This window comes from Nicotiana tomentosiformis, chromosome 8 (assembly GCF_000390325.3).
Source record: "Nicotiana tomentosiformis chromosome 8, ASM39032v3, whole genome shotgun sequence".
NCBI lineage: Eukaryota > Viridiplantae > Streptophyta > Magnoliopsida > Solanales > Solanaceae > Nicotiana > Nicotiana tomentosiformis.
Window position 1 is genome coordinate 25,756,928 of NC_090819.1, and position 71,802 is coordinate 25,828,729.

At 37.0% G+C, this 71,802-nt stretch overlaps 5 protein-coding genes and 1 long non-coding RNA gene across 8 annotated transcripts; 4 read left to right on the top strand and 2 right to left on the bottom strand.

Annotated features, from left to right (window-relative positions):
- Positions 1 to 1,412: 1,412 nt before the first annotated feature.
- On the top strand, positions 1,413 to 6,557 carry LOC117273472 (uncharacterized). Its single transcript, XR_011410250.1, has 2 exons — positions 1,413 to 1,609; positions 2,991 to 6,557. It is a non-coding gene; the product is annotated as an uncharacterized lncRNA (long non-coding RNA).
- A 1,784-nt stretch (positions 6,558 to 8,341) lies between these two features.
- On the top strand, positions 8,342 to 18,549 carry LOC104120512 (digalactosyldiacylglycerol synthase 2, chloroplastic-like). Of its 3 annotated transcripts, none has more exons than XM_009632279.4 (5): positions 8,342 to 8,501; positions 10,291 to 10,659; positions 11,912 to 12,175; positions 13,714 to 14,063; positions 17,766 to 18,549. In XM_009632279.4, exons 2-5 carry the CDS (start codon positions 10,378 to 10,380, stop codon positions 18,253 to 18,255), a joined length of 1,386 nt encoding a protein of 461 aa, XP_009630574.1. In that variant the 5' UTR covers positions 8,342 to 8,501; positions 10,291 to 10,377; the 3' UTR covers positions 18,256 to 18,549. The 3 variants fall into 3 exon arrangements, with proteins under 3 accessions (XP_009630574.1, XP_009630576.1, XP_009630575.1); XM_009632281.4 differs by having other exon boundaries at positions 8,349 to 8,501; positions 10,299 to 10,659; XM_009632280.4 differs by lacking the exon at positions 8,342 to 8,501 and adding an exon at positions 8,575 to 8,593.
- A 2,555-nt stretch (positions 18,550 to 21,104) lies between these two features.
- Positions 21,105 to 27,125, top strand: LOC104120513 (calcium-dependent lipid-binding protein-like). The gene is made up of 12 exons (XM_009632282.4): positions 21,105 to 21,223; positions 21,262 to 21,484; positions 22,121 to 22,222; positions 22,670 to 22,720; positions 23,505 to 23,625; positions 23,881 to 23,999; positions 24,122 to 24,220; positions 25,070 to 25,150; positions 25,239 to 25,324; positions 25,540 to 25,765; positions 25,896 to 26,060; positions 26,629 to 27,125. The coding sequence occupies exons 2-12, from the start codon at positions 21,380 to 21,382 to the stop codon at positions 26,950 to 26,952; spliced, it is 1,479 nt and encodes a 492-aa protein (XP_009630577.1). The 5' UTR covers positions 21,105 to 21,223; positions 21,262 to 21,379; the 3' UTR covers positions 26,953 to 27,125.
- Positions 27,126 to 35,228: 8,103 nt separating this feature from the next.
- Positions 35,229 to 35,810, bottom strand: LOC138897213 (uncharacterized). The gene is made up of 2 exons (XM_070183175.1): positions 35,463 to 35,810; positions 35,229 to 35,315 (listed from the first exon to the last, which is right to left on the bottom strand). The coding sequence occupies exons 1-2, from the start codon at positions 35,808 to 35,810 to the stop codon at positions 35,229 to 35,231; spliced, it is 435 nt and encodes a 144-aa protein (XP_070039276.1).
- A 5,518-nt stretch (positions 35,811 to 41,328) lies between these two features.
- On the bottom strand, positions 41,329 to 42,441 carry LOC138897214 (uncharacterized). Its single transcript, XM_070183177.1, has 2 exons — positions 42,315 to 42,441; positions 41,329 to 41,966 (listed from the first exon to the last, which is right to left on the bottom strand). Exons 1-2 carry the CDS (start codon positions 42,439 to 42,441, stop codon positions 41,329 to 41,331), a joined length of 765 nt encoding a protein of 254 aa, XP_070039278.1.
- Positions 42,442 to 46,639: 4,198 nt separating this feature from the next.
- Positions 46,640 to 48,339, top strand: LOC104120514 (probable carboxylesterase 8). The gene is made up of 2 exons (XM_009632283.4): positions 46,640 to 47,312; positions 47,796 to 48,339. The coding sequence occupies exons 1-2, from the start codon at positions 46,823 to 46,825 to the stop codon at positions 48,239 to 48,241; spliced, it is 936 nt and encodes a 311-aa protein (XP_009630578.1). The 5' UTR covers positions 46,640 to 46,822; the 3' UTR covers positions 48,242 to 48,339.
- The last annotated feature ends 23,463 nt before the right edge of the window (positions 48,340 to 71,802 follow it).

Here is a 71,802-nt window from a genome sequence, read left to right on the forward strand (position 1 = left end):
GCCCCTCGGACTCGAAGCTTGTTTGTACCATATTCGGAACCCATCTCGAAATCTTATTTCGATCGATTATGTTTCGAACTCGATTAATCGTACGAAGGCCGAAATCTATTTCGACGGTATACAAGGATGAAGTAGAATGCAGATAGGCAAAGAACTGACAGGAAATTCGAAGGTGGAGATTAGGTGTGTTCCTTAAATTACAACCTTACCTGAAATTTTCTGTGGCAGTAAGGAGGAATTTAAAATTATCAGCAAAATATTTCGTCCCTTATGAAGTGATTCAAATGATTGGACCTTTCACTTACAAGCTTCAATTGCCTCCTGGGTCACACATTCATCCAATGTTTCATGTATCACAGTTGAAGAAAAAAGTAGGCACTCATCATTTTCCATCACAAGGGCCTCTTAACTGGAACCAAGAAGGTCAATTATTAGCTGAACCAGTAGCAATTTTAGAAACAAAAATTGGTAAAAATGAGAAATGAGCTTCAGTGCAAGTACTGGTTCAATGGGCTAATCTCACTTAAGAAGAAGCAATATAAAATGAGTATTATTTTTTGAGATCAAAATTTCCGAACTTTGAATGCGGTGGTTAAAGCTTTTTGTTGAAGGGGAATGGAATGTGACAATCTGAGATAGTCAATGAAAAGATTTAGGGGTAGTTTGGGCCAAATACATATACAACTCATTCAATTTGGTCCATTTTTTATTTTGGCACTCTATCTCAACCTTCTTCCAACTTGACCTTCCAACTTTACTTCTTATGTTTCATTTTAACACAAAAGCTGAAACCAGCACAAAAAAATATAGCGTATGTGCATACACAAATCTGAGGTGTAATAAATATCCAAGGCTGAGATAGAGTGACAAAATAAAAAATGAAGCCAAGTTGAATGAGTAATATATGGATTTGGCCTTCATTAAATTTGTCATATGATCTATATTGTTCCCCTTAGTTTTACTATTATCACTTTATCCCTCAAGTAGCTGAGATAGGAATTATTCTAGAATGGGACATGTACTTTTTTTATACGGGGAAGTTATTCGATTTTGTATTTAAGAGAGCTGTCATTTTCTGGATATAAGGAACAACTGCACAGATTGTAAAGTTGTTGAACGATGAAAATAGTCTTTTTCTTTCATTGAATTCTTTCGTATTTACTGTTCCTCTGTTTTAATTTATGTGAACTCATTTGACTGGACACGGAGTTTAAAAAAAGACAGAAGACTTTTGAATTTGTGGTGTAAAATGAGGCACATATATTTTGTGTGGCTATAAATCATTGCATAAAGGTAAATTGTTTTCAAATATGGAAAGGGGTCATTTTTTTTTGCACGAACTAAAAAAGAAATAAGTTCACATAAATTGAACATAGGTAGTATTTTATTGCTAAATTGCTCTTACGGTGTTACATCGTCCAAGTCGAATCCTGCTAAGAATAGGAGAGTGTTGACCTCTTTACCACTAAAATCCTCTATCCCACATTGAGATGAGTCTTTTAGATAGTCGACATTCACTCATTATATATAACAACGTTGTCTTCAATTATGAACATCAACATACATTCTTTGTATCAACTCTTACGTCCGATTTGCGAGGACTAAGGAGGTAACAACTTTTTTTCTGTGATTTCTTTGTCATTTTTTTCTTTTTTTCTTCCTTTTTGTAGGTCAAAATAAAAGGACGAGTTCTTGTTCAAAGAGATGACTCATGCATGAAGAAGGTGATCTCAGGGCACAAGGGGATGAAAACTCATCCCGACCTAAAATCGGTAGGATAATCTTAGGGCGCAAAGCCGTGAAAACTTATGCCCGCCCTAAAGTCAGTGGGATAATCTTCACAAAAGGATGAAAACTTATCCTTGTATGGAAATCAATGAGATAATCTTAGGGCGTTGAGGAATGAAAACTCATTCCCCCTTCCCCCCAAAAGAATTGGTGAGAAAATCTTGGGGCGCAAAGGATGGAACTCATCCCCACTCGAAAATATGTGGGATAATCTTAGAACGCAAGGGATAGAATCTCATCCCCATCAAAAATTGGTGGAATAATTTTAAGACGCTAAGGTATGAAAACTCATCCCTATCCAATAATCGGTCCGATAATCTTAGGGCGCAAAGAGATGGAAACTTATCCTCGCTCTGAAATAGGTGGGATACACTACTAGAAATCCGGTAAAAAAAGGACCAAAGTTGGTCGGTAATGGCCAATAACCGACCAAAACACGACCATTTACGTGTGGACGGTATTTTAGGGGTTGGAAAGGAATACCGATCAAAGTTGGTCGGAAATTACCGACCAACTTTGGTCGGTCAATTAAATTCAAAAAACAAATATTGCAAAAAAAAAAACGACCAAAGTTGGTCGGTATTTTAATTATGTAATCAAAAGATTTACCATATGGGAATCGAACCGGGGTCTATACTGTGGCAGGATACTATTCTACCACTAGACCATTGGTGCATATTGTTTTAAGTCTGTCTTTTATTTGATTTATACTCTTTAATTGTATTTTCGCACGAAAATAACCGACCAAAGTTAGTCGATTTTTTTAAATGACCGGCCGAATTAACCGACCAATTTTGGTCGGTTTTTTTAATATTAATTTTTATTTATTTTAATTGAAAAACCGACCAAAGTTGGTCGGTTTCTTGAAAAATAAATTTTGCGGGACTCAAAAATAGTTTCCCGCATTTTTGCGCCAAAGAAAACCGAACAAAGTTGGTCGGTTTCGTAAAACAAAATTAAAAAATAAAATATTTTGAAAAACCGACCAACTTTGATTGGTTTTTTGACCGACCAAAGTTGGTCGGTCGACCTTGATCGGTTTTTGCCGAATTTCTAGTAGTGATAATCTTCGAGTGCAAAGGGATAGAAACTCATCCCCGCCCAATTACAATAATATAACTTTAAGGTTCAAATAGATTGATACTCATCCCCATATAAGCTGGAGTGCATAGATAAACTTTTGTCCGCGCCTTCAAATTCAGTTATGTCTTGAAGATTCCAACTCAAAGACTTGGCAAACGTGGAGACTCCATGTTGAAGATTTGGCAAAAGTGAAGAATCTAACTTGAAGATTCGGCGGACTTAAAGTATCCAAGTTGATGATTTGGTGGACTTTAAGAGTTCATCTTGAAGACTTAACGGATTTGAAAAATCTAACTTGAAGATTTGGCAGACTTGAAGTACCCAGCAGGCTTGAGCACTTCAAATTGATGGCATAGCGGACTTGACAAATTTAACATGACTTGGCATTGAAGAATTTAACTTGAAGAATTGGCCTCCTACTAAACGACTACAACCATCCTTCAGAGACGCTAATTTGTTATGGAGGCTTGCCCCCATCAATATATGATATGGCATAAAGTTCTATGAAAAAATACACGTAGCCCAATTTTCAAGTACCAATCAAGTGGACCCGATTTCATTGTACTTTACTCGAACAATGTTAGGGGTGATATATATTTTTTAACTCATGCGACTAAACTTAGAATGCAACTCTAAGGTGCCTACATATATCGGTGAATAGGATCAAGTCATCTCGTAGTTTAGAGTGGGTGAATTTTTTTCAAATTTTGACTAGGCCGCCTCTTTCGAAGTTTTCAACCTAACAGGAATTTTCTTGGTTCTAAATTTTGCCTAAGCCGTCTTTTTCAAGGTTTTCAATCTAGCGGATATTTTTTGGTCCTAACTTTTACCTAGACCGGCCCTTTTAAGGTTTTTAATCTAGCAAATATTTTTTTTGAGCCGCACACAATTTATACTCTTACGGACCAGGAGTAACACTTAGTATATGCTCGTGCATCAAGGAGCGCAGCGACTTATGCGCTCATATTTTGAGGAGTTTTATAACTTGAAGACTTTACTCTGATTTGAAGAGCTTCATGACATGGAGTTTATGCTCGCGTGTCGAGGAGCCTATTTTTTCAAGGATAATTGTTGATAGGACTGACTCTCATGCCATCTGCATCAAGAATATTCTTTTGTGAGCCTAAGTTGTGTCCAAATTTTAATTATAAGGTAATCCTTTATTTAGTGCAACTGTGCAAGATGAATTAGTAAAATGTGATCTTTGTGTTGAAGGTATAAATCTTTCTTTGAGTTGTTCTAACATTGATCTTGAGCATATATGTGACACTACTTTAGAAGGTGAAGCTAATGGTTTGGACACCCTTCAAAGATTTTATTTTGGAAGATACTTTTGTGATAACATTGCTTGCACTTGATGATAATTGTGGATGAAGATTGGTGGGTACAACCCAAAAGAAGAGAATTATTTGGTTTGTAATGAAAATGTTCTTTATTTGAGTTTAAATGAATTAACTCCTTCTTTGTTTGATGTGATGGACTCCAATGAAGAGCCATTTTATATGCATGAAAATAAGAGTCCTAATGCTATTCTCAAGGAATACGTGATTTTAGATGACAAGGGAAGTAAACCAATTGATGCTAATTTTAGTATTAGTTTCTATACGTACTCTATTCTTAGATTTTTGAGGATGCATTTTGGTTAAGTTTTATTAACGCTTATAAGAAGAAATGTAAGAATAATCATTTGAAAGAATAGAATAAGTTATTTGAGCTTAAATATACAAATCTTCTTTTGATGACTTTACTAATTTCCTTGAATTACGTGTGAAGGTTCATCACAAAAGAAACGTTAAGGAAGAAAAGTGCTTGGAATCACCGTCTTGGACTATAGGGGTTAGATGTGTCATTGCTATTTAAAGTCAAGGACATTATATTGATTTGGTAGTGCTTATTTTTGGGCTTTCAAAAGCCATGAAGGTAACTTGCTATGCCTTTGACTTTTGTAGTAGCAACTATGTGTTGATGGACAATAACTCTTTGATGTTGCTATTTGATTCATGTTGTGAGTTGGTATATGTAGTTAAGAAAGTTTTGAGAATGATATTCGTGTTTGATTCCGAAGATAACTACTTCTGCATAGGAATTATGGATAACCTTGGTAGATCTCTTGACCTTACTCTTAAGAGAATATATACCAAGTGTGATTTGAGGTATTACTCAATTGGAGTTGAAGAAGCTAAGTATAATATCCAAGTTTTATTTTTTAGTTTTGCTAGTTTCTTTGACTTATTTTATATTTGTGATCTCCTTTTGAGTCAAGTTTTTGATGCTTTATTTGTAAAGTGGACATTTGTTGTTTTGCGGGATGCTTGACTTTATCATCAAAGTGTTCAATTTGATACATGTTGTAAAGATATTTGGACTAAATGGATGCTTGGTGAATATCTTGTAGTTTTTTTGACATCCTCAATTTGTATTCTTGATTTGAAATAAGGGTTGAACTGCTTTTTTGATAATATCAATTTGGGCATGATGGTTTTAATTCTTAGGCATTTTGGTATTTTTGAATTCTCTTGTGTCTATTATCTTCTTTTATGCCAAGCAAGTAGTAAGATGCTTAAAAGAATAATTCTTAGTGGATATTATGATTCTTGGATTTATCATGATTGTATTTATTTTGGGAAGAATATTAGAAACCTTTGTGCTAAGAATATTAAAAGTAACATGGTTGGATTATCGCTTTGCTTCTTTGTGCTAAGAACCTTAAGCTTGATTACTATAATCTTTGGCATGAAGTAACTTCAAAAGATAACAGAGTTGGTAGGACTAAATATGGTTTATACAAGTGGCATGCTTATATATTTGGTCTATCTAAATTATTTTACTTGTTTAACAGTCTTATGAGAGTTATATTGGTGCATACTTGAGAAACTATACGACAGAGTCTATGTGATGATGCTATATATTATCTTTAAGAGGAGACTCTATGTTTTCTAGGAAGACTTAGGTTAAAAGAATGCATGGACATTTTCTCGTCTCATTTTCGCTATGTATATCTTTGATTTTGATGGTTTTATATTGGTTCTTATTTCCGTCTTTATTTTGCAAGGTCTAAATATGTGAACGATTTTTTTTGAAGAAGGGGAGGATAATTACTTTCAAGATAAAAAAATTACAAATTCGAGGACGAATTCTTTTGTAGAAGGAATCACTCCCAAGATAGACATCTTGAATTTGTTAGCTTGCTAACAATCTTCAAGAGCTTACGGAGCCTTAAGAGAACAATTCAAGAGGACTTGAAGCTCTATAATATGCTAAAGTAGATGTATAAAAAGAAGGGACCAAAGTCAACATCTAGGAGCCCAATTGAATTCAATGGAGGACCAAGTACAAGGACATGTCAAGAAGGCCCTACTAGAGAGGGTATTTTAGTATTTTTTTTGGAGCATAAAACTTTAGCATGTATAGTTCTTATGTGTTTTGGTACAATGGTGAGATATCTCATGAGATTAGTTATCTCACCTTATATATGAGATAACTAATTCCACTATTTTTGTGTAAAAGTTATTCCGGGATTAACTAATACCCCAAATAAACATGTGATAAAGTTAATCTCAAATTTTATCCCGAGATTATTATCCTTATGTTATGTACCAAACGACTCCTTACCGGTAGAGTTAGACATAGGATGAATGTTGTGATTACTTTTGAGAGTGTGGGTGAACTTTTGATTGCCTTGCTTACTTTGTCCTTGTATTTGCAAGAGGGAGCTTTACTCTTGATGATTCAAATAGTCTAGGTGCTTGTTCTTGAGCCCTAATAAAAGGTAATTAGAAGGGTGTTTGGCTAAGCTCATAAGCTGGTCAAATTGGCTTATAAGTACTTTTTGGCTTATCTACGCGTTTGGTAAAATTAAAAGTGTTTATAAGTTAAGTGCTTATAAGCCAAAAATAAGCCAAAAGCCATAAGTTGGTCTCCCCCAACTTATCAAATTTCAGTTTATAAGCACTTTAGGTTTGACCAAAATACTTACTATTCTATCCCTAAAATATTTCTTTTTAAAACAAAACTCTTCCGTATTCTTCAAAACCTATAAACAACCGTTGCCTTCTCCAGTCGTGCATCTGCAACAGTAGAGGGGTTGATTCCTCTGATACGTGGAATTCCCTTCTTTTGTTCTTCTCTGCTCATGGGTTGTCCATTGATTGACTCTGATTCTCGCGCTCTCATTGTTGAAGGAAAGCTCTCTAAATATCTTCAGCCGTGCCTCTGCAACTATTATAAATATCTTGTGGCAACAAACTTGTCTTCTTAAGGCTCCTTTGTTTCAACACTTGTCTTCTATCTCTTTTATTGCTTTCCTATTTCAATTTCTTGTTATTGAATTTGGTTGTTATCATCTCTTCTCTTCAATCACTAACTACACCAACATTACTTTCGGATGTCCATTGTGTAAAAATTTGGTGGTCAGCTCCGTTTTAAATTCTAAAAATTGGAGAATAATATAGTAAAAGATGGTGGAACTAAGAGAGCATCTAAATAGGAAAAAAAATAGGCGTTCAAAGAAAAGAAAGTGTTGGACATTCTTATAGCCATTTGAGCATTATTTTGTCCATTCATACACTTAAACTCAAGTGAGTTTCACACTTTATGCCATGTCAGTTTTTATAGGTAAATTTTGAAGATTAGTCCAATAGGTCACCCTTTTAATCGAGATATCTAAATAAAAAATTGTGGCAAATTTCAGAAACTATCTAATGTATTTGAAGTTAATAATTTCATGTTTCTTCGGGATATACTCTTTTATAGGCTAGCACTCGTGTGTATCCATCAAGAAACAAATCCAGCACCTTAGTAGGCCACTACACAACTTTGTGTTCTGCGCTGGTAATAGCTTGGACGTAGGGCCGTTCGTCAACAAAACCAACTAATCAATTAGTAAATATTTATTTATATTGATATTTATATTAAATAAATTAATTAAAAAAACTTAAATAAAATTAATATTATTTAACATGATTAGAAATAGATATCCGTATGAAATAAAACATATATTATATTTATAGATTATGAACACCGCAATAAATTTATACCTTCCGTTTTAATTTGTTTGAACCTATTTGACTGGACGCGAAATTAAAAAAAAAAAGATTTTTGAAACTTGTAATCTAAAATAATTCATAAAATTTGTGTGACTATAAATCATCCCATTAAAAATAAAATAATAAATTTAAAATTACGTTCTTGTTAAATTTAGAAAGAAATTATTCATTTTAAAATTAACTTAAAAAGGAAACAGGTTCATTGTTTTTGAACAAAGAAGTAGTATTTTCGAACGGCCCCTCTTCTCGTTATGCCTCTTTCTTTCTCCAACGGAAATAAAACTAACGCCAACTTCCCTTTCATTTCCTTCATCACTCCACGTGCCAAGCGCGTGCCTCATTTTCCCTCTTGTTAATTTTTTTTTATTTATTATTCGTACAACAACTATTGCCACTTCCTATATTCCTCCTAATTATTCGCATCTTTCCAGCTGATCCTACCTCTTAAATCAGTATTCTTGTCTCTCATTTTCATTGTATACATCTTAATTTATTTATTACCCTACCACCCACCTACTAATTGTTCTTGAACAAAATTCTCCTGACCTGCAGAATTCTTCAACCTTGTCATTGGAGAAAATTAAGGCGAGTTGCTAAAAAAAACCCATGTTCAATCTTGGGTATCTTTTGTTGTGGTGTTTTCAGCTTACCAACAACTTATAATGCAATAATATGATGTGGGTTGTGTCTGTTTTCTTATGTTCTATTCCCTGTCCCCTTCTTTCATATTGGTTCAATGGTTCAAGTTTATCTATATGTATATATTTGTGTATACATGTATGTTTTTTTGTGTATATATGTTTTTGGTTATCATTTTATCTATACATGTATAATTTTTTTATCCAAATCATCTTGCGTGCACCTCTAACTATTCCGCCTGGTACATGTTGACTCCCATCAACACATGTACCGGGTAATTCTGCCAGCCAAGACTTAGGCAGTTGAGACGAAATCACTCACCTAGTGTTTTTGACCTTCGATATTGGTTCAAGCTTATGTTTTGTCTTTGTTGAGAAAAGACAGAATTTCAGTTTCTGTATAGGGGTATTTTTTGTGTGTATATTGACTTTGTTTTAGGTATTATGACACTTTTCTGACTAAAGGTTTGAACTTTCATCAATTCTTTTATGGTATGAATTATTTTGCTTTTTTTCAATGTGTTCGAGCCGTGTAAGCAGCCACTAATGCTTGCATTAGGATTTGCTGTCTACATCACACCCCTTAGGGTGCGGCCCTTTCCCCGACCCTGCGTGAACATGGGATGCTTTGTGCACGGATTGCACTTATTTAGCAATGTATTTTGTCTTTGCAGAAAAGAGAGAATTTAGTTTCTTTATATGAGGTTCTTGAGTATATATTGACTTTGTTTTTGGTATTATGAAACATTTCTAACTGAAGGTTTGAGGTGAAGTTTCTTCAATTCTTTTATTGTATGAATTATGTTGCTTATCTTCGATATGGCAAGTGCTAGCTCTGTTATTTGTCTTTGGAGCAAAGAGAGGATTTGGTTTCTTTAAATGGGTGTTAGTGTATTTATCTTGGGCATTATGACACATATCTATCTGAAGTTCTGGACTTTCTTTAGTTCTGTTAGCTGAAGTTCTGCACTTTCTTTAGTTCTGTTAAACAATGAATCTTATTATTATTTTTTTCCAATATGGCAAGTACAAACAAGTATTGTTAGGATTCAAGATATTTCTTGTTGAAGCCATGTCTTTGAGATTTCTGTGTATTAGAAAACTTTATACTTACTAGGAAGGTAAAAATGAAAGTATAGAGCTTTTAGTTTTGCTTACTTAGTCAGAGGGGATGGAGTGTTTGTGCAATGAGTTCAACTTAGCCATTATTTTCGACATGGAATATAGATATACATGTAAAAACTCACTAAATCTTCAACAAATATTAAATTCTGAATCCATAATTTCAAAAGTACAATAAGTTCAATGCTAAGAATTTAGAGGCTAAACTCATCAAATTTAAATTTTTGATCTGCCTCTGCTTGTAGTTCATTCACCTAAAATATGCAGTAGTTTGAATAACTAAGGTGAAACTAACTATTTTCTTAAAATTTGAGCAAAAGTCAGTGGTGATAGAACAACACTACTGCTTGGTACCAAGTATATATGACTTGAATCTCTTTTTTACCACGTTTCTTTTGCACCATCTTCTTTTTTATGCTTAAGAAATCATCATTCATAATGTTTTTAAGTCTTTTGCATTTGATATAGATCTTTTACAGCGTACTTCTTCTGTTCAATCAAACTTTTCTAAAACTTCTCTGTTTTTGTTCGATATCTTCCAATGGTCCTTCATTTAAAACATGTATGAGTCCTTATGTATTTGATAAAGTACTGATTAGTATCTTTAAATTCAGCTGTGCAGGTCAGTGTATGAAATTTCCCTTTCCTGACTCTAGGTGGCATGTGAAGAAGCCAGAAATAATCTGACTCTACCTCAATAAATGGATAAAAAACATCACATCGCCATATATACCACTGCAAGCATTCCTTGGCTAACTGGAACTTCCGTCAATCCTCTCTTTCGTGCTGCATATCTTGCGAAAGATGGTGCGCAAAAGGTTACCTTGGTGGTTCCTTGGCTGCCATTGAAAGATCAGGAACATGTGTTTCCGAACGGTATCAAATTTAGTTCACACTTGGAGCAGGAAAAGTGTGTCCGTCAGTGGTTGGAAGAGAGGACTGGTTTTGCATCAAATTTTAGCATACGTTTTTACCCTGGAAAGGTAAATGCAGAATTATTTCAACTTATCGAAAAAAAAACAATTAAAGTCATACCTCTCTATAACAACATCGTTATATAACAAGTAACAAACATTCATTATAAAAGCCAAGTTTTTATGGAACCCATTTTTATGCTATGTTATAATATATGTTCTCTATAACAACACTTCACTATAACAACCAAAACAATTTGGAACAAATGAGGCTGTTATAGAGAGGTTTAACTGTAGTTTCATTTATTTTCTAAAGTCTGAAATATGATTGAGTATGAATCTAGCTTATAATACCAAAAACACCGAGCTCTTAGAATATGTCGATTAATTGCCACACATACTTCAGCTTGTGACATATATAGGTATATATGTGTGTCTGTATCATACAATGTAGTACTGGGAATTACTGAATTTATTCAATGATAATTGCACTGATGTTTAATTTGGCATATTTGTAGAGGTAAACCAAATTATTTAACATGCCACTTTTTCTTTCTTCTGTTCTATCGTTTACTCTTTTTCTTCCCCTCATCCCTAGCAGATTTAGATTGGGAGTGAGGGAAGCTGCTTTAAAAGCGTTTAACATGTCATATTTTTCCTTCTAGAAATTTTAAGTTTCTCTCAGAATTACAATTTGCCACCAGTTAGTTCTTAGAAAACATCCTAGTGTTTACTTGCCTTTGAAAGTTGCACACAAACTCCAAGCTTCCGATCTTCAATTGTTTCTCTTTCGCGTACTTAGGGGAATGGAGAAATTGAAGTTTTGTAACTTAATGAAGTCATTTGTTTCTTTTTAAAATTTGTTTTGTATTTTTTCCAGTTTTCTTTAAATTTTTGTAATTTAATGATGTCTATAGTATGAGAATAGTTGATTTAGACTGCTGCAAGAAAATTTGAGTTCCCTTTTGTGCATATTTCTGGAATCGGTAAAGAGGGGCTTTTTAGCTTTAAAATCATTTGGTTCTTGACAATATGCATCGTGATAATTTTGTTGTTATCTCAACTGACTGTCTGTTGCATTTGGTATTCACTTTGTATAGCAACAAATCATTATGTTATCGTCTTCCAACCTCCTGCTTTCATTTTCTTCTAAAATTAGTGCTATTTCATCAATAATAATGTTTTGATATGAAATCATGGAAGATCATTTCATATTGCAAATTATTCTATTCAATCTGTTTTCATTTATCTGTATTTGTACTTTTGCAATGATAATTTCTGGCAAACTTGTTGAGGAAAAACTGGGATTTCTGCATTGCAGTTTTCTCTGGAAAAAAGGAGCATTCTTGCTTTAGGGGACATCACAGTAATCATTCCAGATGATGAAGCAGATGTTGCAGTCCTTGAGGAGCCCGAGCATCTTACATGGTTTCATCACGGAAAGAGATGGAAAAAGAAATTTCGTTTGGTTGTAGGAATTGTTCACACCAATTACCTGGAATATGTAAGGAGAGAAAGGAATGCCGTGCAGGCATTTTTCTTAAAACAGATAAATAGCTGGGTTGTCGATATTTATTGTCACAAGGTATGATTCTAGTTCATTTTAGTTATCTCATTTGTTGGTTATGATGATCTAGATTTCGTGTGTGGAAGGGGGGAGGGCAGTAACTGGTATGAATTGTTTTCAGCTAATTTAGGTGAAATATAACTCTTTGAAATCACTGTAATGCAGTGTTGTGAAGAGCGTGAAGCGAGAAAAAGCGACAAACCCCATTTCGCTTAAAGCGAGAAGCGAGAAGCGAAGCGCTCGCTTTTTTGAAGTGAAGCGAAATTTTAAAAAAAAAGTAAAAAAATATTGCATAGACAACACATGTAATTGTAAGCAAATGTTCAATACTTCTCTGTTAATAACTGGAATTCTCTATTAATAACTGGAAAAATTGGGCAGTAAAATTCTGGAAAAATTGGGCAGTAAAATTCTGAAAAAAATTCGCCAGCATTTCGCTGCTTTTTGGACGTTTAGAAAGAAAAAGAATAATAAGAAGAAGAAGAAGAAGAAGAATGGAAATCAGAAGTTCAGAACATACCTGTTGAAGTCTTGAACTTGAAGTTGAAGAAGAAGAAGGAAGAAGAAGTAGAAGAACAACCCTAGTTGATGATTTGAGATTCTTTAAGAAATCAGAAGTAGATGAAGAAGAAGTCGCTGCTGTTGGAAGTTGAAGAATACTAGTCGCTGTTGTTGAAGATCAGTGTTTAATCCAAAAAACTTAGTTTTTAATAAAATAGGGTTGGGTATTTTAATACAGAGAAGCGGACGCTTCTTCTCTTCGCTTCGCTTTCCCCGCTTCTCGCTTTTTACAGAGAAGCGGTCGCTTTTACTGACCCGAGTCGCTTCAGCTTGCTGAAGCGCTGCCTTTCACGCTTTGCCTCGCTTCTCGCTTAAAGCGATGAAGCGAGCGCTTTTTTAAACACTGCTGTAATGTGGGATTATTTATGTTCTTTCTTTTGGTTAACCACCTTAAGTTTCAGATACCACTGCGGAGTTCTGAGCAAACTTCCTTTATCTAGGAAAAGAGTTCTTAAGGTATAGAAAAAGAGTTCTTAAGCTAGAGATAGTTCAAAAAGTCCCTGCTTTAATTTGTCATTTGCACAGGGCAACATAATAATGCCTTGTTTTCGCTTGAAATATGATCTCATCCAGAAATAGGCCACTTGACTGCTAGAAATGCTGGTTAGGTTGAATGCCACCAAACAACTGTCATGCTCTTTAAAGTTCTTTAGGTCGACCACTGGAACAAAGGAAAAGCAGCACATACATTGTTCTTAATATTAATACATAGAATTGGCTATTGTCATCCATCTGTCTGCATCTTAACATTTTGCTTTTTATGCAGCCTAGATGTAATGGAAGTGAAAAATTAATGCTCTTCCACCAGTATATGGTATAGGATGGTGGCAAACATATTGGTTTTATCTTGACAGACAAATTCAGACTGCTTTATAAATCTGAAATTACTTCATTAGACTTAATGGCCGTACTTATGGTTATAGCTACGATCATGATTTTCTCATACTTGATGTGGAATGGCTTAAGTAGTTATAATTACTTGCTCTAAATGGCAGGTCATCAGGTTATCTGCTGCCACCCAGGATCTCCCAAGATCTCTGGTCTGTAATGTGCATGGAGTCAATCCAAAATTCCTTCAAATTGGGATGAAAACAAGAGAGAAACAGCAACATGATAACCAAGCTTTCAGCAAAGGTGTCTACTACATTGGTAAGATGTTGTGGAGTAAAGGTTACAAGGAGCTACTTAGACTCTTACGTGATCATCAAAAGGAACTTGCTGGACTGGAAATCGATTTACACGGTAGTGGTGAGGATTCTGCTCAAATTGAGGCAGCTTTTAAGAAGTTGGAATTGGCAGTTAAGGTACATCCAGCATGTGATCATGCAGATCCCTTATTTCACGAGTAAGTGCCTCCAAAAGATAACAACTACTATCAAACTTTTTCCTCACCCTTGTTATTTATCTGGAGGGGTTCCGTGGGGGTAATTCCTCCAATTGTGGGTGTGCATCTACTGTATCTATTTAGACGTCTTTTCTTTTTCTCTTGTCCTTTTGGTGCAAAGGGAGGAACCATTATGACCGAGACGACTTGATTAATTGATGTTTTTGAGCCTCTCATTCACTTTGTAAATACTTTTGATACCATTTGGTGTGTTAGTAATGAAATAAACTTGATTTAAATAAAAATATTCAATAACCAAGGGAGGTAGAGATAATGCCATTGGTATTTTTTTATGTGGACCTACGCATACAATTTAGAAGCTTTAGGCTTGGTTGTGGTTCTGCATTCCCATCCTATGATCCCTAATTGCCTCTGCTTTATTTTTTCGATACTCAACAAAATAACAAAACTTATCTATAGATGATGTTTAAGATATATGTTAGATGTATATATAGTTAGTACTTTTGATGCTTGGTGACGTTTTCACTATAGCAATCGTATAAGTGGCAGTTACCATGATCCACTGTTGCCCTATCCTATCCAACTCTCAGTTGTGTTATTAGACATTGTTAACTCTGGAAAAGGTAAAAATAACTCAACTTCAGAATGCAAGTGAACTAGAACAAGTTTCAAAAACTCGAGCTTCTTTTAAAGCCGATTTCCTTTAGTTCTATAAGACACTTCCATTGTTGCACATTTGTACATCTTGGTTTGATTTTATTCTTAGATATTTCACGAAAAGTAAGGTTATTCCACATAATAGAAAACAAAAGAGTTGCATGCTTCCAATTTTACTTTTTATTACAACAATTTCAATTTTCAGTTTTCAAAAACTCTTGTCTGCCTCCGTGTTCCATCAGTTAAGTGTGAGGAACACATTTGGGATTCTCATCTTAATAATGGTGTCAACTCAGCACTGAAAGATGGACATCCAAATATGGGATGAAAGGGAGTATATGATTCGGAAATTGCAGCAGCTGGTTGTACATTTTGCTAGAAACACGGTTGAGTGATTTGATAGTTTCAGGTGTCTGAATTGTCTTTTTAAGGTAGCGTATTAGTGTAGGATCTGGGTGGGTAGAATCAAGAGCTGTCAAAACGGGTCAGCCCAGCCAAGCCCAGCCCAAGCCTCATGGGCTTTTAAATTTGGTGGGCTAGGGCGGGCTGCCACATGAATGGGCCTTAAAATGGTTAGCCCAACCCAGCCCAAGAGAGCCGCGGGCTAGCACGGGCCGGCCCTTCAATTTTTTTTTAGAAAAAAGAATTTCTTTAAATCCTTAAATAGTTTTTCGTGACATAGTCGATTAATCATGTAAACAACTTCTGTTTGCTTAGAGCGTACAAAAACTTGATATTTGACGAGGAATCTCGTAATTGAAATGCAAATTTTCTATATCTTTAGCTCTTCTTTTTTAAAGTTACATAAATATTTTCTTGATGCTTTTCTTTCATTTTCCTCAGATTCAGGGATTGTTTCAATAAGTTTATATGTTGAGGTTTTTTAACTTAGGATTAACATCATTTATTGATTTCATCATTATAGTCCATAAATTTTTTAAAAGTCCTGAAATTTGCTAGTGGTCAATTTTATTTTTGTGTATTTAAAATTATTTTTTTCTATACTAAAGAGCAGTTTAAATATTAATAATATATTAAAGTAATCCAAACTGATCATTGGCCACTTAAAGTAGTATTTTCTTTTGAAAAACGATTATTATTGGCCACCTAAAACTTTTCGAGTTCGTTATTAATTAAGCAAAAGAAACACTAATTTTGTCATATTACATGCATGCCAAAAATCTAAATTCTAGTTGATATGGAAGGTAAAATGAGCAATCTAGGGTTGGGGAATGGGGATTACAGTTAATAGTTTTTTTAGTTTTTACTCTTTTTAAATATTAAATATTTAATAGTAAATTAATTTTTGGCTCACGGGCCGGCCCAGGCCCAGCCTCGGTCAAGCCTCAAGGGCCAACGGGCTGACTTGGGCCGGGCTTATAAGCCTTAGTTTTAAATGGGCTAAAAAAATCCTAGCCCAACCCTACCCAAGTAGCGGGTTGGGTTGGGCTGGCCTCACGGGCCAAACCCATTTTGACGGCTCTAGTAGAATCTTTTACTTCTCTTACTGAATAAATGTGAAGGATACTTATATTGAATTTGGAAATACTTTGAGTTGGTTTGAAGAGTTTAAAAAGAAGTAAAAATGTTCTCAGCTCAATGCCAGTTAAGTAATTAGAGACTCGCATTGCTAGAAAGAAAAATATACTTTCCTGGAGTCTGTGTAATCTGCATTCCAAGTGCGACGTTCCTAAGTACCTAGCTCTGCCATTACCCCCCACCCTGGACACCCGAAAAGGAAAAGAAAAATAAAGAAAGGAAAAGAGTAGAGAATTGATGAAGGAAGCTCAAAGGGGAGGATGCAGAAATCCAATTGTATCCAAGCTCCAAGGCTCGTTCCGCTCCTTGGGTTGTTCAAACTTACCAAACTGAAACATTTTAGTAACCAAAGGAAGGGAACACAATCGAGACACCAATACTAGTGGCGAGTGAGACTAAATTTGGGATTCAAGAAAAAGTCAAGGTCATTTAGGACAGATGGAAACATGTTATGGATCTATTCTAGTTAATCAATCAATCCCTCATTCTTCCCTTGCTTCTGGACACTTTAGATAGATTTTAATTGGAAAGAGAGTGAGGAATTACCTCTGTGGTTTGACTGCAGGGATTCCAGTTGTCTTGTATAAGAGGACAACAAAACTATTGAATCACAGGTGACTCACAACAGAACTATTGATGTCTAAAGGCATTCATAAATGACTTCTTCCTCCTTCTTAATACTCTCTGATATGGATCGTGACCTCACAACTGGGAAGGAGTTGGCTTAAAATCTCAGGTATTGGCAGAATTTCACTCACATAGATGCTTGTTCGCTGCAGATAATTGTGTTGGATGAACAATGACCTCGTGACGATCTTGTCGTATGATGCAACAGCTGCTTCATCACATTTCTTGCTTAGGAGCTAACAGGTTGTTACCCAGGAAATTATAAAGGACGAAGGTCCGGGACTGGTCTGAGGGTTGATATGAAAGTATTGGACAATGAATTTATCCCTGCTTTTAGGATTCTTTGGTATCATAGGGTTGACGGAACAACACCACTGCATTCTTAAATTGGCAAAAGCATAACAGAAGGTGCAACGTTCATCGACTTGAAAACATTGCAATTTAACCACGGAGTATAACTTGTGGGAAACTAGAAATCATTCTAGAACGCAGTACATCTTAAGCTACACAAATATATAAATGGTGGAAGCTGCAGAATATCTAACACCATAAGTGGACTCATGAAACTTCCCAATTTAAATCATTTCCACTTTTAGGAATTCATAAGATTACCAAAGTGCTTCCTACTATCCTCAGTGCGCATAAAGTAGCATAGTAGCAAGTAGTTTCCTACTGCATCAATTCTTGTTCTTTCTTTACATGTGCTATGTACCTTGAGAATTTGAGTTCCCTTACTTTTAACACATAATGAAAGTTTGCTGAATGAAGCGTTAGAGACACTGAATTTATGTACTTTGACTGTAGGTGTTGTTTTTCATTCTCATATCATCAACAAATGACAATTCATTTTTTTTTATTTGTCTTTTGTTTTGACTTCAGCTATAAAGTGCTTCTTAATCCAAGCACCACGGATGTAGTTTGTACAACCACAGCTGAAGCACTAGCAATGGGCAAAATAGTTGTATGCGCCAACCATCCATCAAATGAATTCTTTATGCAGTTCCCGAATTGCAGAACATATGATGACGGTGAAGGGTTTGTTAAAGCTACACTCAAGGCATTATCCGACGAGCCTGCTCCACTGGCTGATAAACAAAGGCATGAACTTTCTTGGGAAGCAGCAACCGAGCGATTTCTGGAAGTAGCACAGCTGGACATCACGCCGATGAGGAAATCATCAAAGACTACTTCAAAGTCTTTTCTCTCGACATCCTTAAGTTTAAAGAAAAAATTTGAGGATGCATCAGCGGGGGTACATTTCGTGGGGACGGGATTTCTGAGTTCACAACCGAATGAAGAGCAATGTAAAGAGCTGGGATTGGCTATTCCTTCAAAGAAAAAGGGATTTTCTTCTGGAAGGTGGATCTGAGGCGCATCCTCTGCAGGCTGGTTTCTCTATTAATACTGTTAACATCTCTACTTTTTGACAGCAACAATATTTGAGTTTCTTTCTATTGATAATCATGGGATTTTGCTGTTCCATTGCAAGGATTAGTTTTTATTTTTCTGGTTGTTGTTGTACAGACTCTTTTGGCTCCCAAATGAGCTTTGTTTTTTTAGAGAGGACAAATCAACTCCTTGTATATACTATATAGGATGTAACTTATATCCACTGACAGTGTAATGAAAACTTTACATTAATCAGTGCAATTTATTGGTCCAATCACGCATAGTTTTCTTGTCTTCAGCCCAGTGCACTAAGCTCCCGCTATGCGCGCGGTTCAGGGAAAGGTTGGATCACAAGAGCATATTGTATGCAATCTTATCCTGCATTTCTGCAATCATGCATAGTCAATGGCGGATCCACGTACATGATTGTGGGTGCTGAAGCACCCATTGCTCGTCACACGTAACTTGCATTTTGTACAGATAATGGTTAATAATAGCGAAATACCTATAATTAGCACCCATTAAGAATGAACGCTGATGGTGCTCCGATCTTTGTGACGGAAATGGAGTAAAAGACGCAGGATCCTTTTACTTTCTTTCCTTTTTTACTTTTTTTTTGCTGCTTTCCTTTTTTACTTTCTTAGTTTCTTTTACTGTGAATTGCTTCCATTTCATTCTTTACCAATTTTAATAATATTTCCTAGACCTGTTATCGCTTATCTTTCAACAGTGTCCTTTTTTTTTTTTTAGCAACAGAATGTACTTTTTCTTTCTCATTGCGTTGTGGTGATCACCCTTCACTTCCAACCAAGAAGTTGTGAGTTCGAGTCACCCCAGGAGCAAGGTGAGGAGTTCTTGGAGGGAGGGAGCCGAGAGTCTATCGGAAACAGTCTGAGGTAGAGGTAAGGTCTGCGTACACACTACCCTCCCCAGACCCCACTAGTGAGATTATATTGGGTTGTTGTTGTTGTATTTGCTTCTCCTTTTTAGTTTCTTTTATTCCCTTGTTACTTTCTTTCCCACCAAACCCCATCTTCTAAAATAATCAAAAGCTCCTCTCTTCTCCCACAAAAAATAAACAAATAAACTTGAATCTAAAGCTTTTATTGGCGAAACTTAAGTTATCTTTTTTTTTTTTTTAATTCTTATTGATTTGAGCAGTTTTAATTTCACCTCTCGTTTTTTTCATTTGACTTTTGAGACTGAAAGTACTCAATTTTATATTTATTTTTGTTGATTTTTTTTCTTCTTTTTGATAAGTTTATTTTTATTCATTTGTGTAATAAAATCAATATTTCCAATTTATGTCAATCTAGACTTGTCAATAAATATTGTGTAAATAATAATGCTTTTATTAATCATTTTTAAAGTATGAAAAGTTCGAAGATAAATGTAAATATATTGATACTTTAATAATCATATTTAATGTAATTTAAGTGTAAATATTTTTATCATATGTGATTTAAATAGTTAGGCACTTATGCATTATAGTTGCAGCCAGTGGTTGAACTAGAATTTCTATTAATAGGAGTAAAAATATAAAGAAGTAAATATACAATTTTTTATGAATATGAGTAAAAATATAAAAAGATAAATATACGAAAAAATTAAGGGAATTCAACATATATATATATATATATATATATATATATATATATATATATATATATATATATATATATAGCAACTCTATACTAAAAATAATGGAATATCCATTATATTAAAACTCTAGCTTTATATTGTTCCACCGGTGTGACAATGTATTTGAACGTTATTTTGTCCTATAATTGCAAATTCACGAGAGCCTGTCAGCACTGATTCTTTCTCTTTTTTCTTTTGTTTTTTTTTTATATTTGAATTTTGTAGTATAATTTATGAATTAAACATGCCAACAAGCCTTAAATTATAACGTTTTGGAGTTTGTCGTTAGCGGTGACTGAATATTGTTGGAGCAATATTTTCATTTAATTCTGATGAGTTAAAAACCAGAAACATTATTATGTTTAGGAGCTCTGGTCTGCGAAATCTATAACCTGAGCACGGAAATTAAAGGAAAGAAATCAAAATAGAAACTAACTTCATTAGAATTTTGATGGACTAGTGCATTTTCATACAAGCATTTATATTATTTTGCTTTAATATAATTACATTCTAATTTTTGATATATTTTATTCTGTGAACTTACAATTTGTTTAGTTTAAATTGTTGAAAATAATTTTAATTTGTGAAAAAGATGCCCTATAACTGAAGAGAACAGTTCTTGGACCACGAATCCAGAACGCAAAGTGACAGTATTATGAGTTCGAATTGTAGTATCCGGAACTGCCAACTTAGACAATCAATATGAAACTTAAGTTATATACACAATCATTAAATTTTAACATGTGATAATATATTTTTATTTTTACTAAATTACCAATTAATGATTGGTTATCAAGAAATTTACTTGTAATTACCTAATAAGTGACCTGATTATAAATATTTTTTATACTATGAGCTTAAACTCAAAATATACTTTAAGCATCCTTTCCAAAGTGTATCAACCTCAAAAAATTGTTCCCGTTTATAATCCAATCTCTCAAATTTTCCCACTAATACTATATATGGGAAATTCAAACATTACAGTGATTATTATAGTGATCAAATGGAACTCATAAGGAATTGAAAGAGAATAGAGAGAGCAAATGATAGACGAGGAAGAGAAATGTCTCATGGATCACTAACTTGCGTAACAAACTTTTTAAAACTAAGGACCCCACACGAACTGACATTTTTGTCCCTGACTAACTAACTCTATTAACCACCTTTCAAATTTTTGGCTCGTGGATTCCTTTGTCAATTTCAGCTCCATCGAACGAAAAAGAAAATAGAAAATCGAATATTTCGTTCTTCTCTTTTAGTTTTCCACGCGTCAATTTTGATTCTGAATTTCACCGTAGGTCTTCATCCTCTCTCTCTCTCTCTCTCTCTCTCTCTCTCTCTCTCTCTCTCTCTCTGAGATTTCTTCATTTTCTGATCTTTTTGGCTCTACAGCAAATTTGTCCTTTTATTAGGAAAATTGGCTCGAAGCAGTCAACTATAAGATAACAAAAAATAAAATAAAAATGGGATTAATTTCGGGGATTATGATGGGGATGATCTTCGGGATCGGTTTAATGGCGGGTTGGCAATATATGATGAGCTATAGAAGCACTAAGCGAATCGCCAAGGTATATATATAATTGCACATTCTCTTTCGCAATTCACATACTATATGCTGAAAATTTCTGTTGTAATTTCTCATGTGACCTAATTACGAGAGGACTGTTATGTTACCACACGTATTTTCTATATGAGGAATCTGTCTAATGACTGTATAATTTGCAAAGGCTTAAATTTGCTATTCTGAGTAAAATAGGGAATGATTTTGGGAATTAAGTTCAACTGCGTTATTGCTTGACGAAAATATAGCTACAATATGCTGGCATTAGACTGCAGGGGCGGATGTAGAGTTCAACTTATGGGTTCATGTGAACCCAATAGTTTTGGTTTAATTCAAACACTGTATATGTGTTAAATAACTTCACTAAACAAGTAAAAATAATTGATTTCGAACCTAGTTTTGCTGCTTGATACTCTATACTTTTGGTCCATATGTATTGATACTTCAGTTTCTCCTCAAGGTACTTTGCTATAAGAGTAAGAACTAGCTATTGTGGTTGCTTTGAAACGTAGATGTGAAAATTTAGATAGTACTACTCATTATGCTAGTTGATAAGAGAATTTGAATTGTGGATGTGCATGTCGGTTTTCTTTCTGAAAGACTGGTATTCATTGCTTTTCTGTATTTTATTTCTTTAACACAGGCCGTAGATGTAAAACTAATGGGCTCCCTCAACAGGGATGATCTAAAGAAAATCTGTGGAGATAAGTTTCCTGAATGGATATCATTCCCAGTTTTTGAACAGGTTGGATGTTGGCCTTACTTGTTTACACTCATCGCTCTATAATAATCCTATTTTCAGCTGAACACAAAGTTTCTTCTCTGTCCTATAATAATGTTTTATAGCTTAAGAAATATAGTCAATGAAGGTAGGTTCTACTTTTGGAATCTGTTGATCAGAACTGTAGTACACTTTGGAGCTTTATAGGTTGGAGGGTGGGAACGTGGTGACGATTGGTTATATATTATATTTTAAAGGGCAGTAGATGGCTTAGTTCATGAACATAATGATAGGACTGAGGTAGACATTATAAAGGTTGTTTCCTGATCTTATCAATGTCAGATGTGAATCTTAGAGGTTGTTTAACATCTGTAGTTTTCACATGCTTTCTTTCTGCAATTTTAAGAGATAAACTGTATTATATCTGGCATTAGTAATGTTACATTTTCTCATATTGTCTCATGCTGGCAGGTCAAATGGTTGAACAAACAATTGAGCAAACTGTGGCCATTTGTTGCTGATGTAAGCTTTTACACCTATCTTTGGTATCCTGTGCAATTTTTGCTTTTTAAGTCGGGTTTTGTAACTTCAATAATAATATAAATTGTGCTTGCTTTGTGGGTATGACGTATCTAATCGTGTTTTAGGTTCTCTTTGATCATCAGCATATTGATAAAAAATGTCTCTTGTAATGATACCCAAATCTTTTCTCCTCTTTAGAGAATGTATCTTTCAATAATGTCTCCATGTCTTAATATTCTACTGGTTCATTGTGTATCAGAGAACTTGTTCCTTTAAGAACTGATAGCGTGCACAAGACATTTATTATGCTGATCCATAACCTAATCTATAAGAATCTCAGTTTTCATGTATTTTATAGTATGCTTCTAGTATGCCATATCAAAGTTGTCTAAGGACTTGGCCATGCCCTATTAATATTGTGTGTGAAAGACATGGTATTGAAGTTGAAATAAGGTGTGGGAAATAGGTTGAGAGTGCAGTAGGCATATATGTGTTTTTTCATAAATTTGAGCAGATGAAACATTGGTTTTGTATACAGTTTTTCAGTCGATTCCTCTGTGCAATGAGACTAGATATTTTCTTTTATATACCTTATTTGCTGTGATGTTAACACTGCCTCTGGATAGATAATTTGAAAGTTGAACCTTTTCTGGAAATACTTGTTATGTCGAGGTGAAATGTTCAGTTAGATCAGCAACATCTGTCGGCTCATTGTTGTGGTGAAATGTTTAACCTCCATGTTGTGACACCATAAATCTAATCTCTGGAATATGCCACTGTGCAGGCAGGAGAAGCTATTATAAAAGACTCTGTTGAACCTATTTTAGAAGATTACCGACCTCCTGGAATTTCTTCATTGAAGTTCAGCAAACTGTCCTTGGGGACTGTGGCTCCTAAAATTGAAGGTAGCAACATAAACCTATCCACTAATTTGTTATGTTCTTTTTTGTTAGACATTCTACTGGAGAATCTGTTAGTGCGGCCTTAGTGATTTCTCCATTGTTCATTACTCATACTCCAGTGCAGTTAATTTAATTTATCTAGACCGAGCACTTCATTGGTAAAGATAAAGACTAGTTGTTTAAGGTTACCTCCACCATTAAGCGTTAATCATGTGTGATTCCCTCTTTGAAAGAATGTACAATACTTAATTAATGCAGGTATTCGTGTTCAGAGCCTGAAAAAGGGTCAAATCATTATGGATATTGACCTCCGATGGGGTGGTGATCCCAATATTGTTTTAGAAGTTGATGCAGTGGTTGCTTCTATACCCATTCAGGTCGGGTGCCTCAACTCTTCACCTGTCTAATTTGTTGAGGACAATTTTACTCTGATGACTGAGTTATCTATAAAACAGTTGCACTGATAGTTATTCGTGTTATATTTTCAAACTGATTGCAGTTGAAAGATCTTCAAGTCTTCACAGTTATTCGTGTTATATTCCAACTAGCTGAGGAAATTCCTTGCATTTCTGCCGTTGTTGTTGCTTTACTTTCTGAGGTATACCATAAATTCTATGATAAAATATGTTTCTTTCATTCTCTGTTTGTGTTGTTTCCAACTCTTCCTTTTGCTCTCTTTTTATTTTTTGATTGTGAGGTTGGTGGGAGGAGGTGAAAGGAATCTATTGTACCACAAAATCTCCTTCAGTACCCCATCCTGTTCCCCAAAATGGAGAGAAGAGCAAGAAAAGGGTTCTATTTCTAACGAGTTGTCTTAAATCAGCATTTAGAGTTCCTTTGAACTTTGTTTTGATTTAACAGAATTTTGGCTGAGATATTAGACAGTAGATTTGAATGCCATAACATCTCGCCTTTTTCTGGATTGATTTTAAAAAAATATTTTGATAGTAAGACATGTTAACTGAACTTGATTCATGAATAAAAAAATTTCATATGAATGTAAATGAATACTAAGTCATGAACTTTACCATGGACACAAATTTCAATCCTTTTAGGTTAGATGACAAATCATGTATATTGGACTTGTGACAAGGATAAGACTTTTGCCAGAGTGAAAATGGACTACCTTAAAGTAGGTCCAACACATTCTCTTGGTTTAAGTGAACAGAAAATATTTTACTAACAGAGAAAAAGATTAAAATATGAGAACAAGGATAGTACTGCATGAACTAGTCTGACAGGTGAACTCAAGACTCTTCTAAGAAAAGGACAGAAGTGTGATTTTGCACCTTGTTACATTACTCTGGATGCCTTATCTTGTTAAAATGTCTCAATTGGTTTACAATTCTGTTTTAAGTGGCTTAAGTATGACTTCTTTCAATTGGATTTATGAGAAGCTTATTCCTGATAGACATTTGAATGACTGATACCTCGTTTATCCAACCAGCCAAAGCCGAGAATTGATTATACCTTGAAAGCTGTTGGTGGAAGTTTAACAGCTATTCCTGGACTTTCTGACATGATAGAAGTAAGTGTTAACATAGCTTCTACCGGTGCATTACTTATTTCAAATCTTTGCCTCTCAGTCTAACACTGTATTCTTTTCTCATTGAAAGGACACTGTAGATTCAATCGTAACCGATATGCTAGAATGGCCTCACAGAATTGTGGTACCGATTGGAGGCTTACCTGTGGATACCAGGTATCTTCAATTTTTACTAATTTCTTATCCAGCGACTAATTATCTGCGATTTATTTTTCATTCTTTGTAACTGGAAAAATAAGCAAAAGTTGGGTGCTCCCTTTTGCTTTCTTCTGTGTATGAGTGTGTGCATCCATGTACACGTTAGTTCCTTTTCTCCCCATACATTCTGTTTTCATCTTTTATGTAACCGATTTTTTCTGTGTCCGATGCAGCGATTTGGAGCTTAAGCCACAGGGGAGGCTAACAGTAACTGTAATCAGGGCTACAAACTTAAAGAACCAAGAAATGATTGGAAAATCTGATCCATACGTGGTTGTATACATTCGTCCACTGTTCAAATTTAAGACAAAAACCATTGACAACAACCTGAATCCTGTTTGGGATGAGACATTTGTTTTGATTGCAGAAGACAAGGAGACACAGTCTCTGTTTCTTGAGGTTTAATTGCTATATCCATTTCTCATATTTGCATGGAAACTGCTCTGTCTAGAATATGCCCCCTGATTCTTTTACATTGTAATTAGTCTTTCCCTTCTGTTTTTCATGTCACATCCATGACTATGAACAGGTCTTTGATGAAGACATCGGACAAGATGACCGAATGGGTGTTACAAAGTTGCCTTTGAACGAGCTGGAAGCCGAGACACCAAAAGAAATTGAACTAAGGTTGCAGCCAAAATTTGATATGCTCAAAGTCAAAGATAAGAAGGATAGAGGAACCATCACTATCAAGGTACCCAACAAATCATATTTTTGGCCATGAAGTTCCACTTAAAAGCGTAGTTTGGTTGATTGTATTAGTATTATCGATGCCAACTAAAAATCCCGCATAAAGTTATACAACGTTTAATTACCCCATAGAAATAAATCATCGCCACACAACTAGTACAACGTATGGTTGTCCGCATAAGAATAAACTAATTTCTGCGTAAGTTATTGGCAGTATTACATAGTATTTGTATTAAGTTATGGAAGAATCTATGTAATAGAGAATATGGAATAAGAATACATGTATGAGTAATAGGTGGATTAAACTATATAAGGACAAAAATGTCCTTAAAGTAAGTAAATATTTGCATAACAATTCCTTCAATATTAATCATTGTATAACGATTCCCTCATATTAATCACCGCATAACAATCATTTCATGATTACTCATCGCATAAAAATTTCATGCGTTATAATCCCGCATAACTAGTATGTGAACCAAACGGCCCTAGCACACTTAATTAGTTTGCTTTAGTATTCTCCAACAGTAGCATGTACTTGGTATGACTGACTAATGTTTTTTTAAATGCAGATACTGTATCATGAATTCAGCAAGAAAGAGCAATTAGCAGCTCTAGAGGAAGAGAAGAAGATCATGGAAGAAAGGAAGCAACTAAAAGCAGAAGGGGTTATTGGAAGTTCAATGGAAGCTCTTGATGGTGCAGCAACATTAGCTGCTTCAGGTGCTGGTGCTGCAGGCAGTGGCATTGGTGCAGGGCTAGGTGCTGGTGTAAGGGTAGTAAGAAGTGGCCTAAGCAAAACCAAAAAGTTCATGGGAAGGACCTTTACTGGACAATCTACCAATCATAAGAAAAGTGGAAGTGGCTCTTCTCCAGTAAACGTTGTTCAAGATTGATATTTTGCACAGCTTATGTGACTCTTTTTGTATTATTGATTTGCACAGCTGTCTCTTTTTTTTTGTAAGATTGATTAGTAGTGTGAATTAGAACTTAGTGTATGAACCGAGATCGATCTCATCATATGTTGATTCAACGTGACAACGAAGTTTTTGGAAAGAGGGAAATTAAAGGGGCCCCAGACTACTTCGCATTCACGCTCCATAAAACCCATTAAAGGGGAAGCGCTCCCTGACTAGATTTTTTTTCCATTCCCAGGGCTGAAACACGAAACCTCTTATATCTTTAAGGTTCTTAGTATTGAATCCACTATATTTTTAAAGTTATAGGATCGTATCTACTACTTATTAGTACTATTTTAATAAAATTTTACATAAAAATTTATGTTCCGCATTGAAACCAGTTGGTTCAGATAAACCCGATATATCAAATAAGCTCTATCCACCCCTATATATGAATCATATCCATTTCACCGCAATCTTTGATAGTTAATCCTAAATATTGACTTGAAGCATAGTACTTGTCAAATTCTTTGATTTATTAATTTTCGCTAGGAACGTGAGAGAGCAGGCTGCCGGCTTTCATGTGATCTCATGGTTTTGGCTTGATTGATCTTTTCCCCTGTTGGCTAACTTTAATTAAGTGTTAAAGAAAAGTACGTCTTGTAAGCATTTGATAAAAAATAAATAAAATGTTACGTAGTATACCAACTCCATCCACCTACTACTTTATTATTCCTTCCATCTTATTTTAATTATGTGATAATGTTTAACCAAGCACTAAGCAAGGAAAAAAAACTTTTAAGATTTGTGGTCTAGACTAATCATATATATTTGAGTGACTATAAAATTATATCACTAAAGATAAAATAGAAAGTTTAAAGTTAAATTATTTTTAAATATAAAAGAAGATATTTTCTTTTTGACAAAACCAAAAAGGAAAGTGTGTCACGTGAAATTGAAAAGAGGGAGTATGACTTGTATCACATTCTATTTTAGTTTTAAATATGTAAATTTTATTTTTAAAAAATCTAAAAACTCAGTGTCTGAATCGTGATAAAAAGAAACTAATGTTATTATTTTTGTACTCCAAATTTCTTAATTCTCTTTCGAAAAAAATGAAATAAGTTAGTGTTAGTTTGAGTGCCTTCCTAAGTTACTAAAGAATTTGGTTCTTTCCCTTATTCCTTACGCATAAATAAACTAAACAGTAAAGTAAGAATAGTAATTTTTACGTGAAAAATCACCCGGCTCAAAGGTGCAAAAACCACGACCTACCACATAGGATTTTAACTTTAACTTCACCAGAACAACTGAGTCAAATGTACTGATTACTACAATACTTGTAACCCAATACCCCCATACTTCTTTTACTTTTACTTGTTGTATGAAAATTAAAAGTTACACTAACTTCAAAACTCAGATAATACTTCAATTAACATTGTTTGAATATCATCATGATTACAACTCAATCTCCTAATACACATAAACTAAACTGACTCAAGAAAATGACTTTCGGGACAAACTTGATGAGAAACTTGATGTACGTCTTGAACTGAAAGTGCTATGCTACTTTCTTCAGTCAATGTGTAAAAGGATGGTTTTCAACAGTCCATAGGCAAAGTATTTAACTTCCCAAGCTCCATGATCGTTGGGAGTACTACGTAGTCAAACTCTCATTTGCTTGCAAATCCTGAAGTCATGAGGACTCTACAAACCTTGTGACTCATATATACTATATATCCTGCAAGATATCCTTAGACAACAACCATCATCGCATCAAGAGTCTTTCCCAGCAATATCAGACTGCAATAACTTTGTATAAAAGTTACTGCCCTGTAAGGACATTCAGCAGCTATTGTGAGAACCTGGTTCTTAGCACACGGTCATTGCACATGCTTGTTAATCATCAAAACTCAATTCTCAATAAATTCTCCCTTTTTGATGATGACAAATTTTGTGCTCATGAACCAGGTGATAACTTTTGTAAGTAGACACAACATCGCATTTGAGCAGAAAAATTATTCATCAATTGTTGAACAAACAAATCTCCCACCCCTCCCCCCCAACTATATCTTCCCCCTTTTGACATCATCAAAAAAAATTAAAACAATTGTAAGACAAAATAAGCAATCATTTAATATAAGATTCATGGCCACTGAGGCTACACCACAAGCACAAGAAAAATCAAAGCAAATGAACGATGCTGATGATATAAACCATGTGAGAAGCAGGTAAGCAACATCATAGAATTTATTTAGTAGTGCCAAATTATGCCTAGGGCCTTGATCTAAAATCATTAAAACAAAATAAAGTAGAACTTCCTTCATACTAATCAGAACTAGACATTGAGAACAAAAGACATGGCACCACTGGCAACAAGAATTAGACACACGACATAGGGTAAAGGACCAAGGTCAAGGGTGAGAGGTGGAGGGGGTCAAGGCTTTCACAAGAGTAGCAATCTGTTGTACATGAGCCTCTCTGTCTTTTCTCAGCTCTTCCCTAAGCTGCTTGGTTTCCTTCCTTAGTTCATCATTGTCCTCCTGAGTTTAACATTTTCCTCCAAGGTCAACTCCAACCTTTTAGAAAGCTCAGCAGCCCTGCTGGTTCCAGGTAGAACAGCAGTTCCAGTTGGACCTTTAGCCTTGATCTTGCCATAGCCACACTGCCTGAGTGTGACTGCATCTAGAACATCATTGTGATTGCCAAACTTTAGCTCAGGCAGAGAGATATTGAGCTTGCCAAACAGCTTAGTCAACATGAAATCATATGGCATAGCATGCTTAGGCTTGAAGGTGTCTGCAACCCTTGCCATGTGTTGGATCATCAAATTAGGAAGCTTGATTGCCCTGCATGTGTCTAACAGCTCCATCATAATCATGTCAAGTAGAATAGCCTCATGCCTCTTCTCAAATCTCTGCAGAATGCAAGAATTCACAAAATGGAACAACAACTTGTGAAAATGTGTCATATCAGCTTATACACCTTTTGAGGAGCATCTAGTTCAAATTTCTGGAAAAACTTTCTGGTAACCACAATACATGTATCCACATCATTGTCAATTGCTGGCGATTTTTTCTTCAAATAATTTTCTATCCCAGGGAGGGATGTTTAGCAGCAGCCCAAGTTTTTCAGCATCAAATTCCAACTCAAAATCTCTCGCAGAGCTCTTCACCACTTTGCCATCAACATGAATGTTTTATTTCCGATTAGATATACTTACCTGGTTTGATTCATCTTCAGCCTCTGAATTATTCATGGCCATCATCCCTATCACTTCCTCTTCTATTTTGCTTTCTTTAATCGACATCAGTGTTAACTCAATATTTTCATTTCCATAATCAGCTTCCAGAGTCCTCCATATGAAATGCAGGAGGACACCTTGTAGAGAATATTTCTTGACAGACTCCTATAAATGAGGTCCTTTGCTTTAGCATTTTTCTGAATTATCTGGCAATCCTCAACATTATCTTCTTTCTCTCATTTGATGCTTTTTTTCTGTTGTTGTCCACTTTTGTAGGAATGATTGGCATGTGATTGACAATTATCCATAGGTTGAAATCAGTTGCCTGAAGGAACACGGAATATGCATCTTCCATTCATCATAGTGGTGTCCATCAAAAAGAGAGGGTCCTCCAATATGTATCCCTAGCTGTAGGGGATGCTCAACCTCAATGATGATCTCACGTGAGTCAATTAAAGCATAATGACCGATAGCCTCATCTTCTTTCTACTCCTCTTTGTCACTTTTACTATCTTCATATGCTGCCAGAAAATCTTGTTTCATGGCCTCAGTGAACCCCTTGCCTAGATTTTTGTTTTTGTTTAGACTTTGTTCCTTCAACTTATCCTTTTTTTCTTTTTCAGCTGTTTCTTTCTTTCATTCAATTTCCCACATTGGACGGTCTTTGACTATGTGATCCATTTGTTACACTTGTAATAACCATCATATGAAGACTTGTCTATCTACTTAGGTTTGCTATTGCTTTCTCTCTTTGGTGCATTCTTGGAGTTCTTCATGAACTTAGCAAACATTGCTAGGTCCAGATTATCATTGTCAAACTCATCTTCTTTGGAATCCTTAAGAACTAGTGCCTTATCTCTCTTTAGTTCCTCCTTGCGTAGTTCCAACTTTTTCATCTCATGAGTTTTTAAGTTTCCAATCGACTTATCTAGTGATATCTTGTCCAATTCCTTTGCTTCCTGAATGGCTGTGACTTTTGATTCTCATGAAGTAAGAAGAATACTTAAAACCTTGCTAACCAGTTCTTCAGAGGTATTTACCCAATGACTTTAGTTCATTTATTATGATAGTGAACCTGGTCATCATCTCCTGAATAGGTTCAAACTCCTTCATAGAGAAAAGCTTATAGTTTCTCATGAGCAACTCATTCTTGATCTCTTCACGTGATTGGTTCCTTCATGAGCAGTTTGAAGTGTATCCCATACATCCTTTATATTGGAGCAGGCAGAGATCTTGTTATACTCATCAAGACTAAGTCCACAAATGAGAATCTTCTTGGACTTGGCATCCTTTTCCATCATCCTGAAGTCAGCTGCCACAAATTCAGAAGGTTCCTTGGGAATAGTTTCATTTTGCTCATTTTGTTTGGTGGGAGTCAATGGTCCTCGATTCACTATCGTCCATAGTTCATAGTCCTCAACCATTAGAAAATCTCCCATTTTTGCCTTCCACCAACTGTAATATTTTTCATTAAACAGAGGTGGTCTAGGAGTTGACGGTCATTCGTTGATTCCATGCGGACCACTCATTTTCTTCCAAGATCTATCTAAGTGTTAACCACATTTAAGAGAATTGGCGCTGTTACCAATTGTTAATTTGAGTGCCGCCTTCCTAAATTACTAAAGAACTTTGTTTTTTCCTAACTCCTTATGCATAAATAAACTAAACATTAAAGTAAGAACATCAATTTTTACATGAAAAATCACCCGGCTCAAAGGTGCAAAAAGCATGACCTACCACTTTTTAACTTCAACTACAACTGAGCCAAATGTACTGATAACAGTACTTGTAACCCAATACCCCCACACTTATCCTACTTCTATTTGTTGTACGAAAATTACAAGTTACACTAACTTGCAAACTCAGACAATATTTTAACTAATATTGTTTGAATATCATCATGATTACAACTCAATCTCCTAATACACATAAACTAAATTGACTCAAGAAAATGACTTTCTGAACAAACTTGATGAGAGACTTGATGTACGTCTTAAACTAAAATTGCTATGCTACTTTCTTCAGTCAATGTGTAAAAGGATGATCTTCAACAGTCCATAGGCAAAGTATTTAACTTCCCAATGCTCCGAGATATTTGGGAGTCCTACGCATAGTCAAACTCTCATTTGCTTGCAAATCCTGAAGTCATGAGGACTCCACAAACCTTATGACTCGTATCTACTAGATATATTGCCAGATATCCTTAGGCAATAACCCTTATCGTATCAAGAGTCCTTCCCAACAATATCAGACTACAATAACTTTTTATAAAAAGTTACTGCATTGTAAGAGCCTTCAGCAGCTGATAAGTGGGGATTTTGACTGGTTTTGATGTATTACCAAATAGTTTAAAGGCCTAGGGATGTGACCATAACCTAGGTATTTGCCTAATGGGATAAAGACGTTAACACTTATTTTGTTAATTGGGATGTATTATAGCTCTCAACTCTACGTTACCCACTCAATACCTCTTGGTCAAAGAGTGATTTTGCCCAATTTGTCTTTCTCAAGTCCAAATGGGTATCAAGTAAAATAGTTGATATGAGCTCAAGTCGGGTTCTTACTATCTCTAGTTTGAACCCTTTAGTTAGGCTAATCAATCTCTCAATTAACCCAATTCTTTGTTAGCCAAGTTATCCTAGACTAGGCCCCTCTTTCTCAAGTAGAGACTAAGTCAAATAGGTATGAATCAATGTTTGCAACCATTAATTCTAAAATTGAAGCATGAACTAAGCTAAATAATCAACACCAAATCGTAAACAAACATTAAATTAAATACCCATAAGGTTTACACACTAGGGTTGGGTCCCAACCCTAGTAAAAATCTAGCTACTCATAACGGGAATTGAAGAAAATAAAGAACAAAAGCTAATTAAACTCATAATGAAACATTAAAATAATAAAATCTAATGTTTAAATACTAAAATAATGTCAAATTTCCTAAAGTAGTAAAAATAAACGGCTAAAGCAGCTTTTAATGTTCAAACTTAACCTAAATTTGTGAAACTCCTCTATTTATACTGGGCCAAAAATTGCGGACAAAAATGCCCCTCAGGAGGTTTCGCAGTCGCACAATTCCATGTGCAGTCCGCAGATTTCTTCAGCTAGCAGGAAGGTGAATTTTGCAGCCGCACATTTTTGATTGCGGCGGTGAGGCAACTTCTGCGGCCGCATAACTCTTATGCAGTCCGAACTTCACAAAGGCGTCAGGTTTTGGTCTTTTTTTGCATATTCTCTGAACTTTGAATCTTTGTTAGTGAAAGCCCAGTTTTGCGACCGCACAATTCATGTGCGGTCCGCACATTGCTGAGAATTCTGTTGGGTTTTTCTGCTTGGTTTGCGGCCGCAGATGGAATTCTGTGGTCCGCAATTTCTTCTGCGGACCGCACATCTTTGCTTCTGCACCCTTTATTGCCTTGTACTTCGGAACACTCCTTTTTGCATCGGATTTCATCATGGGAGACCAAACTTCCAGCATTCCTATAATTTGTAAAATTTCATTAGTTTCGGGAATACAATTCAATACTTTCGGACTAAAACAAAAGCTAAAAGGTGCTAATAAGCAGTCAAAATCCCCACTTATCAACTCCCCCAAATATAAGTCTTTGCTTGTCCTCAAGAAAATAAATTAGTTCCTACTTCCAAAAGTTAAGGGTCATTTCAGCGAGTCAAAGGTGAGCCATTCACACATCAGTTGGAACCAACAATTACCCACACTACTCATGCATTATCAACAAGGTGACACGTTAAGCATTCATGCACATATAGTTCTACTGTGACATTTGAGCTTCAAGAATTGGCTTTACTCATCAAGGACTCTAGCTCTATCATGTATGCCATGGTGGAATCTAAACTCTTTCTCCTCTACTTTCCATTTTCCAAGATCACTTAAGAAATTTAATACTCAATCCAAAGATTTATGAAAGATTCACTCATCTCTCTCAAGAGAATGTTACAAGTACATCGTCAAGTACCATAGGCTTGCCTCTCATGTAGATCGCCACTAATTTAATCTCACTCTATTTGAAATCAAGTAGGACTTCTTTCGGGTTGTAATGAAGGCTTTTGGGTTAGGGTAGGATACCATATGGGTAAGTGGTTATACATTTTCTTAAGCACTCCATCTTTTATTTTTTGGCTCACACTTTGCCAATTCTTAGAGACACTTTCTTTTCATTAGGGACTAGAGAGACTTAACATCACTCTTTCTTGATCATTTTATTTTTTTTCTCCCTTTTTGGTTTCTTCATGTTTGGTATCATTACCTTTTTTTTTAATCCATTCAACCCTTCCACTTATTCATTTTTTGCATTTTTTTTTGTTCTTTTCTTTTCTTGCCTTCTCTTCTCATAGAAATTATTTCTTTTTTCTTTTTGTGCCTTGATACCTTTTTCAATTCTTCATTTCTCCCCCAAACTTACATTTTAAGCCATTTATTTCATAAGAGTGTTAAGGAAAGCTTGGGTGCCAAGAAAGGGTCATGACAAAATGGGTAAAGACTTGTAACATGGTTATCAAATGAGAAAGGCTAGAGGCTCAAAGGGGTTGACTAGGGATAATGATATTGGTTGGCAATAGAAAACTCAAACGGGCCAAGGAGAGCCTACAATCACTTCTCAAATCAAGCAAATCTTAGGATTTCGCTTTGAAAGACATTCGGGGCAAGTTCTAGACCCTTCGCACGGATACTTAGACTAGCAACAATTCATCTCACCCCTCACACAACTAGATTGTAAAAGAGGACAGAGTCGATGGCGCACAACGACCACATTCAAGTTTAAAGATCACTATGATCCAGCTAAACCACTCGATGATTGCCAAAGTCAACACAAGAGTCACAAAGTCACTACTAGAGCTATTTCTTTCAAAAACCTTGTCTGTAACCATAAGCACACAGTTAAGTGTGTTGGTGCCAATTAAAGCATGGTTGACTCTTCGAGCATGACTTAATTAGGTCGTTTTATTCATTACTACTACTATTATTACCTAAACACAAAAACAGACTCATTCTCTTAAGAAAGTTGTCACACTATCCATCGTTTGGACGAGTCACCCAGTTCACACAACAACTACCTTTGGAAAGAACCATGGCATTAAGAAAACCAAGGCTTATTATCTACTAAAACATAAAAAGAAGCTACTAAACAAAACAAGAACTAATACGCTACTAAAACATAAAAAGAAGCTAATAAGCAAAAATAAAGATAAAGAAGCTAATGAGCAAAACTACTAAAGATAGAATGGATATACATAGTAAGAGAACCTGTGATGCTTGTGACGTGGACTGCGCTGCAACAGTACTAGACAAGTCAGACAACTTTACAATGACTGTCTGCATCCAGTTGTTGAGGCTCGCCAATGTCTGGGAGACTTGCAGTGCAGATAGTGGGTGAGTAGGCATGAACACTTGCTTCAAAGACGAGGTGGGAGTTGTGGCAGGAACTGTAGTAGGGGCTGTGGATGATGGTGAAGGCATAACTGCGGCACTGGAGGAAGGCGCATCTGAAGTGGATGGAACATCAACTGTCTCAGGAGCTACCACAGTTGGCTCATCAGACTGGCCTGTGGTGGTAGGAGGCTGAACTTTCTTCTTCGGGTTGCTCGCATCCATCAATGAGTACCAAGTAAAAGGCTTCTTTGGCTTTACCTTCGTGTCATAATCCCTCGGCTATACCTTTGCATCAGTGAGATATTCTGTAATAGTGTTGGGATACTGGCAGGACGAGTCATCTTGCCGAGCGATCACTGTGATTTTGGCCGACATCATGACACCCACACTGATTGGGTACCCGGCCATAATAGAAGCCACCTGAACTGCCCTAAGGATCGGAAGGTGAGTCACATTCTGTCTTGGGTCTAGTCTGCTGCACACAAATGTCTGCCACCTTTTTGCCTCAAAGCTCAAGGTGTTACGGTGGATAGGAACCCCATTATTAATCCATGGTGGTGGTGGTACTGGTGGTGCCAGAATCTCAGCTAGCCAAGGACGGACTGCCTCTTTTAGTGCACATTTCTCCAAATACTCCTTCGGCTCAACATCCTTGAAGCCCAAGTACGTGTTGAGTGTATGCTGATCAAACCTCACTTTGAGGTTACGCACTTTGGTCACCTTCGTCCCCTTTTTGATATGAGCCACATAGGCATAGAATTCATCGACAAGGTACTTTTTGGCATCAACTACACTCTGGGTAATCCACCCCTTGCGTTCCCTGAACTGACTCAACACAGCTGGGTTGTACCTCTCTAAATCCGTAATAAAAAAATATCGCTTAATAGTTAGCGACCGCACTGACCACCACACATGGAAGCTGGTGAAGGTGGCCAGGCTGACAAAGCGGTCCTCCCAATCCTCTTTCTTCTTTGATCTTTCAAGACCGGCAGCTGTAGCATCTCCCCCTTGCCATCATCGGGGATATTATGAGCTGGTGCATCCTGTGCCTCAGGGACTGGTGTAGTCGATGGCTCAGAAACCTGACTAGCACTTTTCGATCCCTCGGAAGTGCTATGAGATGTGGATGGCTCGTCCCTGAGTTGGTATCTCCCTTGCGGCCTTGACTGTACGGCCGACTGCTCCTGAAGAGAGGCTGAGTTGCTCTCTGTTGCTTCTATAGACGGGACATATGAGCTCGTCTCGAAGAGATCTATACCTCTCCCTCTGCTGGCTGTTGCTTTCTTTCTAATTGTCTTTTGTTGGTCAAGGGTAAGGCACTCTTGCCTCAACCCCAAGAAGGTTCACCTCTCCCTTTTGAAGTGTCGCCGCATCCTCTAGATCGAACAATTATCTGTATCAAGCAAAGGAGATTAGTAGTTGCAATTCAATGTTCAAACATACACAGGAGATATACAAGTAAAATATAAACCAGATGATACAGTGAGGGTACATAATTAGATCATGCTTACAGGGAAGTTATCTGCGGTTCGCACAGTTTCATGGGCGGCCGCGGATGGGGAATTGCGGATCATACAATTTTGTTGTGCGACTGCAAAAGCGAAGTACGGTCCGCACAATTTCACTTGCGGCCGCACCTATGAAACCCAAAAAATGCCAACTCTCTGATGACATGGAATTGGCTAATGTGCGGCCGCAACATGATTTCTGTGGTCCGCATAATTAGACTTGTGACCGCACATTGGAGTCTCAATGTAGGGACTCTCTGATGACAGTAAAAGTGCTATTCTGCGGCCGCGATGGGAAATCTGCAGTGCGCACATTTTATCTTGCGGTGGCAGATCCCTTCTTCACTAATGCTACCCTAAAATCAATTTCTGCAGACTGCACGAATTCATGTGCGGCCGTAGACTTCAAAAGTTACGTACAAATCAATTTTTTCTATATAGGTTTTTCAATTTCGTGCACAATTTTACATGGCAACATCATAGAAACATGAAAATATGCTTACCCAATCCCCATAGAGCATGTATTAGTTAACCCAATTCATATTTTACCTCACATGGATACACAATTGAATTCTAATGACAAATGGCCTAAAAAGAACTAAAAATCTATAAATTAAACTAAAATAGAAATATTAACATGAATGAAGCATACCAGATGAATGAGTGTAATGAGTGAATGATCAAGTTGGCTATGTGTGTGGACAGATAAAATCACCAAGAAATTTCAAGAGAGCATTATTGTTTTGTTCAGAGAGTGAAAAATGCAAAAATGGCCCCGTTCCTCTATTTATACCAGTCGTTCGCTAAGGGGAAGAAGGTTGAATGCGGCCACACATTTTCATGTGCGGTCCACACTCTGTTACCTAGGGGCCTCATCTCAGCTTTCCATCTGCGGTCCGCACAATTTTGTGTGACGCCACAGATTTCATGTGCGGTCGCACATCGACCGTTTCTCTAACAGGCTAAAACTTCATAGAGTTGATATTTTTAACCTCTCATTTGTGCGGTCCACAAGCTAATTATGCGGCCGCATTGAACTTCTGATACAACACCCATAATTGTGCGGTCTGCACAAATCAACTGCGGTTCGTAATTCTTAGAGCACTTAGCCAAAGGTTTGGTCCATAATTCCTATAAGTCACACTCAGCCCTGTAGCACACTTCAAATCAAGTTAGAACAAAAATAATGCCTAACTACAAAAGAAAAAAGAAAAAGAAATATGGGTTAACTCCCAAAAAGCGCCTCATTTAATATCGCGGTATGACGCAGAATACCATCAATTGAAATGAATGACTACCACGACGTGGCTATCTCCAACCTTTTCCAAATAGTTCTTCACCCGGTGACCATTGACTCGGAATACTTTATTGTTTTTGTTCTTCGGGTATAATGCACCAAAAGGTGTTACACCCAATTTCAAAAGGACCACTCCATTTAGACTTTAGCTTCCCGGAAAACATCTTCAACCTTGAGTTAAAGAACAATACAAGATCGCCCACATTGAACTCTTTTTTCCAAATGTATTTGTTATGAAGATATTTCATCTTTTCTTTGTACAAGGATGAACTTGCATAAGCATGATACTAGAACTCATCTAATTCATTCAAATGTGCAATCCTCAAGTTAGGGGCTACATCCCAATCAAGATTCAACTTCTTTAGAGCCCACATGGCCTTGTGCTCTAGTTCCATCGGAAGATGACAAGCTTTTTCGAACACACACCGGTATGGCGAAATTCCGATAGGTGTTTTGTAAGTCGTCCGATAAGCCCATAATGCATCAACAAGCTTCTTGGACCAATCCATCCGATTAGCATTCACCGTTTTGGACAAGATACTCTTTGTCTCCCGATTGGAGACTTCCACTTGCCCACTAGCTTGTGGGTGATAATGAGTCGTGACTTTATGAGTAACACCATACTTGCTAAGCAAAGTGTCAAAAGCCTTGTTGAAAAATTGTGACCCCCATAGCTTATAATATCACGTGGAGTACCAAACCTTGTGAAAATATTCTTCTTCAAGAAAGCCACCACATTTCTCGTCTTATTGTTGGGTAAAGCAATGGCCTTAACCCAATTGAACACATACTCAACCGCGACCAGGATGTAGGTGTTTCCATAAGAACTCTCAAAAGGGCCCATGAAGTCAATACCCCACACCTCGAAAATATCAATCTCCAAAATGGTTGTGAGAGGTATTTGTAAAGAGTGGGCCAATAGAAGCCGCAACTAAGCACTTTGGTCGTCGTTCTTGATCCACCATGATGACCACCATATGGCGAAGAATGACAAGCCCCAAGAATTCCACCTTGCTCTTATTCTAGTACACATCTTCTAATTACCCTATCCGTACAAATTTGAAAATGGTATGGTTCATCCCAATAATAATCTTTACAATCCCATTTGAGCTTCTTCCTTTGGTTTGAAAAGAACTCATCCAGAATGATTCCACACAAAAGAAAATTTGCTAGATCCGCGAACCATGGCACCTCTTTCATTAAATTAGCCAAGAGTTGCTTATCGGGGAAGGAGTATTTGATTTCAAGGCCATCATGCGGCCTCCCCTCCTCCTCCAAACGAGAAAACTGGTCCGCCACTTGGTTTTCACTCCCTTTTCTATTTTGGATGTCAATATCAAACTCTTGCAACAAAAGCACTCATATCATCAACCGAGATTTGGAGTCCTTCTTGCTCATAAGATACCGAAGCTTCTCATGATCCGTGTGGACAATGACCTTTGCACCCATCAAGTATGGGCGGAACTTATCAATTGCAAACACAATAGCAAGGAGCTCTTTCTCCATAACGGTATAGTTGACTTGGAAACTATTCATGGTCTTATTAGCATAGTAGAGTGGATGAAATTTTTTATTGATGCGTTGCCCCAAAACATCCCCAACCGCTATGTCACTTGCATCACACATGAGTTCATAAGGGACACTCCAATTTGGAGCAGTGATGATGGGGGTAGTTGTCAACTTGAACTTCAACAATTCAAAAGCTCTCATGCAATCATCATTGAAGTTGAACATAGCATCCTTCTCAAGAAGCTTACACAACAGATTCACCACCTTAGAGAAATCTTTGATGAAGTGCCGGTAAGCGTGGCCTAAGAAACTCCGTACACCCTTCACCGAAGTTGGAGGTGGAAGTTTAGAAATCACCTCAATCTTTGCCTTGTCAACTTCAATTCCATTCTTTGAGATTTTGTGGCCAAGGACAATGCTTTTCTCGACCATGAAATGACATTTCTCCCAATTAAGCACCAAATTTATTTCTTCACATCTAGCCAACATTTATCTAAATTTGCAAGACAATCATCAGAAGAATCTCCAACCATCGAGAAGTCATCCATGAAAACTTCAAGGCAGTCCTCCACCATGTCCGTAAACATAGCCATCATACACCTTTGAAAAGTCACCGGTGCATTGCACAAACCAAAGGGCATCTACTTGAAGGCGAAAGTACCATAGGGACATGTAAAAGATTGTTTTCACTTGGTGTTCTGTAGCAATAAGAATTTGGTTGTAGCCCGAATACCCATCAAGAAAGCAATAGAAAGTATGACCGGCCAATCTATCGAGTATTTTATCTAAGAAAGGAAGTGAAAAGTGATCCTTCCTTATGACTTTGTAGAGCTTGCGATAGTCTATACACAGCCTCCATTCGGTCACCGTTCATGTAGGAATAAACTCATTCTTATCATTGGTGACCCCCGTCATGCCCCCCTTCTTTTGGGACACATTGAACCGGAGAAGTCCATAAACTATCGGAAATGGGGTAGATAACCCCGGCATCCAACCACTTGATAATCTCCTTCTTGATAACTTCTTGCATAGACTCATTGAGACTCCTTTAATGTTCAATAGATGGTTTGGCACCATCCTCCAATTTGATCTTATGCATGCAAAAAGCGGGGCTTATCTCCCGAATATCCGCTAAAGTCCATCCAATTGCCTTCTTCCTCTTTTGTAGCACCGCTAAAGTGGAATCTACCTGCACGTTTGTCAAATAAGAGGAGAGAATAACCGGTAAAGTAGAACAAGGGCCAAGAAATTCATACCAAAGATGTGGAGGCAATGGATTCAACTCCAAGGTAGGAGGCTCTTCAATAGAAGGCTTTGTAGGAGGAGTTGTCCTATTTTCAAGATCCAAAGATAATTTTTGAGGTGCATAGTTGTACGACCCCATTCCTTGGAAAGAGTTCACACATTCCATGAAGCCATCCATCTCCTAATCATCAAAGTTGAGCAAGACGGCCTCCAACATATCACCAACATTGATTGTAGCACTTTTATCATCAACAATGGAATCGGTCACCAAGTCCACAAAAGAGCACACCTCATTTCTATTTGGTTGCCGCATGGACTTGCACACATGAAATACCACCTTTTCATCACCAACCCGTAATGTAAGTTCTCCAGCTTCAACATCACAAAGAGCCTTCCCCGTAGCAAGGAAAGATCTCCCAAGAATAATTCGCACTTCATAATCAACCTCACAATCTAGAATGACAAAATCCGTCGGAAGAATGTATTTATCAACACAAACCAAGACATCTTCAATCACTCCCAAAGGCCTCTTCATAGTATGATAGGCCATTTGCAATCTCATAGAGGTGGGTCTTGGTTGCCCAATCCCTAAAGTCTTGAAAACCAAATAGGGCATCAAATTGATACTTTTCCCAAGATCACGGAGAGCTTTAGCAAACTCGGCACTTCCAATTGTACAAGGAATCGTGAAAGCACCGGGATCCTCCAACTTAGGATCCATTGAATGCACAATTGCACTCACTTGATGAGTGACTTTGATCATTTCAAAATTCATTGACCGCTTCTTTGTTACGATATCCTTCATAAACTTGTCATAACCTGGTATTTGTTCCAAAGCTTCAACTAATGGCACATTGATCGAGAGACTCTTCATCATTTGAATGAACTTCTTGAATTGATTCTCGCCATTTTTCTTAGCAAGTCTTTGAGGGTATGGAGGCAGAGGCTTAGGCAATGGTACCTTAGCCTTTTGCACTACCGGCTCCGGTATGTCAATAATGTGATCCCTAGACGGGTTTATATCCTTTTGAGTCTCTTCGACACTATCATCAATATCAATCCGAACTTCATCATTAGGTCGCACCACATTGTTCGGGATCTCTTATTCTTGCACCACTTGCTCATCATCCACAATTTGCCTTTGAATTGAGGTGGGTGTATTCTCACCTCTTCCACTTTTTGTAGTAACAGCCATGGCATGTCCCGTGTTGTTTCCACCCTTTGAGTTTACTACTGTGTCACTTGGTAGTGCCCCCCTAGGACGAGAATTTAGAGCTTGAGAGATTTGCCCCATTTGAACTTCTAAGTTGCAAATTAATGTGTTGTGTGAGGCAAGTTGGGCATCCGAATCGGCATTCTTTTCCATCATTTGCTTGAACATATTTTCAATATGCCCCATCTCGTTATTTGAATAATTTGCACTATGGGGAGGATAAGGAGGTGGGTTGCTCGGTTGTTTATACATCGGGGACCTTTGAAAACCCGATCCCCGGTTGCCTTGATTGTTGTTCCATCCGCCTTGATTGTTACCCCCCTCCCCCCCAATTTCCTTGATTATTTCAATTTCAATTTCCTTGATTGTTGTTGTTATACAAATTGCCTTGATTGTTAGAATTTCAATTGCCTTGATTGTTTTGAGGTCACCATTATTGTTGGTTTGGGACTTGGAAATTATTTTTTTGCCCTTGAAAATTATTCACATATTGCACCTCCTCTTCTTGTTTATTATAGGAATCATCTTTCTCAAAACCACTATCTTCTTGCACATAATTCTCCACTCGATTTTGCACTTGTGTACCTTTGGTCCTTCTCTTGTTCACCATCATGTTCACTCCCTCCATGGCATTGAATTACTTGGGATTTTGCACTTGATTTAGTTGGGCCTTTGCTAGTTGCGTCATGGTGGTTGTCAATTCAGGAATGGCTTGCCCATGGTCTTGAAATTCTTTATGAAGGTGGATCATGTTTGGATCACCTTGTGGAAGATTGGCCCGGGATTTCCAAGCCGATGACGTGTCCTCCATCTCATCTAAAATCTCACACGCCTTCGCATAAGGCGTAGTCATGAAGTTCCCATCGGAAAGTTGATTCACTATACATTAGTTGGTTATGTTAATCCCACGATAGAAAGTTTGTTGAATTATTTTCTCCGTCATATCGTTGTTGGGATATTCCTTAACCATTGTTTTATGGCATTCCCATATCTCGTGTAGTTGTTCATTCGGCTCTTGCTTGAATGCCAAAATCTCATCTCGAAGTGTAGCCATGTGCCTCGGAGAGAAGAACTTAGAAATAAACTTTTCCGCCAACTCATCTCAAGTGTGAATGGAATGGTTCGGTAATCGTTCCAACCAATCTAAAGCTTTTCCCCGTAGAGAGAAGGGAAAAAGCCTTAGCCTCAATGCATCATCGGAGACATTTGTTTGTTTTCTCCCCCAACAAGTGTCTACAAACCCTTTCAAATGATTGTATGCATTTTGAGTTGGAGCACCGGTGAAGAAATCCCGTTGCTCAAGAAAAGTGAGCATCACATTGGTAATTTTGAAGTTGCCCGCCCTAATACGGGGAGGGACTATTGCACTTGCATATCCTTCATTGGGTTATATCCGGTGTGGAGCCGCTCGTGGTGGAGGTAGGGGTGGAGCAGGGACATTGTCATGAGGCACTCAACCTCTTCTATTGGCTTGAGGTTCAAGAGGAACCTCCTCAACTTGCTTATCCTTGACGTCCACACCCCCCCCCCCCAAGGCACAAAAAGAGAAAAAAAATGATCTCTAGGAGAAGAGAAGGCAAGAAAAGAAAAGAACAAAAAGAAAAATATAAATAAGTGAATAAGTGGAAGGGTTGAATGGATTAAAAAAAAGACGTAATGATCCGAAATATGGAGAAATCAAAAAGGGATAAAAAGAATGAAATGATCAAGAAAGAGTGATACTAAGTCTCTCTAGTCCCCAATGAAAAGCAAGTGCCTCTAAGAATTTGCAAAGTGTGAGCCGAAAAAAGAAAGATGGAGTGCTTAAGGAAATGTGTAACCACTTACCCATACGGTATCCTACCCTAACCCAAAAGCCTTCATTACATCCGAAAGAAGTCCTACTTGATTTCAAATCAAGTGATCTTACATTAGTGGAGATCTACAAGAGGGGCAAACCTATGGTACGTGATGCCGTACTTGTGACATTCTCTTGAGAGAGATGAGTGAACCTTTCATAAATCTTTGGATTGAGTGATAAATTTCTTAAGTGAGCTTGGCAAATGGAAAGTAGAGGAGGAAGAGTTTGGATTCCACCATGGCCTGCATGATAGAGCAAGAGTCCTTGATGAGTAAAGTTAATTCTTGAAGCTCAAATATCATAGTAGAACTATATGTGCATGAATGCTTAACTTGTCGCCTTGTTGATAATGCATGAGTTGTGTGGGTAATTATTGGTCCCAACTGATGTTTGAATGGCTCGCCTTTGATTCACTGAAATGACCCTTAACTTTTGGTGGTGGGAACTAATTTATTTGCTTGAGGACAAGCAAAGACTTAAGTTTGGGAGAGTTGATAAGTGGGGATTTTGACTGCATATTAGGACATTTTAGCTTTTGTTTTAATCTTGAAGTATTGAATTGTATTCCCGAAACTAATAAAATTGTGCAAATTACAGGAATGCTGGAAGTTTGGTCTCCCACGATGAAATCCGACTAAAAAAGAAGTGTTCCGAAGCACAAGGCAATAAAAGGGCAGAGTAGCAAAGATGTGAGGTTCGCAGAAGGAATTCCGCGGCCGCAGAAGAAATTGCAGACCGCAGAATTCCATTTGCGGCCGTAAACCAAGAAGCATAACCCAACAAGATTTTAGCAATGTGCGGACCGCACATGAATTGTGCGACCGCAGAACCGGGCTTTCACTGACAAAGATTCAAAGTTCAAAAAATATGCAAAAAAGACCAAGTCCTGACGCCTTTGTGAAGTGCGGACCACACAAGAATTGTGCAGCCGCAGAAGTTGCTTCGCGGCCGCAATCCAAAAATATGCGGCTGCAAAACTCAGCTTCCTGCCAGCTGAAGAAATATGCGGACCACACATGGAATTGTGCTGCCGCAGAACCTCCCGAGGGGCATATTGGTTCGTGAATTTTGGCCCAGTATAAATAGACGAGTTTCACAAATTTAGGTCAAGTTTGAACATTAAAAGCTGATGTAGCCGTTTCTTTTTTACTACTTTAGGAAGTTTGAAATTATTTTAGTGTTTAAACATTAGATTTCATCATTTTAATCTTTCATTATGAGTTTAATTATCTTTTCTTCTTTTATTTTCTTCAATTCCCACTATGAGTAGCTAGAGATTTACTAGGGCTGTGACCCAACCCTAGTGTGTAAACCTTATGGGTATTTAATTAAATGCTTGTTTATGATTGGGTGTTCATTATTTAGCTTAGTTCATGTTTCAATTTTAGAATTAATGGTTGCAAACATTGATTCATGCCTATTTGACTTAGTCTCTACTTGAGAAAGAGGGACCTAGTCTAGGATAATTTTGGCTAACAAGAAATTAGGTTAATTGAGAGATTGATTAGCCTAATTAAAGGGTTCAAACTAGAGATAGTAAGAACCCGACTTGAGCTCTTATCAACTATTTTGCTTGATACCCATTTGGATTTAAGAAAGTCAAATTGGGCAAAATCACTCTTTGACCGAGAGGTATTGAGGTGATAATGTAGAGTTGAGAGCTATAATACACCCCAATCAACAAAACAAGTGTTAACGTCTTTATCCCATTAGACAAACACCTAGATTATGATCACATCCCTAGGCCTTTAAACTATTTGGTAAAATATCAAAAACATTCATCTCTAGTCTATTTACCTTAGCTTTCTATCATTAGAGTAATAGTAGAAGTAGAAATCAAAACTCTGTTGTGCAAGTGCTACCGTGAGAATCTGATTCTTAGCACACGGTCATTGAACACACTTGTTAATCATCAAAACTCAATTCTCAACCGTTAGAGTTTAAAGCTTATGAATTATTATGATATTGATGCAAAACGTTTTTACACAATCAATTCATTTAAAAGTCAATTATAAGTAACTATAACTAAGAAGTATCACTCCTAATTCGTAACCTAAAAATGATACTCCTTATGTTCTAATTATGTGACCGTGTCCGCTTTTCTAGATTCAAACTTTTAGATTTTGACCATATATTTGGACATAAAATTTTTTAGTTTTTCGAAATAAAATTTATATTTTTGAAAACTAGGTAAAATGTATTATAAGTAACAATAATTAATAATTTAAAATATCTAAAATACATATAAAAAATTACGGTCAAAGAAGAATTCGTTTGAGTCTCGAACTCTAAATATCTTCACATAAGTTAGGATGGAGGGAGTAATTTACTACTCCTATAATAGATTAAATTACAAAGGAACTATAAAAATTTTCTTTACGCCATCATGCGTAATGAAGTAGAGTTAGAAAATAAGAGTTGGAAAATACAAAACATATTAAGTGATGAAGAAAAGAACGTCTTGTAAGCACTTGATAAAAATAGCAGGAAAATTGTTACGTATTACCAACTCCAACACATTATTAGTATCTCTTTCCATCTTCTTCTAAACTTGAAAAAGCCATCTTAATTCTCATCTCATCTTCCTAAAAAGCACTGCTTGTTTTTAACACTTGAATAACCATGGACGAGCAAGAGATTCTTGGGAAAAAAACAGTAGAAGAAGCTTACGATTTCATCAATATTCTTCCAAAACCAGAAAATGACTCAAAATCAAATACTCTTTACAAAGACATTCCTCTTAACTCCACAAACAACACCTTCATACGCCTTTTCAGGCCAACGAATCCACCCGAAAACACTAACCTCCCACTCATCATATACTTCCATGGAGGTGGCTTCATACTCTTTAGTGTAACTTCTGTTATCTTCCATGAATATTGTAGCTCCATGGCAGCTCAAGTTCCTGCTTTGATTGCAGCCGTGGAGTATCGGCTCGCTCCCCAACACCGCCTCCCAGCCGCCTATGAAGATGCCGTTGATGCTATCAAGTGGGCTAAAGATCAAGCTATTGGCGATATTAACTGTGATCCATGGTTGAAAGAGCTTGTTGACTTCTCCAAAGTGTTCTTGATGGGCAGTAGTTCAGGAGGAAACATAGTGTACCATGCAGGTACAACTGAAGGGTTGGTTGGGTCAAATTTGGGCGGGTTAAATACGAGTCACAATCCATCCCCACATACCCAACATCCCTTTTTATATAATTTCTTATTTAAACAAAATGAAAGTTACTTAATGTATTTTTCTTAAATTGTTAGCTTAAGTTCTTCTGCCCAATTATTTACTTACATAGTAATTCTCAATCTCCAAAAATTGATTATATATGTTTAAGTTTGGGTTTGTTTTGGACTCGTTTACATTACAAATATTTTGACTCCTTGTTATTTTGAGTTTCACATGTTGAATCATGTCAATAAATGAATCATTACACAACTAATTTAAACTTTGAACTAATTTAGAATAGTTAGTGAAATGGATTGATTTTGTCATCTTTACGTGTAGGATAGGAGTAAAATATGTGGTTACACTATCCTCCCACGTCCCATCCCATTTATGAAAACTAAGGATTAATTATTGTTGTTGTTGTTACGTGCAGGTCTACATGCAGTTGATATGGATGTTGAGCCAATGAAGATAGAAGGTTTGATAATTGATCAAGCATACTTTGGTGGGGTCCAGAGAACAGAATCTGAGACTAACTTAATCAATGATAAGGTTGTACCACTGCATATGTGCGATTTGATGTGGTCGTTAGCATTGCCAAAGGGTGTTGACAGAGATCATGAGTATTGCAACCCGTCGATCGCACGGTCTGAATTGCACGAAAAGATTGGACGGTTACCAAGGTGTTTAATCAGAGGGTATGAAGGAGATCCACTAGTAGATAGGGGAAAACAACTAGCAAATATGTTGGAGTCACGTGGAGTGCACGTGGTGCGGGAATTTCTTGAAATAGGGTACCATGTTGTTGAGCTATTTGATTCTCAGATTGCCCGAGCTTTGTATGATTTGATTAAGAATTTTAGCACCGCCACCTGCTAGAACTTATGTTAGTTTTATTTCATGTTAGATAGATAATAATTCCTCTTGGTTTTTCTTTGGACATCGATTTTTTTTCAAGGGATGAAAGCTTGAACCGAGTACTTTTTTCTTTCTAGAATAGTTGGGATATAGTTAACGTAGAAAGTGTTTAGTACGAATCCTAAATATATTTTGTGGCTTATTTGATACCAAAAGAGTTAGGCCTAGACAAGAGGATTATACAACCTTCCCTATGAGTTTTAAAAATCTTGTGCGTTTTGGAAAAAAATGAATAGTCTGTTTTGTGATGCTTAAGCTCATTTTCTTGATTTCTATATTCATTATTGTGCTTCATGAATAATTTTATGGCTTTGCTATATTCTTGCTTTGATTGAGAGTTGGAATGGATCTGTCTTGAGTGAATCATGTGCCATGTGTGATATGAACCCTTTTATTTGTTCCATAAATTGTATTGAGTTTAAAACTTGTCTCGCATGTGAGTTGAAATAAAATTCAAGGTTTTCTCAGTTTAAAAAGTGATTATATACCCTCTTTATCGTAGAAATGATATGAGAGCACTGTTTAACATGTTATTTTATTTTTGTCCAGTATTTTTAATGCTGAGCAAAAATAGCCACTACTCTATTAAAATTAATAAGAAAAGATATTTTTACCCTTTCTTCATGAGTGTTGTGTAGATATTAAGGACATGGTGTCCTTAACATTTACACTGCACACATGAAGTTAAGGACGCCATGTCCTTAATATTTACACTGCACACATGAAGTTAAGGACGTCATGTCCTTAACATTTACACTGCACGTATGAAGTTAAGGACACGATGTCCTAAAGTTTAACAACTGAAGGTGCAAATAAAGGACACTTTGTCCTTAATATTTACACATCATTCATAATATTTACACAACACTCATAAAGTTAAGGACACTATGTCCTTAATATTTACACTGCACACATGAAGTTAATGACACCATATTCTTAATATTTATACTGCACATACGAAATTAAGGACATGAGGTCCTAAAGTTTAACAACATAAGGTGCAAATACAAGTTAAGACCATTATGTCCTTAACATTTACACTATACACATGAAGTTAAGGACGTCATGTCCTTAACATTTACATTGCACGTATGAAGTTAAGGACATGATATCCTAAAGTTTAATAACGGAAAGTGCAAATACAAGACATTTTGTCCTTAATATTTATACAACATTCGTGAAGTTAAGGACACCATGTCCTTAATATTTACACAACATCCATGTCTAACACAAGGGTATTTTCGTCCGGACGGGTAAAAATTTATTAAGCACTGGCTAAAGAATAAATATATTTTAAACAGTGGCTAAAAAGCAAAGACATCTCTAATTAGTGGCTAACTGTGCACTTCCCCCTCTGTATCTCGTTTGATCTTTTCTAGCCTACCTTAATGTGGTTGACCCTATTCAACCCCGTTAAGCCTGTATCCTTTCGTTTGATAGCCATGCTTTAGCCTAAACCTGTTCGTTTTGGATTTTTCATGTTTTAATATCCTGCTTCTTTGAGCACTTAAAAATGCACAATAAGTTGAAACAATATTAAAGTTGGAGTAAAGGATTGTAAAGAGGAACATGTTTAACCTAAACTTAGTTATTAGATCTAATAATTAACTTAGCAAAATTTACTTCTCAAGCAATGTGATTAAACCAAATTGGTTCAATCCTTTGATAGTGGAAAAATTATGTTAGTACGATAAAATTTATAAAAATAGTGTAGTAATAATAATAATAATAATAAGATTCAAAATGAAATGAGAATAAGAGAGAGTAATTCTTAGTGATCAATCCATCCAAATTGATAGCAAACAGCAGGAATGGATGCTAAATAAGTAAAAATTTACTAGAGTGTTTGTATGCTATGTTGTATATATCAGAATGTGTGTTACCATGGTAGGGAAGGGAGGTATATATTAGATAACCTAGCTGTAACCGCTCCCTCATTTCACACCCACTCGTCATAAACATTACAAGGAGGATCACATATGTTACGTTGGTAGAATCATAACCATCACATATGTTTAATGCAGAATTACACATATTCCGAATCTTGCTGGTGCTGGATAGTAAATGTTTGGATGTTTCAGTCCGGATGGATCATCTGAAATGTTATTATCCGATACATATGGGCGATCCCGGAACTAGCTTCTTCAGATGGTTAAGTCTTTTCAGTCTTCGACCAGGTGACTTGTGACCCGAGTTGACTAGAAAGTTCTAATGTTTGCCTCGTGTTGATTTCTGTTCCTGCTACGTGTTTGGCGTATTTTTTTTTTTATCAATATTGATAGTTTCCCTACTTTTCAAATAATTTTTGGGAGTTGTCTTAGAAGTAAAAACTTTTAGGCGGGAAACTAGATTCAACCGATACCATTATCCTTGAATTTGAAATTATGGATGTCTTTTCAATTTACGCTTGAGACACGTGGCAAACTCGGAATGGTGATGGTATCAACATCGGTTACCGAGGAAATCATGACCCTAGGCCTATAAATACTTAACTCATTTTTTATCCTTCTTTATTATTTTCATAGTTCCGCTAGAACTTCTATTGTTGTATTTTCAAATTCTCTCCCGAGTTGTTGCCTTTTGGTTCCACTTTTTTTCAATTCTTGTCAAATCCTTCTTTGTCCTTGCGTATATACTTATGGCATCTCAAAGACATACCCTTCAAGCCAACAAGCCTTCTACTACGACCGTCTCTAATGCCATCTAAAGGTAATTTTTGGCAGCTGGCACCGACAAAATGGAGAAGGAGGAAACAACGACACTAGTAAGGAAAGGAAAAGCCTCTGCCACCAAGCCTTCTTAAAGAACAAGAAAGATGGTTGGGATCCGACTGTGTTGGATATAGTCCCCAAGAAGTTAGATTTCTTGGTGGATTGTACTCTTCGGAGTAAGACTGGGAAGCAGTCCAGGGACCGTAATAGACCGGTGGGTGAGTTTGCTTCCAAGATACGACTAGATGACCTTCCTTCTATCCAGGCGGATTGTGGTGGAAGATAGTGTACTAGTTTATTAGGTCCAGGAGGGCAATCCAATTATTGAACATTGTGAACACTTCTCCTATGTGTACACCTACACTTTCACCATCGAATTAAAGCTCCTGATAGATAAAGTCTTCAAGGAGATGTGCAGAAAGTACAACATCTGGTTAGCTCGGGTAGGGCCTTAAGTGTGGAGGCATGTTGCTTGCTTACATCACCTTGGTTCTTTGGCCGAGGAAACCTTCACCGTTTGGAATCTTCCTTACCTTTACTCTCCCAAGATATACCGAGGCAATATACTTTCAATGACTTTATAGCGTAAGTCGGCTATCATCTCTAGTTGCGATGAAGTCTATGAATGAGGGTGGTACGAAAGGTACGTCTTTGTACCGACCAATGAGCTAACTCATCTGAACAAAGTACTTTTTCTCGAGGCATGGGACATCAACCATAAATACTTCTTCCAGCAGCTGTGTTTTTTGTACTTACCTAACTATAGATTACTCTGGGTGCAACCAACGTAGTGAAATTTGATGGGGTCAGTAACATCGAGGAATGGGTCGGTAAGATCTTGAACATATTAAAAGTACAATGGGGGAGGGGGTGAATTGTAGCAAATTTAAAAACTTAGTCGACTTAGCTTTATCAGCAGGTTTGATTGACGATGAAAATAAATTGCAAGAAATTTAAAGGCTGAGAACACAAGAGTTTTATACTGTTTCAGTACCAGTGTGGTACCTACATTCAGTTTTCTTGGGTCATAAGGATTCTCTTAGATCTTCAATGGTTGGTTACAGTAGCAGTGTTTTTATGGATCGTTTACCACCAACTATTTTCAGCAACAATATTTTATAAACTTGACACAACTCTTGTTTTGCTTCCTAACACTTTCTATCTTTTGAGACACTATTAAACTTAGGAATACAGTGTTTGTGCTAAGAACTAGGAAGACATAGAAAATAGTGGTAAGTTGCATAGTTGAATTCTTGAGTCTGCTAGTCTTCTTATACGGGAGTCTTGAGTGACTGCTGCAGATTGACCATTGATTGAGGCACAAAATGTTCTAAGAGTTTTGACCTAAGGGGTGCCTCCGAATCCTGTTCAAGAGATAGGTTGGATTCATTTACGTCCTTTCTTTCCGTATTCATAATCAGGGGAGTGATTTGTGGCTTGACTTGATCGATCAATCTTCAGAATCTCTAGATTCCAAATCAATTCTTGAAGTAGGGACTATCTTTCTATAGCGATTGCACTTGATCTTGTTTCCTTTTTGATGGCCTTGACATCTTTTGATTTAGCATTGTCCTTGCTGCATTTGATTTTGTTTCCTTTTTGATATCTTTAATATATTGACTTCCTTTGATTTAGTACTGCCCTCATAATTTCCTGCAATTAAATAGATACAGTTAAATTTGTATTATTGTCATCATTGAAACTTAGGTGTAACAATCTCCCCCTTTTTGATGATGCCAATCAAAAAGAGTAAACAGAGTATACTTCCCTTTCATATTTTCAAATATTAAAATGCATGCTTCCCCTTAGTTGTTACCATGTACTGAAGTGTTGCTCATATCTTAAAATGCCTACTCCCCCTTAGTTGTTACCATGTACTTAAGTGTTTCCCCCCCGAGTTGTTGCTCTGTTTTACTCATCACGTTTCTCCCCATTGATATCAATCAAAAAGAAAGAAGCAAGTGCAGATAGACCAGACATAACAGAGTAGATAATGAACATAGTAGTTAGGGCATCAGATGTTATGCCTTCAGCAGAGGCACATGGTGATGGTTCTTACAGACCAAAGAAAAAGTAATTAACAAAACAAAAACAAACTAAGAGCAAAAAGATTATTTTAAACACACACACACACACAAAAAACTGCCTTAGTTCCTCCCCAGAAAGTATTTCAGGGTATTGATCACTTTAGTACAGAAGGAGTCATAGGAGGTTTCAACTTCTTTGGTGATTTTGTTCATCATCTCTGTCATAAAGTTGAATGTCCTTATTCTTTGTCTCCTTGTGGATCCCATGTCCATCCTGAGCTTAGCCACATCTGTACCTGTTTCTTTGGTGACTTCCCTGATCTTGTCCACCTGTTCTTTCATTGCAATGAGCATGATATTTACCCCATCTAGACTTTGCTGAATCTGCTATAGGTTGTTGGTAGCAGTCGACTGAGGCTCAGTTGGTTCAGTGGTTGGCTCAACCTTTACTGGAGTGCTTTTAACCTTGGCACATCTGACCCATCCATTGTCACGTAAAGTGTAACCCATCATAGAAAATGTTGCCTTGTCATAGGTTCTTGTAATGTACTTAGGGGTGAAAGGTGCCAAATCAACCTTCATAACCTCAAGAGTATATGAGATGAGCAAGCCATAGGGTAAACAAGCAGCAAAAGAGGATATATCCCTGATACTTTCAAGCATATGCTGACGAATCCACACAAACCAGTCAAGCCTTTTATTGTTCACAAGACAGTAAATAACAACGATATCCTTAGTAGACAAAGTGTTGAGAGACCCAGTCCTAGAAAGTAGATTAGTAGCAATCATGTGGGCTAATACGTGGAGTTCAAACTTAAAACTTTTAGTATCAATGTCAGGAGGATTTTCAGACAGAAAAGTTTTTGCCTCTTCTAAAGAAACTTCAAAGTCTTTAGGCCAGGAGTTTTGCACAAAAACATCATAACCATGAAACTTAGCCGAAAAGATCTTTTCAAATTGATAGGAACCAAGACCAATCCGAGTGCCTAGAACCATTGACTCCAAGTCATCTTTGTCATTAACAAACATATTTGCATAAAAATTCCTCACAGGTTCTTCATACACAGAATTTCCAACAGTATCAAACAAAGGAGAAAGATGTTGAAAATCAAAGATAGAAATCACATCACAGTGAAAAGTTTTCATAAGAGAGAGACTCACAGAGCGTCCATAAGCCACAGATTTAGACTTATAAGACTCAAACCTCGATTTATCACTTGGTCCATAGAAGTTCAGTTTATCATCTAGCCCAAAATATGTGCTTTCCACTTTCCCTTTCTTGCATGAAGGCCTTTTGGGGATTTGCTCAATAGGTCTTTTTCCTGCCTTTTTCTGGTTAATGGAGACATCCTCCGATGATTCACTGCTTTCATTATCGGTTTTGAGGAGGTCTGAATCAAGGGATGATTCAAGATCGACGGTGTCTTCAGGGTTTTGGGTTTTTTGAAATTGTCTGCTTCGTCTTGTGGCAGTGGAGGATGAGATGTTTCTCTTAGCCATGGTAGAAAAGTTGGTGAGAAGTGATGGATAATGAGAGAGAAGGAGGGTACTTAACTAGGCTTTTGAAAGATTGAAGGGTTGCATTGGTTAGAGGAAAGGGCAGGTTCAGATTGAAGTGACACTTCTGAGGAGTTGCTTCGGCAGCACCAATGGAAGAGTAATAATAGCACTCACATCAAATTAATACACTCATCAATTAAGCAAACTAAAAAAGGAAGTACAATATTTTACAAAGATATGTAAGATTTTTACGTAATAGACAAAATACCAATCTTTTACGCAGTAGACAAAATCTTTCTTCCAAAAGAGGTTTTGTAAAAATATCAGCAAGTTGGGACTAAGTACTAATGAACTCTAACAAAATATCACCTTTTGCAACATGATCACAAATAAAATGATGCTTAATATTTATATATTTTGCCCTAGAATGATGCATAGAATTTTTTGACAGACATATAGCACTTGTATTATCACAGAAAATAGGAGTAGAAGTGAGAGATAAATCATAATCAAGAAGTTGATGCATGATCCAAAGAACTTGTGTACAACAGCTTCCAGCAACTAAATACTCTTCTTCAATAGTTGACAAGGCAACACAATTTTATTTCTTTCTATGCCAGGAAATTAGAGCATTCCCCGATAATTGGCATGTGCCACTAGTACTTTTCTTGTCAGTCCTATCACCTGCAAAATTAGCATCTGAAAAACCTTTTAAATCAAAATTGTTGGAATGAGCATACCATAATCCTAATTCAGTGGTCCCAATGAGATATCTTATAATACGTTTTAATGCAGTCAGATGAGATTCCTTTGGAGGCGACTGAAATCTTGCACACTTACAAATACTGAACACTATATCTGGTCGACTAGCCGTAAGATATAGTATAGATCCAATCATTCCTCTATATATTGTTTCATCCACACTTTTTCCATTCATGTCCTCTTTAAGCATAGTTGTTGGACTCATTGGAGTTCCAATAGGCTTTGCATTCTCCATTCCAAACTTTTTTATGAGTTACTTGGTGTATTTGGTTTGGCTAATAAAAATCCCTTTGGGAGATTGCTTGATTTGTAATCCAAGAAAGAAGGTTAGCTCTCCCATCATGCTCCTTTCAAATTCTCCTTTAATGATATGAGCAAATTCTTCACATAATACAGAGTTAGAGCTCCCAAAAATAATATCGTCTACATAAATTTGAGTAATAAGATTACCTAAATTTGAACGCATAATAAATAGAGTTGTGTCAATATTACCTTATTTGAAACCTTAATTTAGAAGAAAAGAGCTTAATCTTTCATACCAGGCTCGAGGGGCTTGCTTGAGTCCGTATAAAGCTTTTGACAACTTGAATACATGGTTTAGAAAGATGTTGCTTACAAAGCCAGGAAGTTGTTTCACGTATACTTCTTCAGAGATATATCCATTTAGGAAGGAGCTTTTTACATCTATTTGAAATAGCCTGAATCCTTTATGAGCAGCAAAAATAAGTAGTATTTGAATGGATTCTAATCTTGCCACAAGATCAAATGTTTCATCGTAGTCGATTCCTTCTTGCTGAGAGTAACATTGGGCGACTAGCCTTGCTTTGTTACGAACTACTTGACCAGATTCATTCAGCTTATTTCTGAAAATCCATTTAGTTCCTATGATTGAAGCATTTGATGGTTTTGGAATCAAGTCCCACACTTTATTTCTTTCAAATAGATCAAGTTCATCTTTCATGGCTTTGACCCAGTAGTCATCTTGTGCATCTCTAATAACTGCTTCCTCAGCATCCCGTGCAACTTGTTCTCTTCGTTGGGCTACCTCTCTTGCAGCCAAATCCACATTATCCTCACCGTTTCTAGCCATAGTTTCTTTGGTTGAGGATTTCCCAACCATTTCTGATGTCTCGTTGAGATTTCCTTCCTTCATCAGCTGTCGCAGTTGTTTTTCAATTTCTGGCTAGTATGGTAGCACTTCCTTCGTAGAAGCTCGAGTCATACACCAATCTAAACATGTAACCTGCGCACAGTCAACAACACCAAACGTAAAAAGAGAAAAATAAAATAAAATAAAATGAAATATTCCTGAATTATCACTACAAACTATTTCAATCACTATTGATTGTCAATCCCCAACAACGACGCCAAAATTTGACGAGCTCAGAACACACACTTAAATTATGCTCGCTAATCAAATATAGTATAGTATAATATCATATCCATACGGATTGGATTTAAATAATATTATTACATCTCATGTTTTCATACGTTAAAGTTTCGTCTTCAGTTAATCGACGTAGACTCGGGGATGCGATTATCTTGAGGTTAACATATTTATACTATTTATAACAAGCGATAAGTAAGTGCCATGAAGGGTAAATGATACACGAATTAAAGAAAATGAGTTTTGATTGAAGATTGTCGATTTTGGATAAAATACGGTGCGAGCTATAATACCCAGTATTTATGGACTCGTACCATACAAGGTATCATATAGCCGTGAAAGTATGATGTATAAAGTATATTAAAAATAAGTAGTATTTTAAGTAATTTAAGATAATTCTTAATTATATGGGTAATTGATTAATTATCAGATAGCGGGATGTTACCTAATTAATTAATTGGTTATAGGATAAAGATTAAGACCCCTCCCCCACCCCACGTGGCAGCAAGACACTACCCAAACAAATGACTCTTGGTCATTTGTGATTAGGTGGCAACCTAATATATTAATTTCAAGACACTTCATTTCTAGGATTTTGAATACAAACAACATTTCATTCTCAACCACTACAATCAGATTCCTACAATTCCTTACACAACACTACAATCAAGAACGTGAGCTTTAGCACATTAGCAACATAATTTCTTACAAATTCCTACAAGTTCCTACAAAGACACTACAACGTGATTTCTTCAACCAACAAGATTTCTTAGCACAGTAGCAACGTGAATTTTTTCGGTTCTAAAGGAGTATGGTGCAACCTTTTCCAAGAATATCATACGAATTATTCCCTACTCCAGGTATGTTAAGGCTATCCCTTCTTTCTTTTGGCATGGTCCAAATGATTCAAATGAAATGAGCAAAATACACAACTTTCATAAATGACTCTATTCATAGAAATACTAGGGGCGTCTATATTCTTGATTCCCCATGTGAATTATTATTATATCTTCTGTTCATGGGTCTTAGAAAAATACGTATTTGATAAAATTTATCCGATAGACATATTATTTTTATGACATTCCGAGATATCTTATTAACGTATTTCATATGCATTTCATGCATTTATACATGTACATTAACCCAAGACCAGATGGCGTTATATATGCATATAAATATATGTACTTATACGTGTATGGGATACGGAAAAATGTTACAGCGTTATATACGCACCACCACCTGATCAGTTGGTATATGTTGATAATTTTGCCCACAGTGGCCGAGATGATATGATGGGATGCCCTCAGAGGCTTGATGATATTATGTACACCTATACCTATGTATGATACGACATTTATACGCACGCGCATGACATTATAGATATTTCAGGATTACAAAGTTATTCAGACTTATAAGTGGATTTCTTTATTCCATGTTTCATCTATGTCTTTTATGTATTGATTTTTATGCCTTACATACTCAGTACATTATTTGTACTGACGTCCTATTTCCCGGGGCCTGCATTTCATGCCCGCAGGTGTAGGTAGTCAAGCTGATGGTCCCCCTTCTTAGGATTCTTGATCAGCGAGAGTTGGTGTGCTCCACTTGATCCGCATCTGCTTTTGATTTTGGTACGATATGCTTGTATACATATATGGGTATGACGTGGCCCAGTCCCATCCTTGTATAGTTGTATTTTCTGTTAGAGGTCTATAGACAGTTATGTATAGTCGGATAGTATGTGGCCTTGTCGGCTTCCAGTTTGGGTATATAGTTATCTATAACAGTCTTGCCGGCTCGCCCACTGTATTTTGCATGTATATGTACATATTCCTTTTTGGAAGGTTTCCTTTATGTATGTTATTCTCGTAATTCAGCAGATGTTATTTAGGTTTATATCTTAGACGAATGCTTAGGGGTGTTCGACAGGTAGGACTCGGGCACCCGTCGCGGCCCATCGATTTGGATCGTGACAAATATTCTCGTAGTTTCTAGCGTGATCGCTATCCAAGAGAATCAACAATTGAGGTTTATATGATTTCTAACTTAAATTAACTAAGAATCTAAAGTTATTGACTAATGACAATCGAAAGAAAGATAAGCAAGGAAGTTATCAGTGGGAGAAAATAAGGGTTGATAGGATAGGTGCAAGATAATTATTTGGACTCTAACTTTAGATTATTCACTTCTAATGTTCAAGTGAGTCTCTCGAATTCACTCAATTATTAGTTCAAACATTCAGCAAAAATGCCTCTCTCGATTAACTCTTAGCCTCACAAGATGAACCAATTTAAGCACGTGAAGATATGCAAGAATGCGTAATGGATTGGTCTTTAGGAAAACCTCCGTCGATTATTCTCCTAACTAGGTTTAATCAATGGCTCAACTAGCCTCTTTCAATTACTAAGAAGAATTAATGAACTCAACCAACAATATAATGTAAAGATATCACAAGTTATGCTACTCTCGATTACATGAACAAGTAAATATAGATACAATAATTAAATCATCCAAAAATGCTTCAATACATAAAAACTAGAGTTATAATCCACAAACAATCATCAATACACCGAATCCATCAAACCCTAAGGGGAACTACTCCATATATATGGAGAAATTCATCACAAATAAAGTTAAAGTAGAGGAAAGCATAAATTCAATCCAAATTCATGTCTAGAGTGAGGAAGAAATGATAAAATCCATGTGCTCGTGTTTTCCAACTCCTCCTTAGCTTACTTAGGTCTAATATGTGTCAAAAGTCTAGGAAATAATGTTTTTCCATGTATTTATACCAAGTAGGGTCGGGCCCAGATGAAACCACCTTCTCCTAGCCTAAACAGGATTTTTACTCTGTAAATATTGCGCAGGCATGATGCATGGGGCGACACGCCATGCGGGGCATTAGTGGGGAAATCCAGAGAGTTGATTCTGATAGGCAGTAGAGATTTGTAAAGCCGCGGCGCCCTACGCACCGCCTCACGCGCCGCGACAGTGAAGATTTCTCAGAGTACGGAGTTTTCGAGCGTTTTGACATCCAGACTTGGTCCTCGATCCCCGAACATGATCCCGCTTAATCCCTTGGTCTTTTACTCAGACTTCAAAGCTCCAAATAGCTCTAATTCATTCCATAACATCTACATAGCTCGGAATCACTCCTACAAGGCATAAAACACACAATAAGTGCAAAACACTCCCAATTAAAGCTCACACATAAATAAAGTGCAGTGAATTAGAGTGCAATAAGCGACTAAAATACGCAATTATAGCCTACCATCAAAGAGCAATATCAATAAATTCTTGGAGTTGATGACAGTTAGGACATGTAGGAAGACGTACCGCACTTGTTCCTTCGTCTGCCATGAGAGCAAGTTCACTTGAGTCTTCATCGCTATCTTCTTTGATGGCTATGAAGCACATGTTGGCAATTTCTTCGTATCAAATTCTTCTTCATCACTCCAAGCTCCAAATGATTTTTTCTTTTGAAAATTCTTGCTTAGTTTCTTTTTTAGTTCAGGGTTTTCAGCTTAAATGTGTCCATGTTTTCCATACTCGTAGCATATTCCATCATTTTTGTCATTATCATTGTTCATCTTCCCTTTTCTGAAATTTGATTTACCTCTTCTGCGGTTTCTGTTTTTCTTCATCATGCTTGTTACAACTTTGAAAAACATAGCTATGTTCTCATCTTGTTCTCCTCCTCCTCCTCCTTCTTCTTTTCCTTCTTCTTCTGCTTCTTCTCCTGCTTCTGCTCCTTCTTCTCCTTCTCCTCCTTCTTCTTCTGCTCCTGCTTCTTCTTCTTCTCCTGCTTCTTCTTCTTCTTCTTCTTCTTCTTCTTCTTCTTCTTCTTCTTCAGCCATAATTGCTTTGAATGCAAATGTCTTCTTCTTTTCTTGTTGAACTTGCGTGTCTAAGTGTGTTTTCTCAAATGCAATTAGATCACCTCTAAGTTCATCATAGGACATTTTGTCAAGATCCTGACATTCCAAAGCAATGACTTTGGGTTGCCAAATTATGGGAAGACTTCTCAGAATTTTTCTGACTTGTTCTCCACTTTTGATTGTTCTACTAAATAATTTTTCAGAGATTGATCCTTGTTTCTTTTACTTTGTTGGTTCCTTCATATGTGACCTCTAACTTATCCCACATTTCCTTTACAGTTTCACATCTTGATATCATTCATATTCTTCTCCGTTGATAGCATTGTACAACAAATTTTTTGCCTTAGCATTCACTCGAATAACGGCTGATTGTTCTTCAGTGTAATCATCTAAGTCAAGAGGATTAGATGATACTATGATTTGACCGTTGTCGTCCCTCTTTGGCGGAATTGGAAGATTTTCCTTTTTGATCACGCTCCAAACTTTAATGTCATATGGCATAGTGTAGGTCTCCATGCGCACTTTTCAATGAGAGAAGTGCTGACCATTGAAGTAAGGGGGTCGTACCTGAGAAGTTCCTTCTTGAAATAGTGCTCCAACGACTTTATTTGATCCCATGATCTTTTCCTCACTTGCTGTTAAGCAATGTTCATGAGTCTTGCTCTGATACCAATTGAAAGTACAAGGGGGGAGAGGGGTGAATTGTAGCTAATTTAAAAACTTAGTCGACTTAGAAGAGACTTAGTCGACTTAGCTTTATCACCAAGTTTGATTGACGATGAAAATAAATTGCAAGGAATTTACAGGCTGAGAACACAGGAGTTTTATACTGGTTCAGTATCGGTGTGGTACCTTCATCCAGTTTCCTTGGGTCACAAAGATTCTCTTAGATCTTCAATGGTTGGTTATAGTAGCAGTGGTTTTATGGATCGTTTACCACCAACGATTTTCAGCAACAATGTTTTATAAACTTGACACAACTCTTGTTTTGCTTCCTAACACTTCCTATCTTTTGAGACACTATTAAACTTAGGAATATAGTGTTTGTGCCAAGAACTAGGAAGACATAGAAAACAGTGGTAAGTTGCATAGTTGAATTCTTGATTCTGCCAGTCTTCTTATACGAGAGTCTTGAGTAGCCATTGCAGATTGACCCTTGATTGAGGCCCAAAATATTGTAAGAATTTTGACCCAAGGGGTGCCTCCGAATCCTGCTCAAGAGATGGGCCGGATTCATTTACGTCCTTCCTTTTCGTATTCATAATCAGGGGAGTGATTTGTGGCTTAACGTGATCGATCAATCTTCAGAATCTCTAGATTCCAAATCAATCCTTGAAGTAGTGACTATCTTCCTATAGCGATTGCACTTGATCTTGTGTCCTTTTTGATGACCTTGACATCCTTTGATTTAGCATTGTCCTTGCTACATTTGATCTTATTTCCTTTTTGATATCTTTAACATATTGACTTCCTTTGATTTAATATTGCCCTTCTAATTTCCTGCAATTAAATAGATATAGTTAGATTTGCATTATTATCATCATTGAAACTTAGGTGTAACACATATTCCCTCTGATGTCAAAAACTTGGAAAGCCATTTTTTTAGAAAGAGGATATTGGGCCAAAAATTAAGGTAATGTCTAGTTCTATCATCATGAATCGATTACAACAACATTATAGGAATTAAGGATTGAGTTTTCTATATCTTCATAGGCGTGGCAGTGAGGAAACAACGGTCACATCCCCTTCTCCAAGTTTAGTCTAGGCTTGCTGATCCCAACACGACCCAGCAGGTAATTTGAGAATTAGTAGAAATTCGATATGTCTAGCATAGTTTCGAAGAAGGAAGTTCCTCAACTGGTGGTGCCACTCCTTCTAGTTCTTCCAAGAAGAGGAAGAGAGTTGCTAGCAACAAGAAGGAGCAACCTGGAGACTGTAGGTGTAGAACCCAAGCTGGTCCTTCAGACACCCACTTCGTGTTGGTTGATACTGATGAGGGAGAGGTGTAGGCTGAATATGTAGAGTGAATCGACTCTTCTCCCGAAATCGGCAAAAGAAGTTAGGAAATTTGCTCCTATTGAAGGGCCATTAGATGCTCCGGTGCTTGTCTCCTGGATTGTGAAGGGTCCCAAAAGTGTCAAATGCGGCTTGGGAGCAGGATACTCAAACAAATCCTTCTTCAGCTTCAGAACAAGAGATAAAAGTTATTCCTTCGACCATCATCGGTAATTATATCATTATGATAAGGTTACCAATGATGTTGATATCTTAAGTCAATCGAAGCACATCAAGTCTTACTTTTACGATCTGATCGGTCCCATAGAAAGGACATGGCATGAAATGAGCTCAATAAAAGAGTTGATGCCTTTCTTGATTTATTCAAGTCTGAAGATAAGATTACGTTAAACTATTTTTTCATCTATATATAACTGTGCCAACTACTTACGTGTTTCATTTTGTAGAGCAATATGATCTTTATGGAATCCCTAAAAAGAGTGCAAGATCAATCCACCAAGGTTGTAGAACTTACAGAGACCAACAAGAAGCTGGAGTTCGACTTTGAGGGACTTTGTAAGATCCGACTGTCGTGCCCCGTTTTCTCGCAAAAGTGGGTTTTGATATGTGACAACTCTTTTAGATGGGTATTAAAAGAGAAGAGTCGCCACCTAACAAATTTTAAGGTGCGTTGGGGCACCTATTTTGAAAATAACTCTATTTTAACTAGTTTGTGTTACCAAAGATCGGGTAAGGGCTCGAATTATCTCGACTCCGAGGTCCACAACTGTAGTTCCCCACTGAATTCTAGACTATGTGAGATTTATCAAATAATGAACAATTATTCTAAGTGAGCATGCGAGTTAATCCATTGTTAAATTAAGGGAAAAAAGGTCTAAGCAAGTGATTAGTTATCCTAGGTGGAATTGAATGAAATAATTAATCGAAAGAAGCAATACACAAATAATGTAAAGGGAATGCGTTGAAAAAATATACTTTATTCACTAAATAAATTAATAGGTACAACTTCTTTGCACTATAAGACGTTAAACTTAAATAAATTCTAAACACTAACCGTACAAGGAACAATTAGACATGATAGGGGGTCCTAAATATTTTAGCCTAAAGGACCACCCCGTGAAGCATAAATAATACTTCACAACCTTTAAGTGCAATGATTGCTCATCTTATCCCGTGAGCACAAACTACCATCTCCAGCTACCCGATTACTATCTTTAAGTTGTTTACCTAAAGTGCACTAATTCAATTCTAGGTCGTACCCTACATGTGCATACCCGTCCCATGCCTATGATCCTGGAGGTATTGAACCGCTATATAGGTGGTTCTAGACTCATCCTAGGCTGCTCAAAATTAAAAGACTAAACGCCACATAATTTAAACAAGTAGGACTTCACGAAAGGTACAATTAGCACAAAGGACTCATATTTACCTCCACAAATAGATCCACATGGATAGCAAACAAATATTAATTAACAGTTATGTAGAAGTGGAAGGCTTAATAAGTGAATTACCCTATGAACATCCTCATCTAATTGTGAGATTAAGCCGGACAATTATGAACTAGTGTATTATTAAATTAATTGGATCCAATACATGATTTCTTCGTGAAGACGTGGACGACCAGTTGTAATTAATCAGGTTCGTGATTTATACATGAATAATTAGCAAAGCAGATTTTGTTGTATAAGTCCTATGAGCAGGATTTATAAATGATAATGTTTTTAGACTGATTTTAAACAAACATAGTGAGTTCAGCTTCTCTAAATGAGTAGCTAATGGTCCATACACAGGTTTATTATCATCACATATGAGAAAACATATTTCAGAAGGCCTGAACATATGCCAATGTCTCCAATTTTCAGTTCTACTAATGATTTAAGGACAGTAGGAGCAACAAGTCAACACGTCATAGCAAGAAACACAAATGAGATTTTTATCAAGTAGCATGATTCTACAGCGTGTGTTTCATCAACTTCAGTTGATTCTCAAGAGCAATAGCATGTCAGAAGAGACCCCAAAGGGTCAAACTAAACAACAATTCATATGAAAATACTACTTAGTTGATTAATTAAACCTAATTGCACAAGAACATCACATAGTCATAATTTGAAGAAGCATCAACAATATCATTTGAAGAGAACTGAGTCAATAATAGGAATTCCCCAATGAGCATGCTTCGACTACTTAATTAAAATTCAAAACATAGCATGTAAAGCCTTTCATGGCAATTAATAGAATTCATGAGAGCAAGGATTGAAGGGACTAACCAAGCAAAGCAATAACAAAGCAAGAAACAGAGATGGAAAGAAAACCCCAAATCATATCTCTAAGACTCAAATTTCGATAAGTCAGAGTTGACAAGGACCTCTTGGGATCCCGAGAAGTACTTATGCCGGAAAAGGTCTAAAGAATTAATATCCGGTGGCCTTGGCTTTCAGTCGGCCATAAAGCCTGAACAACAATAGAATAAGTAGAACCAAGAGAGAGCACATAACACATAATATATGCGACTTATGAGTGTGAGAGTATGAAAGACTAGGTATACCTCCAGGGGAAAGGGGAGGGGTTTATATATTAATCGATAACATGTAAACAAATAAGGAAAAGAATCAATTGCATGAAATAAGGGAGAAGAACCATGCAGAATGATTTCTAATTGGATTAGGGCAAATCGCACAAAGACCCCAATCACGAAGAAATCATCGGAGACATGCCAAAACGGGAAGATATTCTTCCTTCTCAGATGTATAAAGCCAAAATCGAATCCAAATCCTTAAGGTCATGATTGTGTCCTCCCGATTTTATGAAAATCATGCTTGCCATAGATTGATCGGTAACAGAAGTTACCATAACTAAGTGAGTAAGAGGAATACATGGTAAGTGAAACTGCGTTTGAACGCGTATAGGGAAAAGGATGAGGGGGGATCTTCAAGGCTGGCTAGGGTTTAGCCTGAGAAAGTTGAGAGCGTCTGAGGGCGATGGGTGAAAGAAAATGAGGCTAGGGTTTGGGGGTTGGGTAGATAAAATTATAGGGGGTTGTTGTGGGACATTGATAATTTGGGATCAACAGCGAGGGATTACAATAAGACGGGCGATTTTAAGCGGGTCCTCGATCTGGTATTTGGTTATGTCGTTTGGTCTTGGGCCTGGAGTGGTTGGGTATAAGATTTGGGCCAAATTTGGTCCGGATTTGAACCTATATTGGACCATGATTTATAACACATGAAACGTAATAAAAATAAATTAAAAAATGGTTATAAAATGATAAAAAATATCTTTTTGAAATTAACTTTTTTTAAAAGTAATAGATTATAATTGTAAAGTATAAAAATATTCTATTAACCTAAATTAGTATGCAAATGATATAAAAATGCAAATATAATTGTATAAAATAATGTAAAATATTATAAAAAATTCATGAAAATATAAATAATTAGTTTTGACCACTAATTATTCAGAAATAAATTTAAGGGAATAATAAATAAATATTACTAATTAAAAATTCTAGAATCAATTTTAAAATGCTTATAATATGAATACAAATTATTTGTATGTCACTTTCATGATAATACTTTGATAAAAGTATAATCAGGATAATAAAATGATATTTAAAGCATGTCTTGGAGTAGTGATACAAGAAAAATATTCTATAGATACTATTTAAAATATATAAAATACGTTGTAAAATATATTGGTCAAGTGAAAAATGTGAGGGCAAAATTGAGTATCAACAACTGCCCCTCTTTATCCGAAAATGATGAATGAATTATCGGGGAAAGAAATCAAGATGATAATAAATTTTATCCGAATATGTGAGAATGGGGTACGAGATGTAAAAAATAATATGAGGGCCGAACCCTGGTTCTTGAGTTGTCTACATATCTCTGATTTTACGGGAAGGCCGCGTGTAGTTTTGGGTCCAAAGGAAAATGAGACCGATGAAGCCATTATGGAATGACTTCATTCTTTAAGGAATGATTTTCTCTGGATAGGGTGGTGTCGTGAATAGTTGGTATCACATATGGAGAGTATAAATGATAATAATGTGAAATCGATCATTACAGATGCATGAGGCAATGTGATTGGGGAACGGTTATGGAAAAGAAAGGCAATCAATTATCGGTTGGCAGTTACTTGGAGATACTCAAGGAATGTGAACATTTGAATGGGAACCAGAGCGAGAATTGCTCCCGTTTGGAGATCGGTTACCTTCCAAATTACCTGTAAAGCGTAAAATACAACAAATATGAAAGCATATACATCACAGTTATAATACTATTGTTGTGAGCGCGATTAAATATGATGCAAATTCCCTTCAGACCATGGAAGCTGTCTATGAATGATGAGGATGATGTCCTTAGACCATGACGTCCTGGGCCATGAAACATATAATAAGGATTCGCGGGCCATGAAATGGTGTCCTCGGGCCATAAGGATGGTGCCTTTGGACTATGACACCTTTAAATAATTATATGCGGCTTTGAGATCCTTAGGCCATGAAATGTTGTCCTTAGGCTATAAGGATGATACTTTCAGACTATGACGCCTTTGGATAATTTGGCGATATTTCAGCCCATGAAATGCAAAGGTGTGGCGATGTTTGACTGTTCGACAAAGGAAATAGGCAGTGCTTAGCCATATGCAGATGATGAAGGTAGGGTTTAGCCTTATGCAGGAATGAAGGAAGACAATGCTTAGTCTTGTGTAAGATAAAGGCAAATATTAGCCTCATGCAAGTATGAGGGCAGTGCTTAGCCCTATGCAAATGATGAGGGCCGTGCTTAGCCCTATGCAGATGAAGGCAATGCTTAGCCCTATGCAAGTGATGAGGGCAGTGCTTAGCCTTATGTAGAGAAAGGCAGTGCTTAGCCCTATGTAGAGAAAGGCAGTGCTTAGCCTTATATAATGGTGGAGGCAGAGCTTAGCATCATACAAGTAGTGATGGCAGTTCTTAGCCCTATGCAAATGATGAGGACATTGTTTGGCCCTATGCAGAGAAAGGTAGTGCTTAACCTTATGTAATGATGGAGGCAGAGCTTAGCCTCATGCAAGTAGTGAGGGCAGCGCTTATCCTCATACGAGTGATGAGGGTAGTGCTTAGCCCTATGCAAGTGATGAGAGCAGTACTTAGCCCTACGCTGACTAAAGAATTGATTAGCCTCTAGTAAATGCAAGAAAGGAAAACAATTCTTAGCTTGACAGATTCAGGCTTGGTAGCATTTATCTGTGTGAAGATAGCGGCTTTGTTGCATATCCTTTGTGGATACTTCTGATAGTGTTGTCTCTTTTATACCTGCATTCAAAAAAATTGTAATTTTTTTTGGGGGGGGGGAGAGGTCGGTTCGTGCTTTGATTCCTTGTTTCATCCTTGCTTTTAACTTTGTTTTTCGAGCTTGGCACTTCTTTGCTTTGAGCTGGACTGGCTAGCATTTGGCTATTACAAAAAGTTGAGTTTTGAAAATATGCATTTGTAATTGGTCAGTAATAAAGAATGTAGTTATTGAATCATGCGATAATGCATAAAAATAGATAGTTTCGTCGAATCATAGACCGTGATACATTTTGAGACATTGCAATGTCCTTGTCTTGAATGGAATTTTGAGGATTTCCTCAAAATTATGTCCCCGTTGTGATGAATACTTTCGACAATACTCTTTTGGTGACACTTGGTGCGAAGTTCAAAATCTTGTCCCCGTTTCTGGCCATGGAGGGAAATGAAAATTTTATTATAATGTGATCGAACCCACATGGCTGCCTACATATCTCCTCTCAAACGGGAATCAGGTCAAACGTAGTTCATGTTACAGCAAGAAGAAAGTGTGAATACAATCTTAGACATATCTCTCCATCTATTTCTGACGTCTGAATAAAATTGATGACATCTGAATTTTTGGGTTTTGGCCATATCTCTCCATCTATTTCTGCTAGTATGAGTGCTCCTCCCGTCAACACTCGATGAACTATGTAAGGACCTTGCTAGTTTGGTGAGAATTTACCCTTTGCCGCATCTTGATGTGGGAAGATTTGCTTGAGAACTAGTTGCCCCGGTGTGAACTTTCTTGGTCTACCCTTCTTGTTGAAAGCCGTACTCATTCTGCTATGGTAAAGTTGGCCGTGACACACTGCGTTCATTCTTTTCCCGTGGATGAGAGCCAACTGATCATATCAACTTTGTACCCATTCTGCATCACTAAGCTCGGTCTCCTGTATGATCCGCAGGGAAGGAATTTCTACCTCAGCGGGTATAATAGCTTCGGTACCATAAACCAATAGATAGGGAGTTACCCCAGTTGATGTCCGAACCGTAGTGCGGTATCCAAGCAAAGCGAATGGTAACTTCTCGTGCCACTCTTTGTAGTTGTCCACCATCTTCTTTAGTATCTTCTTAATATTCTTGTTGGCGTCTTCTACAGTCCATTCATTTGCGGCCTATATGTAGTGAAATTTTGGTGTTTGATCTTGAATGTTTCGCACATAGCCTGCATAAAATCACTATTGAGGTTGGCGGCATTATCAGAAATAATTGACTCGGGCACCCCGAATCGGCAGACAATTTAGTCTCGAAGAAAATCTGCCACGACCTTCTTAGTTACGGCTTTGTAGGATGCAACTTCGACCCATTTGGTGAAGTAATCAATGGCTACCAATATGAATCTGTGTCCATTGGAGGCAGCGGGCTCGATTGGGCCAATGACATCTATGCCCCATGTGAGAAAAGGCGAAGGCGAGCTCGTCACATTTAGTTCATTGGGTGGAACCCGTATCATGTCGGCATGTACCTGACACTGGTGACATTTCTATACATACTTGATGCAGTCAGTTTCCATAGTCATCCTAAAATATCCCGCCCTTAGTATCTTCTTGGCTAGAACAAACCAATTCATGTGAGGTTGGCATGTCCCCGCAAGTATCTCTTTGAGTAGTCTGGATGCTTCCGTAGCATCGACACATCTTAGAAATCCTAGATTGGGAGTTCTTCTGTACAGAATTCCTCCGCTCTGAAAGAAATGGTTAGCTAACCTCCATAATGTGGGCTTTTGAGTATGTTGTTGCGACCAAACACACTCACGCAAGTATACGTGGTCGTCAAGTAATAGAGTAGTGAGTAGAATATTATTCCCACGGAGACTTGATTAACTTTTGACTAATTCAAACTCAAACAACTTATCGATCCAAGATATTTATCACAAAATATATAACTGACTAATTTACTAACTAAGAATCTATCAAGCAATGAAACAACTAGAAATCAACCACAACACTTAAGCAATTTCGGATAAAACATGTCAACGAGACCTAGGGGATTGTGGATCTTTTGAGAATGGAGGTCATGACAACACACAAAAATTCACAATATACAAGAGAAGAAGGAGATGAGGAACATACATTTTAGTCTTGAGAAGAGAACACACAAGCAATAGTGGTGAATTTGAGAGAGAGAGAGAGAGAGAGAGAGAGAGAGGAAGGAGAGAAAAAGAGTGAAGGCAGTGGTTGGGGGGTTTTGGGCATTACGGTGAGAGAGAGAGAGAGAGAGAGAGGGTGGGGTTTTGGGTTAGAGTTAATTTAATTTGGTTGGGGGAATGGATTGGGTAATTGGGTATGGGTGATTATGTGTGTGTATATGGGTAGTTGGGTCGCGTTATATGGGTCGGGTTAACTAAAAACAATACAAGCAAATAAAAAAAATTAAACCTTACCTGACCCCCCCTCCTAGCACCCCATGCTAGGCCTGGTGCTGGGGGTTATGAGCAAGCTGGATTTTGCGCCCCGAACAGCGTGGGGCACTGGCTTGGGTGCTTGTTCGCCGAATTTTTTTTTTGTGTTTTGATATAAATTCCCTCCTACCCGAGCACTCAATACATACATTATATACACCACACACCTTTCCCGCCTATGATATCTATAACTACAAAGAAAACAAAAAAAACTAGTCTACTCTGACTAAAAGAAACAAACAACTACGCTACGAAAGCATTAAAAATTGGGTTGCCTCCCAACAAGCGCCTGATTTAATGTCGCGGCACAACTCAACACATTTTTCAAGCATCGGTCAAGTCCACCAAGGTCTTGTGACGTGCAATGTCACCACCCCAATAATGTTTTACTCTTTGCCCATTTACCAAAAAGGTACTACTTGAGATCGTATCACGCAATTCTACCGCTCCATGGGGCCTCGCACTTACCACCACGAAAGGACCTACCCATCGAGACTTAAGCTTCCTAGGGAAAAGCTTCAACCTCGAATTAAACAAGAGAACCTCTTGTCTTGGCTTAAAATCGCGATGTTGGATGTGCTTGTCATGCCACCTCTTGGTCTTTTCTTTATACAATTTGGCATTTTCGTACGCGTGCAATCGAAACACATCAAGCTCGTTGAGTTGTAACAACCTCTTCTCGCCGGCTAAGTCCATATCAATATTTATCTTTTTAATTTCCTAATAGGATTTGTGTTCAAGCTTGACGAGCAAGTGGCATGCCTTCCCATAAACCAACTTACATGGAGAAATGCCTATGAGGGTCTTGTATGCAGTTCGATATGCCCATAATACATCGTCCATCTTTCCGGCCCAGTCCTTCCTATTTACACTTAGCGTTTTCTCCAGAATCTGCTTCACCTCTCTGTTTGACACTTCAATCAACAGCTTTGGAGGAGGCCCACTTGGCCTATTTAGGGGCTCAAGGGGGTTTAATCCCTGTATGTAAGCACATGATGCATCTAGTATATGCATCATCTCCTCAACATCATCATCAATCTCCAAGCTATCAAACAACATGAGTGCTTTCTCTAGAGAATCGTCTAGATATACACTCATGTCGATAAGTTTGTCATCCACCTCCACAACAAATATCATAGAGAGATCTTGATAATGGCGGGGAAGTTGGATCGCCTTGTACACATTAAAAACTACTTCCTTGTTGTCCACCCTCATAATCATTTTTCCCTCTCTCACTTTAATAATTGCATCACCTGTAGCCAAGAGAGGTCATCCCAATATGATTGGAACTTGTTCATCAACCTCATAATCTAGGATAATGAAGTCCGTTGGGAAGATGAATTTACCAATTTGCAGCAACATATCTTCAATCACTCCTTCAGGTAGGCTATGGATCTATCTGCTAGTTGCAACATCATAGTAGTTGGTCTTGGAGCTCCCAGACCCAATTGCTTGAAGAAGGACAAGGGCATCAGATTTATGCTCACCCCTAAATCACAAAGAGCACGACCCACATCGATATTACC

Bases quoted from the DNA above. Each gene is read 5' to 3' on its own strand.
- LOC104120512 (XM_009632279.4), top strand. From the start codon at position 10,378: ATGGATAAAAAACATCACATCGCCATATATACCACTGCAAGCATTCCT. The intron at 10,660-11,911 runs GTAAATGCAGAA...TCTGCATTGCAG, and splicing joins TACGTTTTTACCCTGGAAAG to TTTTCTCTGGAAAAAAGGAG. The intron at 14,064-17,765 runs GTAAGTGCCTCC...TTTTGACTTCAG, and splicing joins GCAGATCCCTTATTTCACGA to CTATAAAGTGCTTCTTAATC.
- LOC104120513 (XM_009632282.4), top strand. From the start codon at position 21,380: ATGGGATTAATTTCGGGGATTATGATGGGGATGATCTTCGGGATCGGT. The intron at 22,721-23,504 runs GTAAGCTTTTAC...GCCACTGTGCAG, and splicing joins TGTGGCCATTTGTTGCTGAT to GCAGGAGAAGCTATTATAAA. The intron at 25,325-25,539 runs GTATCTTCAATT...TGTCCGATGCAG, and splicing joins GGCTTACCTGTGGATACCAG to CGATTTGGAGCTTAAGCCAC.
- LOC138897213 (XM_070183175.1), bottom strand. From the start codon at position 35,810: ATGGATGCGAGCAACCCGAAGAAGAAAGTTCAGCCTCCTACCACCACA. The intron at 35,316-35,462 runs GTTCTCTTACTA...ATGTTTTAGTAG, and splicing joins CCACGTCACAAGCATCACAG to ATAATAAGCCTTGGTTTTCT.
- LOC138897214 (XM_070183177.1), bottom strand. From the start codon at position 42,441: ATGGGGCAAATCTCTCAAGCTCTAAATTCTCGTCCTAGGGGGGCACTA. The intron at 41,967-42,314 runs GTGAGAATACAC...AACAAATACCAG, and splicing joins TACTACAAAAAGTGGAAGAG to GTTATGACAAGTTTATGAAG.
- LOC104120514 (XM_009632283.4), top strand. From the start codon at position 46,823: ATGGACGAGCAAGAGATTCTTGGGAAAAAAACAGTAGAAGAAGCTTAC. The intron at 47,313-47,795 runs GTACAACTGAAG...TGTTACGTGCAG, and splicing joins AAACATAGTGTACCATGCAG to GTCTACATGCAGTTGATATG.